The following is a 55763-nucleotide window of genomic DNA, read 5'->3' as shown; positions in this document are numbered from 1 at the left end:
CCACTGTCATGCTGGCTAGAGTGGCTCAGGGCTGTGAGTGTCTACCTCATGGTGGATTGTCACAAGCAGGGCTGACACCTCAAACTGGTGGTATGTTCTATAATTATTATTTGTTTTATAATTGGAGATATACCTATCTCCTAGAACTGGAAGGGACCTTGAAAGGTCATTGAATTGAGTCCAGTCCCCTGTCTTCACTAGCAGGACCAAGTACTGATTTTGCCCCAGATCCCTAAATGGCCCCCTTCAGGGTTGAGCTCACAACCCTGGGTTTAGCAGGCCAATGCTCAAACCACTGAGCTATCCCTCCCCCAATCCAGTACCAAATGTGAACTCCCAAAGTACTACAATAATTTTATAATGGAGTCACATTCCGTCCCCTTAGACACTCCAGTCTATCTTGCCACCCAGGCAGACTTGACTGTATGATAAATGGTCACTTATACCAAAATTCACAAATATTTCAGGTTACTCTGAGTCCCAAGAGACCAGGCATTCACCCAGGTCGAGTTGCATCCTAGATCTCACACCAAAGACAATGCTGGTAGTCAATTCTAAAGTAAACTAACTAAAGGTTTAATAGCTAAGAAAAATAAATGAATGATATCGAGAGGTTAAAGCAGGTAAAGTATATGTACAGGTGAATCACAGTCTATAATTCCAAATGGTAGCACAGACATAGTAATCTGCCAGTTTCCCCAAAGTCTCTCAGGGCTACCCAGAATAATTTGGGGATCTCCATCTTCTCATTCACTTATTTTGCCCTGATAGAATCCAAGCAGTCCAGAGATGCAGGAGCTTTTCCATAAAACATGCTTATAGTTTATTCTGACAGAAAACAAGCTGACAGGGTCACCACCCACATTGGCTCTTTCTTTGACTGGTGGAGAGAGAGGAGCACATTTGGCATCTTTGATCTCCGATGGTCACACATAATGACCACTTGCCTTCACTGGTGTAAGAATTAGCACTTTCTGCTAAAGTTCTTCATTTGCATTACACAAGACTTTCTTGTTTGATGGGTTTATTTAGTTACAGGGTTATATACAATGTAAATGTTTGCTATGACATTATAACAGGATACAGGTAAATGAAAACAACGCATGTAAATCCCATTAATTTTCATGAAGTTTAAACACCAAAGACATTCTTATACATTTAACAATCACTTTGATCTATATTAATACACAAGTAAATAATGAAAATGCACAGATATAACTGAAGGCTAATTTGGCTGCAGATCATCTATCATTGATGGTAAGATAGTAAAAGAAAGAGAGTGAGGGAGCTTGATTCAGGCTATGTCTACACTGGCACTTTTGTTGGTAAAACTTTTGTTTCTTAGGGGTGTGAAAAAAAACACAACCCTGGCCAACAAATGTTTCACCAACAACAGTGCCGGTGTGGACAGCTCAGTGTCGGTGGGAGATGCTTCTCTGTCAACATAGCTACCAACGCTCGTTAGGGGTGGTTTAATTTTGATGGCGGGAGAGTTCTCTCCCATCGGCATGGAGCAGCTACCTGGTAGACCTTACAGCAGTGCAGCCGTGCCGCTGTAAGCTCTGGCGTGTAGACATAGCCTCAGAGCTAGGTTCAGTCTCAGGAGCTAGGAACTAGACAAAACATCTGTTTACTTGTAAATTGACAATAGTTGATATAGAAATGGGGACAATAAACATGGAATCACACAGTGGCATTTTTACAGAATGATTTTTCCGAGTAGATCTGCACATTAATTAAGGGAATTGCAATAAGTAGTCTCTCAATGCTCAATGGAATATCGGCTGCTTTATAGAAACACAGCTTAAATAAGAGCCATTTTAGGCTTCTAAAAGTGCAGGAGTGATAGGGGAATATTAAATCTCCTGATCTGAGACAGAGAAACTGAAAAAAAAAATTGAATAAAAGACAAAGGAGAAGAAGAGGGAAACTGAAAGAGTGTCATGTTACTTTTTGTGTTAAAGATGAACAGCAAAGAAGAAAAACAGGTTTGTGCCCAATTTTTGCTACTTTATGATTATAAAGAAGGCTCAACATATTTCTAAAGTTGTGGGGGGTTTTTGTTTTTTTTGGGGAGGGTTTTTTTACATAAGAAATTCAGATCCTGCCTCGCCTGGAAGATTTTATGATAACTGGAGAACTAGTGAAATGGTGACCTGCAAGAGCAGAGAGTGAAAACTGAGCAGCTGAGGCTTGAAATAATTTTTAGACAGATGTTTTAAAACTTTGAGTTTTTATTTTTATTATTCTCTAAAGCACCTATATACCTTCAATGCTTAATGAACATTTTAGATAAGGGAAGTCTTTCTTAAAGATTGAACACTTTTACCTCTCCAATAAAGGTATATCTTAGAGCTCATGATAAGCATCCTTAAGACTTCCTAGAAGTCCTCCAATTAAAGTTGGGGAAGATCAAATGGCAAACGGCATTCCTGATACTTCTAAGGTATAATAATAATGATTAATAATTATATCAGAAGAGAAAAACTTAAGACTGTAAAACAAATTCTTTCAGGCTCTCTTTATATGTCATGAAGAATGGTACGAGCCTAATTTTTTCTTACAAATTCTTCATAGTCACCTTTAAAATGCCTCAAAGCTGCATTCATTTTTTAAAAAGTTGCCCATGGCAGGGTCCCAGGAAACACACTGCCAGATTTGGAATTTAAAATTGCCAGGAAAAATTCAGTGATCCTGCTTTCTTTCCTACCTCTATTTAATTCTGACTTATCTGTAAAGCCATCAGAGGTCCACACCTCTCTGAGTGTTATGTGCTTCTCATCTACTGCTTCCATACTTTCTTCCATTCATCCTTTTATTCCAGTCTTTTTTTTTAATCTATAGAAGAGAGACCTGTGTTGAAGCCCTGACTTGAATATGTCAATCTTAGGGTTTTCATGGGATGTAATGACAATGCATGATCAGCACGAACATGAAAGGTATTGCTATTCTTACGTTATTTACAACAACAACAACAACAATATAATCCTAAATTAACTAACAACACTACAAATAATAACAATCCTATAGGAATAATATAATGGGGCTGTTGTACAATCGTGAACACAAAGCACAAAACATCATACCTAGTACATAAAGTAAACACTCTATAAGCTGTATGAAAGGCATTCCTTCCAGCTTGATATACATTCTAAAACAGGGGAATTTGCCCTTGCAATTCAGAGATTCTTCGAACCTTTGGTAACAATGAAAGCAAATTTTGAAACCAATCAGGTACTATTCTAGTCCAATTAAAATATACCTGAAATCTAAGAGCTACATGTAACATTCTATCTGCAGGCCAGGAAATGATAGGATTGCCTGCAGCAGTGGTAAGATCAATATGTATATCTTGTAAAGTGGTGTCATTAACGCACACACAGCTATCATTAGCTTGAAAAAGTGGGTGTCCGTCAGGGTAGTTCCTTGACCTCCACCCTCTCAACAAATATTGTCATAAACAGTGACAACTTCCCCTAGCTTCAGTTTATAGATACACTGAGCTGTGGTGGTTCTAACGGCCAAAATGTCCATTGACTCTCTATTCTTATCCAAAATGTCAGGTGTCATTCCAGGGGTACTGTCTAGAAATCAGTTGGAGATACCAGGTGGTCTAATTTCCCCAGATGTCTCGGTAAACAATTACAGTCCCACAGGCATCCTCCCCATGGACCCAGCAGGATTCGGTATGTGGAGCCCACACCCACCCTAACCGGTCCATATGCTTGGAAGGAGCACTGTGAATGTCCACACTTCCATCCAGAAAGTGTCCAAGTATGTCTTCATGACCACAGATCAGATGGTACTCCTGACGTCTGTAAGGGCAGTGGGCCAAGTCTAGTCCAGATCCCACTGCAATGCCTTCCCAGCCTCAGTGATATTCAATACCATCTCTGTCAGTAACTTCTGGGTCATAGAACTAAGGGTGGAAATTACATGTAACTCAGCAACTCCAGCCTGTATTGAAGATAGCTGAGCTTCAAAAATAAGACTAGTGGCCTTTTCTAGTTGCCCCAATTTCTTATCATGTTCTTGGCCTGGAAGAATAGTCCAAATGGCTACTACACTATTGGCCAGATGAAATAACCCAGCCCACAGGGATCTGGTCAATTCCCTTTTGTCCAGAGGAAATAACCCAGGCCTTTTTGTTGTGCTAATCTAATGGTAGCCCCTTGTGAGCAATCTGGGTATGTAGAAAACTGGATAAGGGCAATGTCAGGTAAAATCCAATTAGGGAGGGCAATACATACTGAAGGATTTATCCAGAACACAGGGCGCAGCCTGTAGAATAAACCCCAAAATCCAATTAATACCACAGTCCCAAGCATGGGTCCCACAAAGTTCTTCCTGCCAGTATGTAATTCTTTGTTTCTTCACCAGGGTCAGTTCTCAGTGTCCTTTTCAGTCAGGAATTCCTGGACTTTGGCAATGTCAGTGGAGTGAGTGTGTCTTCTTCTTTCCCAAAACAATCGAGGTTTAGCATCCTACAGGGGAGAGGTTTCCAGCACATATCACCCTGTAATAGCTGTGCTCTTTTCTAGAAAAGTCTAAAGGCACAGTTGGTCTGTCAGTGGTCAAGGGAGCTTTTTCCCTGCTGTCCAGAAGTACAGTAGAACTAGAAGAAAGAATAGGCTAATCATCAATAGGAAAATTCTTCTGATGTGGAGGGGTCTTTTTGCAGTGAGAATCCTGGGTCCAAGCAGTCAGTTTGTGGCACTTCACAGCGGTGTCGGTAGTCAGCAGGACTGGGAAAGGGCCTTTCCAGCATGGAGCCAAGGCAGTCTTTCGCTGATGGATCTTTATGTAGACCCAGGCTCCTGGTTCCAACGAGTGGCAAGGTTGCACAGGATCCTTTGGTAGTGCTTCCATCACCTGTGTATAAAAGACTTAACACATTTCATTAGTGCCTGACAATATTTAAGCATTATGTTATCCAGCAAATGAATGTCCATCTGAGCTGGGGTTAGCGGGGGTGCAGTTGGTAGTCAGCATTGGGTGTCCTGTCAAATTTCATGAGGGCTGAGTCCAGTCGTTCGATTGGGAATGGTTCTCATACACCTCAGTGCCAAAAGAAGGGCATCCGGCCACCTTAAGTTCGTTTCAGCACAAATCTGGGCCAGTTTATTCTGTAAAATCCCGTTCTGGCGTTCCACTGTCCCAACTGTGGGTGGTGAGGGCAGTGAGTTGCACATAACTCCTTCACAATCGGTCCAGTAAAAATGAATTCCACGATCACTGTTGATACCCACAGGGATGGCAAAACGTGGCACAAAATCTTTAAGCAAAATGTCACAACAGTCCTGACACCTGCTTTCCTGCAGGGAAAAGCTTTAACCCAATTGGTAAATACATCAACTAAAACAAATACATATCCATAACCACAACATGTAGACATCGAAATAAAATCAATCTGAATATTTACAAAAGGTCCCCAAGGAGGAGAGTGGGCTGGCCGCTGCACACCAATCTCGTGTAACTGCAGCAAACATTTCCCCTTCCCTTGGTAGGCAGCCAAGCGGTGTCCTTGACTGGGGCCAGCGCATGTTAGCCATTCTCTACTTGGCTTTTTTTTTTTTCTTCATTTAACCTACAAAGGAAACTTTTACTCTTCAATTATACACCTTTTTCATACCATGAACACATAAACAGTACTGTTATACAGTACAGAAGTATTATCATTCAATGTATGCCACATATACCCTTTCACTAAAATAACCTTATTACAGAACTTTGGAAGAACAAGCCAGGACAAGCACACCCACTTTGAGAAGTTCACTTAATATAACTTCTAGTCCAATAGCTATCCACCATCCCCAGCCCTCTGGCTAAAGTCTGAGGTAGCCAGAAGGATCCCTCGTACAATATGGGGAGTGGGTTAACTTTTCATGTCCTTGCTTCCAAAGACTGTCAGTATGCAAATTTTAACAACAATTCTCAATTAAAAGATTTGGCCAATGTAGTTTCTTTCCCTTACTGAAGAAAATGTATTAGACTTTAGTATATCACATTTTTCTGATATAACTAAACACTTTGTACTCTAAGTTGAACAAAACAAGTATCTGCATTGCAATGCAACATTTTCGCTTGATGTCAAATCAGACCATCTCATGAAAATATTAAACACAACAATTCTTTGGCAAAACACCACAAAACAGAACATAGAACACACAACATAATTGTGACTGCCAGTAAATCATAGTATGTTGAATGCTGTGTAGCTGGCATTAATGTTCTTTGATTATCTGAAAGACAAAAACAGTTAAATACTTAAAATATACAAATACTCTTGTTGATTCTAGGCAAAACAGAGGAATTACCCCATATTTTCTCATATGTGCTTCTTAGACAGCCCTGGTTCAGCGGCCTCTACCTTATCAGTTAGTTAATTTGCATTAACACAGATGCTCTCCCTAACTTTTTATTTCTTTTAACTCCTGCTGTACTGAAAGAAAACATCACCACTTATAGTGCCTGTAGGGCCTAATACAATGTCATTACATAGCACTGTATACATTCTTCAACTGATTTAACAAAATTGTTCATAGCCAAATGAGTGCAATCTAATAATTTCTTTGCCTGAATTCATTCACAAACATGTCAAAGACACCAAAAAACTGTTCTCTTCAGCTTTTTCACAAAGTTCAAGTGCTGTTCCCCCCAGCAAACACAGAGTCAATTTTTCATTTTCCCTTAAAAATCAATTGCTTTCTCCTTCCAACAGCCACTTTACCAATGCAAATCACCATTCCAAATATCCTTCTGAGTATTTGAAATCCTCATGCTTATATTCACTTACTCCTTCTTTCCACTACACCCTCAAAAGTTTCCAAATCTCTCTGTCTGTTGCCCGCCTGCCTGGGCCCGATCCTTTTTTCCTCACTGAATCGTCCCGTCCATGGACACTAGCTTGCTCCACAACCAGTTCTTAGCTAGGAGGGTGAGCTCCTCAACTAGCCCCACCCTTCTGGTCTTTTCCCCAAAACATTTCTACTCACAAGACTACCTGAGTCCTTCCTAGTAAGGCTTGCCACCTGGGCAAAAATACATGGCCATTCACTTAACACATAATCCAAACCCCTTTGGGGTCTACCCAGAGACCCACCCATTTGTCTGCTGACACTTAAACAGAAAAGAAAATTACACAAAAAACAAAGAAAATTACAGTCTAAGCCAAATTTTTCTACTTCTATTATATTGTCCGCTACGGGGGGGGCGGGACTGTAAAATTTCAGGACAACCTCAGAGCTTCATCGCACACATGGCTTCCACCCTGAGGAATTACGAACGAGAAGTTCAGTTCCGCTCACACACCTAACGCCCAAATGAACAGAGCAGAAAAACATCAGTAACCGGTTAAACAAAACAGAGCCAAAGCTAAATAGTGCACCAAAACCAAATAGTGTTTCCTTATTCTATTAGAGCTCACCTATAATCATGCTATTCTTAACACAAAACACCAACAGTACCAAACAAAGCAAACATAAACTAACAAGGGTAAAACAGATAGATGGTGTAAATTCTGCAATTGCTCACCAAACTGTGACAAATTCCTATTACTAATTTATCCCTCATGTCAGGTGATCAAACTGACAGAGCATATAATCAAATTTTAAAGCTTCATTAAAATAATAAAACAACAATGGAGAGTGTTGGGAATGCTCCCACATCACTCGGGAAAAATATGAATGCCCCAAGCCTTAAGCCACTTTAATACTTACACATATCCAGACTGGCATGTCTGTGTATAATGTTCAGAGAAGGGAAATAGGTGGACGGGAGATTATCCTGTATACAGCTTGTCCAGCATTTCCAACATGCTGCCACTCTTGGGATGGCTGTTCTTTTACACCCTGGAATCTCCTGCGGCGTCTCTTTCAGAGATTCCAGTTCAGGTCAGCTGCCCGTCCGGCTTCAGGGTTGCAAAAACTGTTGGATCTCACTGAACCGTTAAGCTTTGCAAATGCAATCTCAGTTTTGTAACTTATACTGCTTTTTTGGTTTGCCTTTTTTTTTATTTTCCACAACCAGCTGGGGCTGAAGCAGTTTTACTTAGCACTTAGCATAGTTCGCACTAATTCATGACCTTCAAGACAAAACAACTTCTCCCTTATCTCAGGGCTAAGCCAAATTTCAAATTAACCCGTTCCTAGACAAATTGCTCACACTGTAACAGAGGTTTTTCTTTGTGATTAAAGCTCCACTGAGATATATGATCTTATCTAGATTGAAGGTACCTTCTAATGGGCATTTAAATGAATTTTCACGCGTATACAGATTCCAATCATTTAAATACCTGCAGGTTTTAGGACCATAATGTACGTACATGTAATATGCTGGGGTACCCTTAGGGGGTAAGGTGGAATATTTAGACAGTCCCTTACCCATTTTCCACTCACACAGGAGAGACTCACAAGGAAAGGGGAGGGAAGATGGGTTCACACACTCCTAGACCCAGGCAGCTTCCTCGCCGGACTATGCCAGGCTGAGTCAGCCCACCGTGGGTCGGATCTCCTAAAGATCCACTAGTTACTGGGCTAGCCCGGTAACAGCCACTCACACTGGTGTACACACACACACACCAAGGCCTCTTTTCTTCCTTTTTCTTTTTCTTTCTTTTTTTTAACCCTTTTTTAACCTTTTTATCCTTTTTTTTTTTTTTTTTTTTTAAACCATGATGCATCTTTACCTGGTACGGACCAAGACCATGAGGCGGTATGACAACCCCTCTTGAGGCAGTAAAACCCTCAGCACCGGTGCATTCTAATGCATTTACCTATGCATTACCTTATGCATTACCTTATGCATTTCCTTGGCCAACTCAGCAGTTCCCAGTACTGCAATAAACTAACCTTATTGGGGCCTCTCCCCAATACCACTTTGCATCTGATCCTGCTGCACAGTCAATAAGTTCAGATGGCGTGAGCCCAACAGAGAGACAGACGTCCTCACGGAAAGTCCTCCTCCGATACCCCAATAGAGATTTCAAAAGGTCTCATACCTCTCATGTGGCGCCATGGGGTTCAAGGGGAATGATCCGTAGTAGTTGTCTGTGGGTCCGTGGGCGTTGCCATCCCGGACGAGCCCTCAAATTGTCGAAGAAAACTCAGTTCTCACTTTTGTTTGGATGCAGCAAAATCAAATACTTTATTATTTCTCCAGTAATTACCATGGAGGGAGAGAGTGCCATAGGACACAGGGTCCTGGACAGGTCTCTCAACTGGTAAACAATCACAGCAAGCCTTTATACCTTTTACAGACAATTTCTAGCAATAATACAGACAGTAAAAAACAACAAATACATTTTGTTTATGCATAAGCTTTCCTGCTATCTCACTAGAAAAACAAGACTGCAAGACTGCACATTGCAAGGTCGTAATAACTTTCACACAATTCACTCTGTCTTACATTATCTTGCTTCCTCACGTCACCAGGGTCACAGTTAACCTAACTCATGCTAACTAACATTCATTAAGATCTCTTCAAAACCTTATTAATTATTTACTGGCTTCCACATCCCCATCCATTGGCAGCATGGCACCTAATCTGTTTTACTTACATAGGGAAAAATTCTACTGTTGCAGCCACACACGCTTCTCTCTGAAAAGTGATTAATGTGAGGCTTTTATATCTAGGCCAGCCTCCTTGAGTTCTGACAGCGCAATTTCCAAGTGTTCTTTGTGATCAGCCCAGGTGCTGCTGAACACTGCAATGTCATGCATATATGCTCTTGCACAGTTCTGTAAACCATTTAACACCAGGTGACCAGCCTCTGGAAGGTTGCCCCAGCATTAATTAAACTGAACAATAACATTGTGAATTCACAGAGTCCTTTATCAGTGATAAAAGTGCATTTTTTTCTGTGCACCCTCATCCAAAGGAATCTGCCGATAATCTCGAGTTAAATCAAAAGAAATGAGATATTTAGCTTTGCCTAAAATGTCAAGCATATCATCATTTCTAGGCAGAGGATATACATCTGGTACTGTAACAGAACTGAGTTTTCTATACTCAACATAAAACCTTATAGAGTGGTCTTTCTTAGCGACCAAGACCACAGGTGATGCCCAGGACTCTTTAATTACTCCCCGGTCTAACATGCTTTATATTTCTGCACAAATTTGTTCTTGTACCTTGCCAGTGTCCCTGTAAGGTCTGCTGGGAGGTGGCTGTTGACCTTTTGTAATGACCTTATGAGTTAGCAAGTGTGTCTTCCCTGGCTTGTTAGAAAACACCTCTTTGTATTTTTGCATCAATCATAACACCTCTGCCTTTTAAACTGGTGTTAACTCACTGCATAAATCAATGCTTTCCAGAGTTGAGTCACTTTGATATTCAGCCATCAAACCAATGGGGTGATGTACCTCAGTTTTCCCTTCTACACAGCAGGTCATGTTTACCATGGCTTCCCTGCTGTGATAGGTGTTAAGTCTGTTTACCTGAACTAGTTCTGAAACACTATTACCATCAGGTTGTTTAACATGATATGTATCTTCATTTACTACTTCTATGACCTCAAAGCATCCTTCCCAAGTATTTTACATTTTGTTCCTTTTCACAGGGCTTAACACCAATACCAAGTCTCCTATTACAAAAGAGCATTTACAAGTATTTTTGTCATACCACACATTTTGTTTAGATTGACTGTCTTTGAGGTTAGTTTGAACAATACCCATCATGTCTTTAAACTTTTTCTGGAACTTCTGCACATATTCAGTCACTGGCTCTTCCTTTACTTCCCAGGAGTCTCCAATGAGATCTAGAGGTCCCCTCACTTTCCTTCCATATAGGAAAGCAAATGGGGAGAACCCCATTGATTCTTGGGATAGACTCATAGACTTTAAGGTCAGAAGGGACCATTATGATCTTCTAGTCTGACCTCCTGCACAATGCAGGCCACAGAATCTCATCCACCCACTCCTGTAACAACCCCCTGACTTATGTCTGAGCGACTGAAGTCCTTAACTTGTGGTTTAAAGACTTCAGGGTGCAGAGAATCCTCCAGCAAGTGACCCATGCCCCACGCTGCAGAGGAAGGTGAAAACCCCCCAGGGCCTCTGCCAATCCGCCCTGGAGGAAAATTCCTTCCCAACCCCAAATATGGTGATCAGCTAAACCCTGAGCATGTGGGCAAGACTCACCAGCCAGCACCCAGGAAAGAATTCTCTGTAGTAACTCAGATCCCACCCTATCTAGTGTCTAGTGGTTAGGCCTATTTATACGGTTATAGAAAATGTGACTTGATTTTTTTATAGGCTTTTGAGCCCCCACAGTTTTTATCCGCTAAATGCTTTGTTTCCTCTTCAGCATCATCAGTTCTGTAAACCATTTCTAGATCTTTTTATGCTAAACATTTACACAAGGCCACAGACGGATGGGATACCTCCCTGTAAGCAAAGAGCAGGAATGGTAACAATTTGACCTAATTCTAACCCCTTTTATTTGCATACATTCCCAGCATGGATTTTAGGGTCCCATTGAATCTTTCTACCAAGCCTTTGGTTTCTGGGTGGTATGGGGCAGTTTTAAGTTGTTTCATCCCACAAAACTTCCATAGCTCGCTGAATAACTGTGACATGACATTTGATCCATGATACGATAAAATCCTCTTTGGGAAAACCAGTTCTGCTAAAGATAGTGAGAAGGGCTCTTGCTACAGTTTCTGCTTCAATGTTAGACAGAGCTACTGCTTCTGGAAATCTAGTGGCAAAATCCACCACTGCCAAGATATACTTATTACCTCAGTGGGTAGGACATGGCCTAGGGACACAATGTCCATTGATAACCTTAGAAATGTCTCCTGTATTACAGGCAAGGGATGTAAAAGAGCTGTCTGGGTTCCTGTAGGCCTCTTCCTTTTCTGACAATTCACAAGCCCTGCAATAGTCCCATACATCATTCTGTATTCCTGGCCAATAGAAATATTTCTTCTACCTGTAATAAGGTCTCTGTACCCTCAAGTGACCAGCAAAAGGACAGTCATGTGCTAACAATATTAACTGTCAGTGATGCTGGGGGGGCACAATCAATTGCTTATAGGGCTGCCCAGGGCTTTTATTCTTTCCCAAAGGGGCCTCCCTAAGCAATTTCCCATCTTCTTCAAAAAAGCTCTCTCCATTTTCCTTTCCTGGGACCCCCTCTTGGACACACTTCCTTATGCTCTTTAGAGTGGGATCTTCCCTTTGCTCATCTGAAAAATGCTGAGAGATGACAATTGGAAAAGCTTCTTCAGTTACAGGCATCACCTCCCCTGTCCCTGCTCCTGAGGTCGTATTGCCTTTATTCACCGTGCAGGAGTTAGCCTCAGCCCCCCCGCCTCCCACACACCTGAAGACACTATTTCTTTCTGCTGCAGAAGAGTCGAGACCTTCTCTATTTCCCTCAGCGGTTTTGGGGATTTTACCACTCTCTTCTGGGATCCCAGCACAATAGCCCCTTTTGCTGCAAGTTACCAAATTAACAGCCTTAGCCGCTTGAAAAAAATCATTCCCAACAAGCATTTCAGCAGAGATATTGTCCACCACCCCCACAGTCAAATCACTTTCTAAATCTTCTCATTCCACATGCACTTTAACTAACGGCACAGGAATCCTAGATCTTCCTATTAATATAAGCTCTGCCATTTGACCAGGTAACATATCAGTCTCTTGGACAACATTCTGCTTAACCAGAGAAATCTGTGCACTGGAATCTCTCCATCCTATGCACTCCCTATCACTGATCCTGACAACCTTAATATGTTCCCTATCTGGCTCTGCAGGGCCAGTCCCCACAAAACTTGTCATGCAAACTGTAGGTGCTTCTGGGGTTTCTGTGCTAATGACAGCTACATTCACATGGACTGGATGGGGCTTAATTTTTTTCAGCTTAGGGCACAGATTCCTCAGATGCACAGTGGAGTTACTCCGGTAACACCTCTTTGGGCCCTCCTCCTTCACATGAGCTTTGTGGTGGAGATTGCCAGGAGATGAATAATTTTGTAGTAGTGAGTTCTTAGGCATCACACTGCCTGTTTTTCCCCCACAGGTGAAATGGAATTCCCCCTTTATACTGGATTTCTGCCCCTCATTCTGTGTTCATTGGACATCTGGGCTTGCTCAAAGGCATCAGCCAGTGTAGCCATTTCTGCTACAGATTTATCCCACAGGTCTTGAAAAAATGGTAAGCATAAGGATATAGACTGTCACAACACCCTTCATTTGGGCCAAACAAATCTGGGTTACCCCTGTGATCTGGAGTGCTTACAAGGTGAGTCTACTGCAGACTGTTATTTGCAAGAATCTTTACATGAAAGTCAGAGGACACTACTGAAAAAAGGTAAGCCATTTGATCTTTCTGCTCATGGTAAATGCACAGATGAAAATGGCTTGGTGAGTAGGAAAAAAGAAATATGGATATTTTTCAGGTATTTCTTGCAAGACCACTAGGAAACATCATTACACATACTTCTGTGAATCTGAAAATAGACACAAATACTCATGTTTAACTTTAGATGAAAGTTTTGACAATGGAGGCTAGTGGTATGAGAAAATCATGTGTGATTGGACGGATGAAATCTAACAGGCTATATTCTGAGTTTAATAATGATCAGTAAGGTTATCTTTTAGGTTATTTTTGTAACATATGTTCATGAAGCCCAGAATGATCACTTGGGTTTTCAGGAACATGGAATCCTGTGAGTTTTCTAGCATAACAGTGAGATTGAGGAGGGTCTATATGTCAACATGAATTGTTTCTTTTCTATTGGTAGTCTTTCCACTGATGTCAATGGACATTGATTCAGGCCCTTGTGCTCCTAAATTAACTGACCAGATTTTCAAAAGTGCTCCTTATCCATTCACTCCCCTGAACACTGGGAGCTAGTGGATTCTGAATGCACTCCAGAAAAAGTGCTCAACTGCAGATATTGAAATCAAGAGTGTGAGACATGCTGTACTAGATAGAACTAAGGTTTTCTCAAGTAGTTTATCACTCCTTTTCATTTCATGAGACATTAAGGCCTTTGACAGCAGAGAAAAAGCCATATCTCATGTAGCACAATTTGTTTTCATTCAATTCCCTTAGAAGTCTGTTGATCTGCTTTAAATATATTGTTCTCCTTGTGACAGGACCCACAGCTCCTGCCTCTGTTCCAGGCACAAACTGCTCAGAGTCCCTTCTGCTGTCAAACAGCTTGTATAGTTTCTTTACAATGTGAGTTCCCACCACTTTCATACTCTATACAGCTCTGGTCCAACAACCCTGAGACGCCCACCAAACTCCTACAACAAGCAGAAAAGAATTATCTCCTTCCCCCCACCCCACTTCCTTCCTGTGCCTATTTGTAGCCTCTATTGGCTTAATTAGTCTTCCAGCTCTCCTACCTTCACAAATTAGGCAGAGCCCTGTTTAAACAGCTCCATTCTGCTTTGTGTGATTGGAGCTGCCCTGGCCAGAGCGCTGGCTCAGCTGTTCTTGCCTAGCACTCTGTCACAGTCATTATCCAACTTTTGCTAAGGTGCAATTGAAAAGATGCTGATTATTTTTATCTTGCTTCAGTTCCTAGTCTTTGGTGGCCATGAAGATGGGAATGGGCAACAGGGGATGGATCACTTGATAATTACATGTTTTGCTCATTCCTGCTGAAGCACCTGGCATTTGCCACTGTCAAAAGACAGGATACTGGGCTAGATAGACCTTTGGTCTGACCCACTATGGCCAGTCTTATGTTCCCAATGAGATTTTTTAATTCTATTTCCATTTGAATAGTTCCATTTTGCTTGAAATCATTAATCTATGCATTTTTCTGGTTAATGGCAAGGTGGCGTAGCTCAGTGGTTTGAGCATTGGCTTGCTGAGCCTAGGGTTGTGTGAGTTCAATCCTCAAAGGGGCCATTTAGGGATCTGGGGCAAAAATCTGTCTGGGGATTGGTCCTGCTTTCAGTAGTAGGTTGGACTAGATGAGGTCCCTTCCAGCCCTGATATTCTATTACAGTACATGCAGATTAAAACACCCTTATACAACAAATTGATAGATGCTTGTTGTGCTGTACTGAAAAAATAAATTGTCAAACCAAATCACACAGATTGGAAATACAGGCTTCTTCTTTGAAGAGACTACTTTTTATTTCTTAAGACAATGACAGATATTGAAATTTGCAGATGTTTAAAATTTGGAAAGCAGAAGACTAAAAATAGTTAGACAGAGCAGCTTTAATAACTCAGAGAAATAATCAGATGTGGTAGAATATTATTAATATTCCCATCACTATTTCTTTTGGTATGATACAATGTTTAACTACCTGTAGAATTTAAAAATCTGGTGCCTGAGCCTGCAAAGCCTTATTTAAGCAAGTCTTCCCACTGCTGACAATGGGCCTATTTGCATCATTAAGGTTTTGCAGGTTTCAGCTTCTAATCTCCCCCAAATATATAGTATCTCTCCTGAACACCTGAATTATTATTATAAGAGCCACAATGTATCTGAAAAGCAGAGAATTCCCAGATTCAGTATCCGTTTCTCTTATAATACTTGGCTCGTGCAACAACATCATTGGCATAGTCGTTGTGGGTTGTGCCAATATCCATGTTTGGATAGGTCTGGACATTTCCTAGTCCTGCATTATAGGCAGAAATCCCACCTGGAAGGAAACATCAAAATAGCTAATAAGACTTAAAAGAAAAACAAACCACCATTCCAGACAGAGCTGTCTCGTTTTTATCTAGTGTGTTTAAAACAAAAAAATTGGGAGTGAGTGAATTGCCTTATTACAGTGTGCAGACTTAACTACGGGTGTGTGAACAGTTTTAATAAATTCCTGAAATCACCCAAAATCAGATGATTTTTATAGGATTTTACATAAACAAATGACTGTAGCTTGGTGGTGAACCTTCAGTATGCATTTGGCTAACCACATTCAAACAGAAGACTTTAATCTTTGAACTAGGTCTGTTCTTAATAGATTATAAAATCCAATTGCCTTGTTTACTTTTCAATCAGTCCTGAAAATGACTGCAAGGAAGAAAGTTAAAACATGACCTTACACTCCATTCTTCTCCCCTTCTCGGCTCAATATGGTACTGCACAATTTTGCAATCCCCTGACGAACTGTCCAGTTCCCAAAAATGCACCTCCCTCCTACACACCTATAAAAATATAGGGTGCACTTCTGGACTCATTCAAATAAACTGCAAAACTGTCATTGACTTCAAAGGCACCAGGATTTCACTCATGATAAAATAGTAGAGGCCCAAATGTCAATATTAACTAGTATTTTGGGAGGCTTTATAAACATTCCTCAGGTAGCGTTGGAAACCCAGCACACAACATTGTGCTAAAAAATGGGACAAACTGTATGAAACTGACTAATCTAGTTTCACGGTTCAAGCTATGGGAAATCAAAAAGTAGACCTGCACCATCAGTGGTGAAAAATTATATGAGATTCTTTTAAATGCTTACTATTCTAGAGTGTCAGTAAGACAATAAAGTTTTAATAGGATTTTTGTCCTAGAGTTTCCCTCAGCTCCTGGACTGAATGCCGTCTATACTGTACCTTTCAGCTGTTGGTCCTTTGTCCAACCGGGGAACTTTTTCTGGACTCCTTGAATCATACTAACAAGGATGCCGGTCCCCTGAAGAACATGTTCCTCGCTATTCCATGCTCCAACCACTGTATGGTAGCGTCTATCAACCTAGAAGAGCCAGAAAGAACATTACTTCTCGAAAAGATGACGTGTTTTTGTAGTTCTTCCCTCTCAACATTCACTACATGATTTTATTTCTCAAAGTTTGTTTGATAAATTAATCAATTTTTGCTCTTCAATACAGCACTGACTTCTCTGTGCCAACAATTCAACCTCTCAGATTGCTGGAGAGAATTGCACGCAGGGGAAAGAGATTAAACGTTTTATTCAGACTCTCTTCGGTTATAGATGAATTCCAGGTTAATCTCTAAATCCTTAATGAAGCAGCCCAAATCTGCAGAAATTGGCACCATTACACGGTCAGGTCATGCATCATTGGAAGTAATATTTGATAGTTGGGCTCATGGGCCATGGAGCCGAAGGGGTCGCTGAGGCCATGGCCTGACCACTTTTAAGCAAGCACATCGGGGATGGGCAACTGGTGGCCCAGGGGCTTCATCCGGCTGACCAGATCACTGTATTTGAGCAGCCACCACTCAGCTCATGGCAGGTGATCCAGCAGCACCAGGGCCAGGAAGGAGACGGGGCATCGCCTTGCCCACACACATCTGGGTGCATCATGTGATGCTGTGGTGAGAGCCAAAGAGGCAAAGTGGGGCGCTGTGCCTATGCATGTGGGACAGGAACCATGGGACTTGCTCTCTAACCTGCTCTCACTGGATTTTCCATGGTCAAGGGCAGGATGCAACCCCGCTGTGTCACACCCTTGGGGACAGGACCTGACTGCACCTCTGTGTTACACACTCCAGGTGCAGGACCCGACCTTCCCCCCCCCCACTTCATGCACCCCTTCACGCTCAAAGCCCTTCTACTCTATCACTCGTCTTTGTGTAAAGTATAGGATTTTCAGTTCTTTATAGTGTCTTAATAAACTCTGGGGAGGCACACACATTTTTTTTCTTTCAGTTAAGGACACTCCCTCTGAAAATGTTTGAAACCCTTGGCTTAAAAGGATTTAAGAGCAATGTATTATTCCTCCATTATATTTAATCAGCAGAAGAGAGTTGCACACTGTAATAAAATATGTGCTACTTTTGCTGCTTATTCTAAAAATCCGTTTACCTCAGATACTCCAAGCTATGAAGTTATTCAGAAATATCCAGAAGTAGCAGGCTTGCCAAATGGAAACAAAATTGACAAAGAGACTATAGATAAAGAAATAACATAAGAAACAATAGAAGCAATAGAAAGTATGAAAAGTGGTAAGACTCTGGCACCTGAGGGCTCTCTGGCTGAGTTTTACGAAGAATTTAAGGAAGTATTAGTGGAGATTTTAGAGTCAATGTGGATAGTTCTCTGAAAACATCCACTCCATGTGCAGTGGCAGTCAAAAAAGATAGAATTTTAGGAACCATTAGTAAAGGGATTAATAATAAGACAGTAAATATCATCATGTCACTACATATATAAATCCATGGTATGCCCACATTTTAAGTACTGCGTGCAGTTCTGGTTACCCCCTTGTGGCACTCTGTACTTCAAAGCAGCACCCTGGAACCCCTATATTCACCACTGTCATGTAATTGTGATATTTCATACAAAGCATGCCATGTAAGACATCATATGAAAGGTCATAATCTGCTGAAATCTGTTGTTCTGTCCAAATATGTATATCATTAGTATGGATGAAGTTATGAGATTTTGCTGTATGGTTGTTATTGAAATATGCTGTAAATTTGCTCGTGATATACAAAAGATCCCCACCCAGGAGGCTGTCCAATGACCATTAATCAACAGGGGAGTTGCAATCAAGGGATTTACAATTCAATAACAGTTGCCCAAGCAGCATACAATGGGGACTGCTCGACCCCATGACTCTGTTGCACAAGACTATTTCAGGGGGATTGCCCAAGCCGGTTACTCAGCAAAGCCCACCAGGACATGTCTGGGTAAGTGTCTTCTAGGCACACGGACTAAGGATATAAAATAGGGAACAGTGGCAGCATGCCTTTGCCTTTCTTCTCCCCCACCTACACTAGAAGCAATAAGAATGCTGAGAAGACAGAGACTTCATCTGAGCAGACTGGTCCAGGCTTAAGGGAGAAGCCTGTGTACTAAGAACTATAACATACAGTGGGGTGAGAAAATTGCTTGATCTAAATACTACCTAGTGTAATAAGGTTTAAGATTTAGATTGTATGTTTATCTTTTGTTTTCTGCAATAACTGTCTCTGACCTTTTATGCCTACCACTTACAATCACTTAAAATCTATCTTTCTGTAATTAATAAATCTGTTTTATATTTTACCTAAAACAGTGTATTTTGCTTAAAGTGCTTGGGAAACCTCAACTTAGTTTATAGGGGCTTGTGCATGTTCTCTCCACATTGAGGGAGGGGCAGACTGGATTATAAACTTACACTGGTCAGGCTTCTGACCAGGGCAGGATGGTACTGCTCTGGGGTGCAAGGCTGGGGAGCTGGGGGGAACTGGCTGGTGCCTTTATCTGTGTGATTCTAGGGGCATTCATGCAATCTATATGGGTATGTGGCTCCACATGCTGTTGTGCTGAGTGATAGCAGCACCTGGAGGGGTTTGCTGCTTGTTACTGGCAAAGCATTGTGAGAGACAGCCCAGGCTAGAGAATTAAGGGGCATAGCGGTACCCCACTTCCAGGTTGTACCCAGATGATCCTGTCACACCCATCTCAACATAGATTTATTAGAAATGGCAAAGGTACAGAGAAGGGCAACAAAAATGATTAAGAGGCTGAAACCACTTGCATGTGAGGAGAGTTTAAAAAGACTAGGTCGATTCATCTTGGAAAAGAGACAACTAAAGGGAGATATGATAAAGGTCTATAAAATCAAGAATGGTGTGGAGAAAGTGAATAAGGAAGAATTATTTACTCCTTCACATATGACAAGAACCAGGGGTCACCCAATGAAATTAATAGGCAGCAGGCTTAAAAGAAACAAAAGGAAGTACTTCTTCACACAATGCACACTCAACCTGTGGAACTCATTGCCACGGGATGCTGTGAAGGCCAAAACTATAACCGGGTTCAAAAAAGAAGTGAATAAGTTGACAAAGGAAAGGTCCATCAATGACTATTAGGCAAGATGGTCAGGGTTGCAACCCCATGGTCTGGATGTTCATAACCCTCTGACTGCCAGATGCTGAGATTGAATGATAGGGGATGGATCAATTGATGATTGCCTTGTTCTGCTAATTTCCTTTGAAACGTCTGGCATTGGCCACTGTTGGAAGACAGGATACTGAGCTAGATAGACCATTGGTCTGACCCAGTATGACTACTCATAAATTCTTAACCTTCACTGATATTCTGTTAGAAAAGGAACTTACACAGCCTGTGAAAAAATCTAATGCTGTTTCCCCCCGCCTAAAGTTGGAAAAGATCTGACCTTGTGCAGCTCTTATAGGCCCATATCACTGTTGTATGATGACAAAGATTTTAGCCAAAATACTAGCTAGCCGATTGCAGTCCATGCTCTCATCTTATATAAATCCAGATCAGACTGGATTCGTTAACACCAGAGAAACATCAAGCAATATTATGAGAGTACTTGGAATCATCCATAATGCCAGACCAGGAAAAGATCACTTGACACAGAGAGAACTTTCAACAGAATAGACTGGAACTTTCTGTTTCCTGTCCTGTCCCATAGGGACATTGGTTCCCAGTTCCTTAATCGGATAACTGCTCTTTACACTTGCCTGAAAGCAGCTCTGTGACTTAATGAGGTTAAATGTCCCCTGTTTGAATTACACAGAGGGACTAGGCGGAGATGTCCATTGTTTCCTTTACTTTTGCACTGGCCATGGAGCCTTTTGCACAAAGGATAAGTATCAGCGAATTTGCCACAGGAATAAAACTTGCAGGAACCCATCAGATATGAGCGCTTCATGCAGCTGATGTAATGTTATTTTTATCCAAACCAAAATGTCGCTAAAATTAGTTTATAAATAAATCTTTGACTTTGGGATAATATCTGGATTTATAGTAAATTATGCCAAATCTGAAATGCTAGTTGTAAGTCTGAAAGACTCTGAGAAGTAATTGCTTCCAAAAATATTTGGGGGCAGATGGGCAACAAATTCTATGATAACCTGGGAATTCAAATATCAAACAACCCAGAAGAGGTCTATGATGTAAATGCCAAGTCACTACTTCAGCAAATGAAAAATGATCTGAAGTGCTGGGGTAAGAATGCAATTTCTTGGTTGGAAAGAATAGTCCCATTCAAAATGAAAATTTTGCCAAGGATATCTTGTTTCAAAATCTTTCTGTGATCATCTTATCTTAAACCCTAGCTGGAATACAGAGGATGTTGTTAGAATTTCTATGGAATAAGAAAAGACCAAGAATAAATCCAGATACTTTACTCCTGGGGGAATTCTGTGTCACTGCACATGCACAGAATTCATGTCCCCCTCATATTTCTTTGTTTCCCCATAGAAAAATGACTTCTGACAGGGGAGCAAAGGGAAGCCACAAGAGCAGTCACGTGTCCCTCCCTGGCAGCACAGGCAGGTCGGTTCAGGAGCCTGGAGCAGCCAACAGAGACATAAATCACCACCGGGGGTGTGTGAAGGGGTGGGCAGTTGTGTGTGAGAGACAGACACACTCTGTCCCTCTTGCTCACTATTGCAGCACGCTCGGCATGGAGGGGGAGGGCTTCAGGGTGTGTTTGAGGAAGTAGGCATGGTGCAGGCTGTCCCCTCAGGCAAAGCAAAATGTAGCCGCCTGCCTGCTTAGTGAATTGTTCCCATTGTCTTTGTGAATTACCTCAAGAGTATAAAACAGGTGTATAAGTTTTAAGGCTCCTTTACATGGCAGAGTGGTGTAAAGGACAATATGGCCTAATAAATGCTTATGGTGCTTTAATGGTTAGAACCGGTCTAAATTTTTGGACTGAAAAAAATTCTTATCAAAATGTGCTCCATGAACTGCTATTGACCTTTCTGGAGATGATCAGTAGCCAATATAAATTGTGAGTTTGATTCCCCAGCCCTCACTTGCTCTTCAGTTGCCTGTGATGTAACACTGAGCATATGGCTGCATATATTTGTTGACTAATAACTAATTACTAGCTACATTACTATTAGGCAAGGGGATTGGAGGTTTCCTCCAATGGTCCCCACTCCCAATCTCCATCCATTGTATGGTAGTTTAAATAAATTACCTAAATAATTGAAACCAGCATGATTATATTGCATTATTTTGACAAATAAAATATGCAGAATGTTGCAGAATTTTAAAATATTGTGTGCAGAATTTTTAATTTTTTGGTGCAGAATTCCCCCAGAAGTAATACTTTGGAGAGACCTGTTGAACCGGGTTATTCAGCTGTTCCAGATAGTCTCTGGTACTATCAAGCCAGTCAGCTAAAAGCAGTAGTGGAGTCAGTGGAGTAAACATCTCTAGGTTATCGTTGATTAATAAATAAATAAAAAATCACTCTCCAGAAATGTATACACATGCTTGAATTTGAGGCTACTCTATGGATTTGGGACAGATTTAGAAATAAGATAAATTATTTTCCCTCGCCAACAACACCCCTTTGAAATAATCCAGATCGTAATCCAGATCACGAACCAGTGAGCTTTAAAGACAGGGAAAGCCATGGGATGCATACAGTTGGCCAGCTGTTCAGTAAAGAAACTTTTCTAACCTATTTAGAGATCAAAATAACATTAACAGGCCTATTCTCCATGGTACCAGTACTTTCAAGTTACACATTATGTTTTCAACTTTCTACAAAAGCTGTTGTACACAGCAAGATTACTCTAATAGAAGCAATGGTGTCTTGTCAATTATGAAACAAAAAATTATAAGTAAGTGATATCAATCTTTGTAGATAAGTTTCCTAAAAAAAATGTCATATATGATAGTCTGGGAAAAGGATCTGTACTATAGACAAATTACCCTAGAGGAATGGGGTTTGATAGATCGGTAGGATAAGTTTTGGAGAAATGGTGGTGAAAGAGGATATTTGATAAATATATGGTGGACATGTCCAGTCATTGGAGAGTAATTGGATGCAATTTGTAACCAAATATCACAAACTGTTGGATATTTACTACCAAATGATCCTTTGGGAATCCTCTTGGGCCTTCCTAGCAAAAATAGTCACATAAAAGGAAATGAAGAATTAATCTTTCACCTACGACTAGCTGCTTGGTTACTGATAGCCTCTCAATGGAGAAAGAAAAATAGTTCAACTTTCAGGGAATGGTTCAAAAAATATGGGAGTTGGTAATGGGAAAACTAGTGCATCAGTTATGTGCTCAGAAAAATAGATGGAGGGCAAATAGATACGTAGCTATTTAGTAATCCATTATTCAATTATCAGAATAAATAGATTCACCTGCAACAAAAATAGCACACCTATCCAATTTTTATTAAATATTACGATTTGATAGACATGCTTGGTCTGTTCAAAATATGCAGAGATTATGAGATGGAATGACTGTACTGCTGTATAATGTCTTTAAACAAAGCTCAGTGTTGTAATGATTATTGGTCTGTATCTGGTATTTATGTGGCAAGGATTTGTAAACTTGTAAATACTTCCTGAAAAAGTAAATAGTAATAACAAGAAATGGAATTTCTGAGTGGAAGAGTACAATGTTCGGCCTCTTCAGGGAATTCTATGAACCCCATGGAATTAATGGATGTTGACATTGCAGCTCCAGAAGCAGCTCTATAATCCCAGATCTGACATATGCCAGTGCAATGTGCTGCTGCCTCAGCAATAGTTCGTTTTGTAGGAATGTGCCACGTATCAGCCTGAGCTGCACTATTGAGAAATGCAGGAGGCTCACTGTTGTAACACTCGGCTATACACTTATTCTTAGTTTATTGATAGTTACTGACCTGCATCAAACCAAATCCATATCCATAATCACCCCAGCCATTCAATAAGATAGTTCCAGCATGTGACTCTCGAGAGATGATAGCTGCGATCACAGCTGGATCCACACATTTTTTGGCACCAGCACTCTTAATGATGGTTTTATATTTGTTCATATTATATAAGTCCCTCTCAGCAATCTTCTCTGATGCAGCAACCCCTGTAGTAAAAATACAGGTAAAGGTGTTTTGTTAATCATTTTAATGTCAACAAGAGATTTCAAAAGCAAAGAGCTCTGTTGTGCCATCGATAACCCTTGTGAGAGTAATGTGCATAGTGCCTGTCACAGAATGAATTTTGACAATGTGTCAAAGCCAAAAAAAAAAAAACAACCTAGGGCCTTGTAATAATATGGAAAAGCTAGGTTTAATTCCCATGTCTTTTGGCCCCAAGATGAAGGTGAATGGCCTTGGTGGGGAGATGGCAGGAGAATGTGCTTAGCCTCTGAAGAGAAATCAACAGCAACCTGTCACCATCTAGATCAGGGTGGGCAAACTATGGCCCGCGGGCTGGATCCAGCCCCTCAGGGCTTTGGATCTGGCCTATGGGATTGTCCCCCGTGGGCCCCGCACCACTCTCAGAAGCCGCTGGCACCACTTCCCTGCAGCCCCCGGGCGGGGGGGCAGAGGGCTCCGTGCGTTGCCCTTGCCTCCAGGCACCACCCCCTGCAGCTCCCATTGGCCAAGAACAGGGAACTGCAGCCAATGGGAACTTTTGGGGAGGTACCTGGAGGCACGGCAAGGGCAGTGCACGCGGACCCCTCCCGCCCCCTCGCCGCCCTCGGGGCCGCAGCACTTCCTAGAGTGGCATGGGGCCAGGGACAGGGCAGGCATGCAGGGAGCCCGCCCTGGCCCCAGTGCACGCTGCTGCCACCCCGGAGCCGCTTTAGGTAAGCAAACCCCACCTGCACCCCGCTCCCCAACTCCCTGCTCTAAGCCCCCTGCCTGCACCTCACACTCCTCCTGCACCCCAACTCCCTGCCCTGAGCCCCCTTGTACACCCCGCACCCCCCTGCACCCCAACCCCCTGCCCTGAGCCCCCGCCGCACCCCGCACCCCTCCTGAACCCCTGCCCTGAGCCCCCTCCTTCACTCCACACCCCTCCTGCACCCCAACCCTCTTCCCTAAGCCCCCTTATACCCCACATCCTTTCTTTGCCCCAATCCCTTGCCCTGAGCCCCTTCCTGCACACTGCACCCCCTCCCACACCCCACACTCCCTCCCGCACTGCAACCCCCTGCCCTGCATACAATTTCCCCACCCAGATGTGGCCCTCAGCCTCAGCCCAAAAAGTTTGCCCACCCTTGCTCTAGATGATGCAGGAGTGATGTTGACAGGAAGTGAGAGGCGCCTCATCTACCCCTCTATGGCCAGAAGAATAGGGCTGTACTATGGGGCTTCAAAGTTGAGAGGGGAATTCAGAATAGAAGAACTAGTAGGATTCTTTGGGACAGAGTAAAAGACTTATCTAGGGGCATGGCTGGGAGGCTGCAATTTGACACATTAGTTCCCAATGTTTGCACTTCCCTCTCAGTTTCTTTTGGAGTCTTAGCACCATTTCATCCCACGTTATGAGGGAATCTCAATCCTACTCAGCATGGGAGGGTTTGGCATTAAGTCCAATTTTATTTGTAGAGTAAAAAAATAGGGAGCTCCTTTGATTTTTACCAGCAATACCAGACAAACTGTTGATCTGATGTGCATGTAGCTGGTATAAAACAGCGAGAACTAAACCAGAGACTAGGATCAGGAATTCCTCAGTACTAATCCCAGCTTTCTCAATGACTTTCTGTGTAGCCTTCAGAAAGTCACTTGGGCCAAATTTTGATAAGTCACCATTAATTTTGGGTGTTTCAGTCAAAGCACTTTGGACTTGGTTTTCAGAGGTTTGGAGTACTCACAGCTCCTGATAACTTTAACTAGAAGTGCTTGTGTGAGCTCTTCTGGGAATTGACCCTAAGTGTCTCAAGTTGGGGACCTCAAATGGTAGAAGCTGCTCGTGTAAATATTGGCTATTACCTTTCTGGGCTAAAATCCTCCTGGGCTAGAAGCCAGCAGAGTAACACCAAGGGTTTATTAAGTCTTCCTCTCTGTCTTAGGGGCTGTCTCTATGTACTGAGCTGCAGTGGTGCAGCTGTAATGCTGCAGTGCATCTGGTGAAGACACTTTATGCTGAGGGGAGAGAGCTGTTCCGCGGGCATAAAAAAATCACCTCCGCGAGTGGCAGAAGCTATGTCTGCAAGAGCAGCTCTCCCACCATCATAGCGCTTGCAAAGTACTATGGATCATTGTGACGACTCTATGTGATGAAATACAGCAACAAAACAGCAGAGTTATACTCACCACAGTAGCTTAAGCCTTCTGGTGATGCAGTTGCACAGGAAGCCCCAGTGGTATCAATGTTGTTTATGTTACCATAGCATCCAGTCTGACTCTCAGAAGTACCTGAAAAATGACATGGAGAGATTTTACATTAAGGACCATTTGCGAACATAAGTAAAGCTAAAAGAATTCAAAGTCACGAACCCGACTCTGCTCCACTCAGGTGATGGGTAGCATTCCATAGGTGTCTTTTTATGTTTGAAAGAGATCTGTTGGGAAGGAGGAGTTGCTCCACAGAACTCAATGCCTTTGTTGACGGAGAAGGGCTGTGCAAAGAGATGTGTCTTTCATTTGGGATCTACAAGAGGCAAGACAGGAACATCCTGACCTCTAGACCCAGGTGCTCCTGTCTGACAGCATCCGATCCCCATCTCTTGCAAGAATCATCTTTGGTACTAAGTGTGCCATTGACTGAGGTAGTTTATTTATAGTCCATTTACTGTTGAACCAAACTCATTCTTCCATGTACATAATTAGGTTTTGTAGGAATGGTGAGGCAATCCTATGATGTGTTAAGTCTCTTATCTCTCCTGTGAGAGGGGGTAGCTCTCCCTTGCAGTAAAGAAGGGTTTAAGAGTTTCTCTGGGATTAATCAACCTCAACATGCCATAAGAATTGTCAGTCCTTAAAAGGGAGGATCCTAGCTCAGGCTGGGCAGTATTCATGAGCAAATAGAGCTAGTACATAGATCTCCTTGGCCCCAGGAAACGCGGAGTGTCTACTTGGCAAACAACTGACTGAGGCCTCTGAGGAAACAGCATGACTAGCTATTATTTTTGGAGTCCTGGGATTCAGCGTCAGGAGTTTGGGCACACAAGGGATAAGAAGCCCTGTGTGAGGCTGTGGGGAACTGGCCCTTTTTGTTGGCAGTGGAGGTATTTTGTCTTTTCTTTTAGGACTACATTAACCCCACCTCATCTCTCCCCAGAAGGGAGCAGACTCCAAGAGGCTGTACCCAAGTCTGGAACCAAGGGTACAGTCAAATTACTGTGCAGAGAAGGATATCCAGGATGAGAGAGGTGCTCCTGTCCGTTCAACAGCATGCCAATCACACTCCTGTTGTGATAATTGGGCCGACAAATTTACTCCAGCTGTGAGCTCAACTGCTAAAAGGGAGTGAACGTCCATACGAGGTCACTCTCAGCAAATGCCTGTGTTTCTCCAGCAATGAGATTGCAAATGAGAGTCAGCACCAGAGATAAAAGCTACATTTTCTGTTTTTGCTGTTCCCCCTCTCTGTGAGTGTTTTGTCTTGTCTGCTCTTCTTAGGAAATGGAATTGGACTTTATCAACAACAGGAACAATGACATCTTCAGCTCATCTCAACTAACTTCTTCTCTTTTCCCCAAAGAGGACCTTAATTACCATTCTTGATATCATCTACACTACTGTCGAACAAGGGGTATTTTCCTTTGAAAAATTCCCTCTGGCTAAAGGGAAAGGGAACAAGGGATGTTGTTAAAATACTTGATAGTTTACATTTCAATTGCTTTAACTGTTTTTCCTTCTTTCTGATATCTTTAATACAAGGTTAAACTGATGTTTAATGGTGTGAGTGCCATGGTATTAATCAGGCTGAGGTCTCTGTATGCCAAACCTTAACACTGTTGGGCAGTGACTGGGTAGGTTAACACCTTTGACTCTTTGCAACCCATATATTCTATCTAAATAAATACAACACTCCCTTATCCCCACAAAGATCTTCTTCCATGGTTGCTTTGGCAGTGAGCTTAGTGAAATAGAAATAGACCCCAAACTCACCAAAAAGGGCAGCAAGGCCCAGAATCATCAGTGTTAGTAGCATGGGGAGGGTTCTTCTCAAGCACCCAAGAGAGTTGGAAAATGAATCCAAGTCTGCAGAGAAATGACAATATCTAAATGTGCAATGCTACTGTGAAGAAGTACAAAGACCCCATTTTTTAAATATGCAAACACTGAGACAGAAAGGAATTCTATTCTATTAATATATAAATACTGGGACCAGAAGAGTATCTTTGTCTTTCTGACACAGCACACAAATAAGGTTGTTACACTGTAGATGAGAATCGAGAGAATAAACTCAGAATCAAGCCGTAATAAATTAGTTTTGTTGACATTGATCGTTTGTCTCTCATGAAATATAGTAATAGCTTATTTCTAAATAAACCCCCCACTGATATATGAGCTGGAATTAATACATTCATAGTGGTCAGCATGACTGCTGCTGCTATACATGCATCTTTATATGTGGACGGTTTCCTTAAACATGCTGTGCAGGTATTTGCTAAATTTGTTATTTCTGTGAACAGGACAGAGGAGATTAAGACCTCCAACCACCCTTTGTAGCTGCTCCATTACTCTGGTTTTCTACAAAGTAATCTGAATAATGAGCAGATGCCTCATAGTTTAAAAATCATTGTAAAACAGAGACACAGTAACAACCATTAAAGGACAAATTCTGAAGTTTTTACGCAAGGAGAGCTCTTTTTGAAGTCAATGTGTAAGGAATTGGCCTTCCATAAGCACCCATAGGATTTTATTTATGAGCATAATTCAGAATAGCTCCCACTCTGAATGAACTGGATACAAGATTTTGTTCATCCCTTTAAAGGAAGGTCCAAGAAATGCACAAGTGGAGAAATTATTGAATAACCTGCTCATGGGGAAGTTTCTTCCTAATCCCAATCTATTAGTGATTGATTCATGCCAAGAAGCATAAAAGTTTATATATAGTCTCTGATCCTTATTTATGTTAAGTTCTTGGCCCCAAAGATATCTTGTGGCAATGAGTTCCACAAGCGAATGATATACCATGTAAAAAATGTCTTTTTATTATTTTTAAATGTATTGCTTCAATTTCAGTTAAGATCCCCTTGTTCAGTATTCTAAGAAAGTAGTTAGGAACACCTGATCTACCTTCCTTATAACTTTCATTATTCTGTTTATTTGTATCGTATTCCCTCTTACTTGTCTTCTCTCTAAATTTAGTTGCGATCTCTTCAGTCTCTCTCATTAAGGATGTCACTCCATGCCCCATGCATCTAATCATTTTGATTTCTCTTCTCTGACCCCCTTTCTATTTTAGTTATATTCTCTTTTGAAATATGATAACCAGAACTGAACACAGTATTCCAGGTAAGGCCATAATATTGATTTACATAATAGTATTATAGCAAATAATACTGAAAAAACATTCCACTCTTCATTTCTTCACATTTTATTTGCTTTTTAGTCACTGCTTCACTTTGAATAGTTATTTTCATTGAGCAGCAGTTCACAACAATCCCCATGTCATTTCTGCATTGGCTACAATGGATTTAGAACACAGCAATGTGTAGAAGTATTTCGAATGATTCCTTCTAACTTGTTTTTGTCAATATGTTAAGTCTCCCTGAAGTTCCTCACAGTATTTTTTTGTCATAACTAACTTAATAATTTTCTGTCATCTGCCATTTTTTTTGCACCTCACGATTCTCCCTCTTTTCCAGATTTTCACAAAATAAATGAAACTCTGGCACAGGGTGGCTGGTCCCTGTGGATAGACAGAGCCCATCTCTGCTGGCCCAGAGAAGGTGAGTCCAGTCCAGCCAATTAAAGAGGGCTAGGCTATACCTGGGCCTATAAAGGGTTGCTAGTGGGCAGTTGTAGGAGGTTGATGGAGACATGTTGTGCCTGGGGAAGGAAGCTAGAGTGGAGTGGAGCTGAGCTAACTCCAGTGGTGGGTCCCTGGAGAAATGGGGTAATTGCTCAGAGAAACAGGCCTGAGGCTACTGCCCCAGAGAAGGAGCAGAACTGGGAAGCTACCAGAGGCTCCTGGGGGCAGAGCTGAAATCTGAAAGGACTGAGTTAAAAGAGTATTTTTCTGTTGGTTTGCTGGCTCCTGTTAAGAAAATCAACGTCTTTGCAAGAGACTGTGTATTTGGGGAGAAAGAGAGAAAACTGGCTCAGTCACCTGTGGTACCAGAAGTGGGGTTCTGGCCTGCCCCTAGAACAAGAAGAAGGATGGTGGAGGTAATCCACCTGTTAGAGGCAGTAGAGCAGCAGCAGCTGGCTGCAATGCAGCAGCAGCAAGATTAGCAACAACAGACTCAGGATCCATCTTAAGCAATTGATGGAAAATCAACAGAAACAGCAGGAGGCCCAGTTTGTTACACAACAGAGATGGCAAGAGGCCTACTCCAAACAACGTGAGTGGATACAGAAACGGTTGGGCCGAGCCACATCTGGCAACACAGTAATGGTGACACCACTTGGCTCAGGGCCTGGTGTAGCTTGGACCAGAAGATGACCCAGGGACTCCTCTCAAGGCTGGCCTTACCATGAGGTGAACTGAGGCGGCTGCCTCAGGTGCCCGTGCCAGACTGGGTGGGAGGGATGCCACTAGCAGGGCTGGCTTTAGGCCAATTCAACCAATTCCCCTGAATCGGGCCCCGCCCCTAAGAGGGTCCCGCACCCAAGCCCTGGTATGGCATACTGGCAAGAGCCAGTGCGCTGTACCAGGGTGGCCCGGCTTCCCCAGGGGGCAATTTAAAGGGTCTGGGGCTCTCAGCAGGGGCTGGAGCCCCAGGCCCTTTAAATTGCCACCAGAGCCCCACTGCTGGAGCCCTGGGGTAGGGCTGCGGGGCTCTGGGGGCTATTTAAAAAGTCCGGGACTCCCTCTACTTCTACCGCCCCGGCCCTTTAAATAGCCGACGAAGCCCCGCCGCTTCCCCAGGGCTCTGGGGGCTATTTAAAGGGCCAGGACAGTAGAAGCAGGGGAGCCCTGGTCCCTTTAAATAGCCCCCAGAGTCCTGTGGTAGCGGGGGGCTCTGGGGGCTATTTAAAGGGCCAGGGCTCCAGCTACCTCTGCCGCCCCGGTCCTTTAAATGGCCGCCAGAGCCCCACTGCTTCCCCAGGGCTCCCTTGGCTATTTACAGGGCTGGGGTGGTGGAAGCAGGGGAGCCCCGGGCTGCTGCTGCTACCACGGTGGGGGAGGGAGGAGGAGGGGGCACTCACCATACAGGGTGGGCTGTACACCCTGTACCTGCATCCCCTGCCCGCACCAGCCCCGCACCTCCTGTCCTGCCTGCACCAGCCCCTGCCAGCAGCCAGCCCCGCATCCCCTGCCGGCAGCCAGCCCCTGTCTCCAGCCAGCCCCGCACCCCCTGCCCTGTCTCCAGCCAGCCCCGCATCCCCTGCCAGCAGCCAGCCCCTGTCTCCAGCCAGCCCCACACCCCCTGCCCTGTCTCCAGCCAGCCCCACGCCCCCTGCCCACAGCCAGCCCGTCTCCAGCCAGCCCCTGCCACACCCCCTGCTGCACCCCCTGCCCTGCCCGCAGCCACCCTGCAGCCCCTGCCCTGCCTGCACCAGCCCTGCACCCTCTACCCTGTCTCCAGCCAACCCTTGCTGCACCCCTCCTGCCTGAAGCCAGCCAGTCCCGCACTCCTCTGTCTCCAGCCCTGCCAACCCTGGCTGCACCCCACCTGCGGCCCTGCCTGAAGCCAGCTAGCCCACCCCACACACCCCTGTCTCCAGCCAGCCTCGCACCCCTTGCCCTGCCTGCAGCCAGATCTTACCGCCAGCCAGCCCCATGTCCACTGGTGCCCTGCAGTTCCCAGGGCAGTAACCCTGCACACCTGCTTCAATGAGTGGGGGCAGGGAGCAGCTGGGACCCACACATGTGCACACCTTAGGGTGACCAGACAGCAAGTGTGAAAAATTGGGACAGGAGGTGGGGGGTAACAGGATCCTATATAAGAAAAAGACCCCAAAATCAGGACTGTCCCTATAAAATCGGGACATCTGGTCATACTAGCACACCCCCAGGGAGTGGCGTGGACCCACACATGTGAAACGGAGCTCATTTCTAGTTCAGGCCCATCTTTTTAAAAAAGAACTTTAGGTAGAGGTAACGTACATCCGTATTTTCCTGGACACGTCAGGCTTTTTGGTTCTTAAATTGCCATCCAGGAGGAATTTTTAAAATTTAAAAATGTCTCCTGGGAAAATACAGACGTATGGTAACCCTATTGGTACAAAAAATACATACTGTGGCACATCCCTTAAATCAGAACTTTTGATAGGGAACCGGTTGCTAAGAAATGAAAGGCTTTTTTTTACATTTTTTTTTAAGTCATCCCTGCTGGGGCCCTGCCGAAACTGTTCGAATTGGGCCCCACACTTCCTAAAGCCGGCCCTGGCCACTAGGACCCAGAGTGTAGAAAATTGTCTCTGCAGCTGATGCATATGTATTCTCTCTGCTCTATATGCACAGAGATGGTGGAGTGCTGTGCTGGAGGAAGGAGAGCACAAGAGACATAGGCAGGCAGGAGAAAAGGTGAAAGGGAATAACAGAAAGCAGCAGGAGATGCAGGGAGAGAGAGGAGGAGGAACCTCTTATGTACCTCTCTAGCACCCCCAGAACCTGGACTGATTAACACCAGCTTCTCAGGGAGCTTCCTTTTTCCTGCTGCTTCCCTGAACCCACTTGAGGAGAACAGGCAGTCAAATGAAGCAGTAGGAGCCAGTTAGGCCATTAAGATGCTGATATCCTCCCTCACTCAGGCCCTGCTACCAGCCTGCTTATTTGTCCCCTTCAACTGAGTGTTGAGAGCCACTATAGCTGGCACAGAACAGCAGTCATGAGTGAAAGAAGAAAACGCCCCTCTGGGGCAGCATTCAGAAAAAGAAAGAAAGCAAAGGAAGCTTTTCTATCTAAGCAGGAAGGAGCTCTCCTGAGATACATAGACACAAATGTTCACGGTGAGCCTTCTGGCCTCAGTGCGGATGTGAGTGGTGAGGAGATGCCTGATCTTCCAGTTAGTCAGAGTGCAGGTGACCTGGCAGCTACTGCAGCATCCATATCTCCATCTGAAATGGATGTGACCATGCACATTCCTGAAGAAGAGTGTAGATCAGAGAAGAGTGTTGTGAAGGCACAAGAAACAGCTGCTGCTGAGTTTAGTTCCTTAAGTCTAGATGATCCAGGACTCTGGACCCACTTGAGCTGTAGCCTGAGGGACTTCCTTGTACTGCATGGGCCACAGCAAGTGAAAAACTTCATGTTCCCCAAAGACAATGAAAATAGAAGTTTCCATCCAACACATTACTAGCGTGAAATCCCCAATGGTGACGAAGTGGAGAGGCCGTGGCTTATGTACTCAAAACGCCAAAATGCTGCATACTGTTTTTGTTGCAAACTCTTCCGGTCTAATGTTCCAGCCACATTGGGTTCTACAGAAACAAAGAACTGGAAAAATCTGTCTAGAAATCTGGCATGCCATGTGAAGGCAGCAAATCACCAGAGAGCATTCCATAGGTGGAAAGAGCTTGAGATGAGACTAAGGTTAAAGGCCACCATAGAAGATTAGCATTAAGAGAAGATTGCATCAGAGTCTCTTTACTGGCAAAATGTTCTGAAATGGCTCATTGTCATTGTGAGAATGTTTGCTACCCAAAACCTAGCACTGCATGGCAGTTCAGATCAGCTGTATGTGCCAAACAATGGAAACTTCCTTAAAACTGTGGAACTGATGGCAGAGTTTGATGCTGTACTCCAGGAGCATCTAAGAAGAGTCACCACCCAAGAAATGTACACACACCACTATCTTGGAAAAACAATTCAAAATGAGATCATACAGTTACCGGCAACAAAAGTCAAACAGAAGATTGTGGCAGATTTGAAGTCAGCAAGATATTACTCTGTTATTCTGGACTGCTCACTAGACATCAGCCATACGGAACAAATGACTTTAATGGTGTGTTTTGTAACAACAACAGAACTTAGTGAAAATGTCCCTGCAATGGTGACTGTCCGAGAGAATTTTCTAGAATTTATTGACATTGATGATACTACAGGAGCTGGTATGACAAATGTGCTTCTTAAAAAGCTGGAAGATACGGGAATTGCGATAGCTGACATGAGAGGTCAGGGCTACGGTAATGGTGCTGACATGAGAGGAAAGAACAGAAGAGTGCAGACACGGATCCAAGAGTTAAACTCTTGAGCTTTTTTTGTCCCATGCAATTCTCATTCATTGAACTTGGTGGTCAGTGATGCAGCATCAGCTTCTAGTGAAGCTGCTGAAATTTTTAGTGTAATTCAAAGCATCTATGTATTTTTCTCTGCATCAACTCATCGATGGCAAATTTTGAAGCAACATCTGGGAACATCCTCTCTGACACTGAAACCACTGAGTGCCACACGATGGGAAAGCCAAGTGGAGGTGATAAAGCCTATCAAACACCAAATTGGGAAGATGGATGATGCCGTAATTGCCATTATGGAGGATAATGCTATTACAGGAACTGTTCGTGGGAGAACAGTGGCAGAGGGAAATGGAATCACCAGAAATATACATAACTTCAAATTTCTGTGTAGCTTAGTGTTGTGGCATGACATACTGTTTGAAATAAATGTTGTAAGCAAGAGACTCCAAGGTGTTGACCTTGATATATCTGGAGCAATGGAACAACTGGACAAAGCAAAGTCATACTTCCAGTCTTACCGGTCAGATGAGGGATTTCAAAATGTTCTGAAGAGTGACAGAAGTTGGCAGAGGAACTTCACACTGAAGCTATTTTCCCACTCATTCAAGAATACAAGAGTCACCAAAGAAGAAGACATTTTGATTACGAGGCACGGGATAATCCCATAAGAGACCCCAAACAACAATCCAAGGTTGAATTCTTTAACCAAGTGCTAGATTGTGCAATACTGTCAGTTGAAGAATGTTTCATGCAGCTCAAGGAACACAGCAGTACATTTGGGATGTTGTAAGATATTCCAAAACTCTTCACTAAACTTGAAGAATACCTACACCAGCAAAGTAGAGCACTAGAGACAGTGTTGAGACATGATGACATGCACAATATTGATGCAAGTGATTTAGGTAATGAACTGAAAGCTTTCAAGATACATTTCAGCAGGATCAACTCCAAAGGCTGTTCTGAACTATACATGCACAAATAAGATGACCACCCTCTTTCCAAATGCCTTTGTTGCTCTGCATATATATCTAACACTTCCTGGAACAGTTGCCAGTGGAGAACGCAGCTTCTCCAAACTGAAGTTAATAAAATCACATCTACGCTCCACAAAGACACAGGAGAGGCTGGTCGGCCTTGCAACCATCTCAAGAGAGCATGAGCTGGTCCAGACTGTAGACCTTCAGGAAGCAGTTCAAATCTTTGCAGCCAAGAAGGCACGGAAAGCACCACTTTGATTATTCAAACAGATAAAAATGCCAGTGTTTACTATGCAGACAAGAAAAGTTACATTTGCTGTTCAGGCGTTTGAAAGTTAAGTGTTACTTAAAATTTTTGAACAAGGCATTTTAAGTTGTTAGTTCTCCTTTATTGGGGTAGGTAGCAGAGCAGTACCATGAGAAGAGTAGAACAGGAAGAAGGCAGAATTGAGACTTTCAACGTTTTGGCCCAAGCGAGGGGGTATGGGGGCATCACTTGAGCTCCCCGCCTCAGGTGCCAAAATGTTGTGGGCTGGCCCTGCTTCCTCTGAATGGTTGAGAGAGTGGCAAGGCAGCGCACTGGGTGGAGTTGACTTTGGTGGCCAACATAACACCATTCCTGATGAGCGAGGTGCAGGCAGCTAGCTGGGTGGTACGTAATGAGAGGCGAACTCCTACCCAGTGGTGAAGGCAATCATCCTGGACCCTAGACCATTTAGGAATGACTCCAGAGACATATAGACACTGGTTTTGAATAGAGCCATTCCTGTGAGGAGCACAACTGTGGGTAACAGCCCAGAAATTATAGGACCTCACAACGTGGAGGCTCTGTCCTGAGACCAGCTTGATGGAGAAAGTCTTGGATGAGATTGTGGGGATGCAGAGCTGGGTGACGCGCTTTCAGCCAGCCGCAAGGGGGGAAGTTGTGGAGCAAGCTGAAGACTTCTTTGAGGCTGAAGGAAACGAGTGGCTGAGGCAGTATGGTAAACTCAAGGGAGCTCAATAGGGGATGAGTCAGAGAAACTTTCAAGGGGGAACGTCATTGAGTGTCCAAAGCTCCGGGGACACATAGGACCTACAAGGAATCTGGGTAGCCCTGCAATTTAGTGGAAACACTCATGGGATGGACCAGAGGCCCCTGTGGTATGCTTCAGGTGTGGTCAGTCTGGGCACATTAAAAGGCATTGCCTACTTATGGCATGTGATTACCTAAATTGTTACTACGGTGAGACCAAGTGGTTGGGGTCCACTGTGAAAGTTATGGGGGCCCCGTCATTGGTGGTAGCAGTTAGGTTGAGTGGAACAGTAGTTAAGGGACTTGTAGGCTCAGATTGTGTGTACTCTCCTGTTTGGGAAGATTGGGTGAGGGTAAATAGCCTAGAGCTCCATCTCCGAGTACATATCTCCTTTACCATGGTAAGACCCACGTCTGCCCCACCACAGAAGTTGATCTGGAGGTTTGGGGTCGAAGACCTCAACTGCACAGTGTGGTGTTCAGGAGTCTGCCTTGGCCCATAGTTCTGGGGAGAAATTGAGTGGGTTTCCCAGCTCTCTTACTATAGGGACTAGAACAACAGCCCAGGACCTGTGGGGTCTGGGATCAACTAGGAAAGAAAGTGAGAGAGCTAGAGGCTGGAGTAAAGATGGGAAAGGGAGGCCAAGAGTGAGATCATGACCTTCCCTTCGGGCTGAGAGAGCAGCCTAGAAAATGCCAACAAGATTTGGAAGATGTAAATCAGAGGAAAATCAGCCAACTGGTTTTATTAGAACAAGAATTAGCACAGGTTCAGGTGGGCCTGAGAAGGAGACACAACAATGCTTGGCTCTGCAGGAGCATTGGCCCAGGCCCAGACAGGAAAAACAAAACAGAGCTCCGTGGGAGTCTCTGGCCCTACAGTGTACCTTGGGGACCTTGGATGGACTCCCCATTAGACAAGCTAGTGTGGGGACTCAGACAATACATTCCAACAAGTAGAGGCCCAAATAGGGAGCCATGGTGGGAAACAGGACTCCAGTGCAGGGAAAGAGATAGAGGGAAGCCATAAAACATGTCTGTGCTAAACGCTGGTAAGCTTACAGAGCAACTGGAGTCAGCAGAAAGCGAGTTACAGAACCTCAAGTTGGAGAAAGAACTAGCCACAGATCTCCAGTTCACTTAGGTGGAAAAAGAACATTTACTTCTCATGATTATTGAATATGAAACTGAGGTAGATTGTTCCAATGTTCCCTCTAATTTTTTATATCCATATGTGGAATGAATTTTATGTGCACCACTATGGAGATGATATGTGATGGGGGTGGGGTCGAGGGGTTTGGGGTACGGGAGGGGGCTCAGGGCTATGGCAGAGGGTTGAGATGTGGGGGTGAGGGTTCTGGCTGGGGGTGAGGGCTCTGGGGTGGGGGCAGGGATGAGGGGTTTGGGGTGCAGGCTGCCCTGGGCTGTGGCGGGGAGAGAGGACTCCCCCCAGCCCTCTCTCACCACAGCAGCCCAGGGCTGGGGGAGAGGCACCTCTCCCCAGCTGTAGCAGGCAGCTCTGGGGGCGGGGGACAGGCACTTCTCCCCACTGTGCGTCTGCGTGGCCCTTGATAGCCTGCTCTGTGGCTGTGCAGCTTAGACGGAACTTAGGTAGAGACCCTATGTCCAGAAACAGAAAAACCTAGGCATGTTGTGGTCCTGAGGTCCTGGATACAGAGTTAATATGGTATATAGACTATGCCTGGTTAGCCTGGATATGGGACTTTGACTCATCCTCATAAAACTTGAAGGGACTGGGACCAAGGGTTTGTGCTTGGAGAGACTTTGCTATGGTCTCAAGAACTCTGAGAATACTCCATGAGTGGGTGGGAAATAATGGTTGAAATGTTGGTGTTGCATTAACTCACTGAAGAGAATATTTTGGTTGGTTTAAGAAAACATTTTAGGCCTTGGAGTGTTATAATGAATTTTGTTGCAGAATGTCAGGGTGGAAATGTGGGAGTAGCCAAGGGGGCCACCTCACGAGAAGGGGAAATGTATATATTTCCTCCTGGAAAGCGTAGGGGAGCGTATTTCACAGGGTGGCTGGTCCTTGCAGATAGACAAAGCCCAACTCCTCTGGACCAGAGCAGATGAGTCCAATTCAGATAATTAAAGAGGACTAGGCTATACCTTGGCCTATAAAGGGCTGCTGCAAGTGGGAAGTTGGAGTAGAGTGACTGAGACATGCTGTGTCTGGGGAAGGAAGCTACAGTGGAGTGGAGCAGAGCTAACACCAGTGATGAGTCCCTTGACGAAGGGAGCCAGGTGCTCAGGGAGACAGACCTGAGGCTGCTGCCTCAGAGAAGGAGCAGAACTGGCCAGAACTGGGAACCCACCAGAGGCCCCTGAGGTGGGTGGAGCTGAAACCTGAAAGGACTAAGTTAAAAAAATGTTTTTCTGTTTATGGCTTCTGTTAAGAAAATAAACCTCTTTGGAAGAAATTGAGTGTGGCAGTGCATACTTTGGGAGCTAGGGAGAAGCTTGGCCTGGTGACCTCATGATGAAAATTTACCAAATGCTAATCCATGACAATATGTTATCATTCACCCCTTGTCTACTTAATTTCTTTAACAGCCTCTGGGAAGGGATCTTGGGCGGCGTGAAATGGAGGCTTAGGGAGGCTAAGCCTCCCCAAACTTCTGCTAATGCTCCTTGCCATGGCCCCGGGGCTGGGCTGCGATGGGGCTTGGAGCTCCTCTGGCCAGCTGGGGCTTGGGGTGGCTCCGGTGGGCAGGACAGGGTTCAAGGTGGCTCAGCCAGGCCGGCCAAGGCTCCTCCAACCACAGTGAGGGGTGAGGGGCTCCTCTGGCTCCAGTGGGAAAGAGTGGGGGGAGGGAGGAGAGGCAACGAGAGAGCTGGGGAAGGCCTCAGGCAGAGGGGTGGGATGGGGTGGCGTCTCAGTCAGAAAAGGCGGGTCCAGGGGCCAGGCTTCCCAAACAGGGGGTTTGCACACCACCCATGGGACAGATTTTGTTAAAGGCTTTCTGAAAGTTCCAATAAATTATGTCAACCAGTTCTCCTTCATCTACTCTCTTATTGAATACACTCACAAATTTCTAATAGGCTAGAAATGCATATGGTGTGATAAGAACAAGCCAGCCAGGCTTCTGTTCATGCCCTGTTTTGCTTCTTTATGATAGGTAATGAAGACTGGAAAGTGGGGGGCTGTCTTTTATTTGGTTGGGTTTTGTTTACGGTATTTTTTCCCAACTGCTCGTTTTTTATCTTAGAAATACCAGGAAAATCAGCTCTGGTCTTCCTAGGTTTTGCTAGATAACCTGTTGGGTGAGCTTTCACACCTTAATGCAGTGTTCAATTTTTAACAAGGTGTTTTGCTCCAAAATGTTAGTTACTAGAGATAAAGAGGGCTTGGCAGAAACCAAGCAGAGGCCCCAACTTCCTGAGTTCCTGGGGGATGCATGACAGTGACTCTGCCCCAGGCCCTGCCCCCACTCAACTCTTTCCCTCAGCCCCCCCCATCCACCCCGCATCGCCTTTTCCTGCCTCCACTCTGCCCCACCTCTTCCCACCCTGTTCCACCCCTTCCCCTGCAGCGCCTCCTCCACACGACTGAGCTGCTGATCACTGGTGAGTGGGAGGCACTGTGGGGGGGGGAAGAGGGTGAGCTGATCGGTGGGGCTGCCATTGGGTGCTGAGCACCCACTATTTTTTTTTCATGTGTGTGCCAGCCCCGGAGCACCCACGGAGTCAGTGCCTATGAAACCAAGAGATTAACAAGTGACTAGAAAACCATTCCCCTCTCAATTGCTTAATTTTCATTCTTTTGGCTGCAGTCATGTCTTCATTTCACTAGTTCTCCAGTCAGAGTTTTCTAGGTTAGCTAGGACCTGAAAGTCTAAAGAAAAAATAATTCACCTATTAATGGTTTACTAGGAGAAGTTGTAAAAACCATTAGTTACAATAGCATTTCAATATAGAATTAAAATAAATGTCAGTACAAGGCAAAGGGTTAGGTTATGTAAGACGTGATCTCACCAATTGAAGCTTGAGGAATCTGTGCAGGAGGTTCTGAAGCTGAACGTGTATTTCTATTGCAGTGAATTCCTTTGGGGTGGACTTTTTATTCAATGAAAGTGGAGAACACACCTCTTAGATGTTTGCTAGGATTCAGGTTTCGAGACTTGTCCCTTCTCCATTGGCTTATCTCCTTGATGGGTTGGAACAGCAGAGCAGCCCACCAAGGAGATGAGCCAATAGAGAAGTGACAACTCCGGATACCTTAATCCAACCACAAACCCTAGGGAGGTGTGCGCTCCATCTTCACTGAAACTGTAAGTGGAAAAATGCTCACCCCAAATAAATTTGTACAGGTGGCAAATTCTCATAAAACTTCCGTTCTGGTTCTTGGCATAGATAGTCTATAGCTAAATGTCTTTAGCTTTTTTTATACATATAGTAAGTAAAGAGGATTTATGAAAGACAGTCTTTTAAAATCATAACACCTACTGACAATCCTTCATCACTTCTTTTGCTTAGTTTTAAGTTTGGTTGGTAGTGTAAACACAGGCACCCTTTAATCCCCCAGTTGTAGACTTTTGATTAATTTGTCTTTCAACAGATCTTGGGCATCTTTAATGGTTAAATTTGTGTTTGTACTAAAAGGCTCATAGCAAACACTCATAAAGCACAAAGTCATAATGGGTTGTCTTTGTCATAAATTGTTGTCCACTGAAGGTAGGACAAGCACTAATGGGCCTAATCTGCATCAGGGGAGATTTAGGTTACATATTAGGAAACACTTTCTAACTATAAGGGTAGTTACAGTCTGGAACAGGCTTCCAAGAGAGGTTGTGGAATCCCTATCGTTGAAGGTTTTTAAGAACAGGTTGCACAAAACCTGTCAGTGATAATCTACCTTAGTCTTGGTCCTGCTTCAGAGCAGGGGACTGGGCTTGATAATCTCCCAAAGTCCCTTTCTACATGTAGGATAAGTAAAAAGGTCAAGAATTAAAGTTAGCTCACGTTTGGTATATGTGTGTGTGTGCGCGTTGTAAAGTAGGCCTCAATCAGCAAGTAAAAGAAGCTGTGCAAATAAGCAGTATTAGTTGTAGTGTGGGAAGGATGTATGGTTCCAAAAGAAACTAATAAAATAAAGAGCTGCAGTAACAAGACAAAGAAACTGTCTTAAAATAAACAAGCCCAAACCTTCCCACTGTTCTAGTGGTAAACCGGAAGTCGGGGAGAAGATAAGAAAGGAAAGGCTTTGAGAAGAAAGGAGGCTGTAAATTTTATCTGGATTGAGACTGGAAATAAGGGTGAATTGTCTCAAATTGGTTTCTAGCTGAAGTCAGTAACCGGCAATGACATCACTTCTTTCTGAAAGGGTGCCATGGGGTGAAAAGTAAACTCTTAAAGGCTTCATTGCTAACACTTGCCTGATCACACTTGAGCTGACCAATATGGGTCTAAGAACTCTGGGTTTAGCTGTTTGTAAGTATCTTGGTTAAATGCTTATAAATGTTTCATTACTGTTTGGATGTTGTAAATTGCATATAGGTGTTAGGCTTTTTAGGCATTGTTAGAGCAATTGCATGCATACCATTTGACCTTTGATTTTAATAAAAGAATTTCTGGATAAGTTAGTGTTCCCATATCAATGTTAATAATTTCAAATATTATGAATAATTCCAGCACTACAGCTGTATAATTCTATAAGGAACCGATCAAAGACATTACATACAGTGCTTAATTTGTGACAGGGTTGAGCCCCAGCACCTCTAGGCTTGGCAGTTTATACCCCTGGGATTGCGGCATCAGTTATGGATGTAAAAAAATTGCTTGTAGTGATAATCAGGATGGCCCATTTCCAACAGTTGACAAGAAGGTGGGAGTAACAGTAGGGGGAAATTAGCATGGGGAAATAGTTTTTACTTTGTATCTCTTTCATGGCAAATTAAGCACTGATTACATATATCCTTCTTACGGCAGCAAAAAAGACTTTTGTTAAAGCAAGTTATTCATGACATTTAGTGATTTTACAGGTTTCAGAGTGATAGTCGTGTTAGTCTGTATCAGCAAAAAGAATGAGGAGTCCTTGTGGCACTAACAAATTTATTTGAGCATAAGCTTTCGTGGGCTAAAACCCACTTCATCGGATGCATGTCATGGAAAATACAGTAGGAAGATATATATACACAGAGAACATGAAACAATGGGTGTTGCACATCTACCAATGTGATATATGCCATCATGCGCCAGCAATGCCACTCTGCCATATACATTGGCCAAACCGGACAGTCTCTACGCAAAAGAATAAATGGCCACAAATCAGACATCAAGAATTATAACATTCAAAAACCAGTCGGAGAACACTTCAACCTCCCTGGTCACTCAATTACAGACCTCAAAGTCGCAATACTCCAACAAAAAAAACTTCAAAAACAGACTCCAACAAGAAACTGCAGAATTGGAATTAATTTGCAAACTAGACACCATTAAATTAGGCTTGAATAAAGACTGGGAGTGGATAGGTCATTACACAAAGTAAAAATTATTTCCCCATGCTAATTTTCCCCCTACTGTTACTCACACCTTCTTGTCAACTGTTGGAAATGGGCCATCCTGATTATCACTACAAAAGTTTTTTTTCTCCTGCGATAATAGCCCACCTTAATTGATTACTCTCGTTATAGTTAGTTTGGCAACACCCATTTTTTCATGTTCTCTGTGTATATATATCTTCCTACTGTATTTTCCACTGCATGCATCTAATGAAGTGGGTTTTAGCCCACGAAAGCTTATGCTCAAATAAATTTGTTAGTTTCTAAGGTGCCACAAGTACTTCTCATTCTTTTTAGTGACTTTACAGTTAGTTAGCTAGGGTACAAATACTAAGGAATGCATACTGATTTCTAAAGCACGCTGAGCTTTATTTTCATATAATAAAGCAACACTCAGCAAGAGTGTGTGAGCTAACATAACCCTTAAGCATAATAACGTGCAAGACTATATGCATGTGCAGCTCTTAACTCATTGAAACTAAATAAGAGCTTCATATTTGCAATGTTGTTGTAGCTGTGATAACCCAAGCCTATTAGAGAGACAAGGTGGTGAGGCAATATCTTTTATTGGACCAACTTCTGCTGGTGAGAGCGACAAGCTTTCAAGCTGCACAGAGTTCTTTTCTGGTTTGGGGAAAGTACTCAGAATGGCACAGCTAAACACAAGGTACAACAGATTATTTAGGATAAGTAGCTAACACACATTCTAAGAGACCATTCAAGGTGAAGTGGCCCCTTAACACCTCTGCAGTCAGAGGACAAAAAAGAGGGGATAATGGATTACAGATTATTGTAATAATCCATAAATCCAGAGTCTATATTAGCAGCATTGCTGTGATTGGATCATTTTTAAAAAACAGCTAATCATATTTGCATCCATTTTGAATGTTTCACTTCGACACTCTTCCCCCTCAAAATCGTTACCTTTAATTTACTGATTGGCACTTCAGGAAAAAAAGGAAACTGCTTTTTTTAGTGTTAGAAATGTGATGGGTCTGTTAAACGGGACTACAACTCTCATCAGCTCTTCCCCACTGCATATTCCCTTCTTCCTGACCAGGTAAAGGGAAAGGTCCCACACCAGGAAGTGTCTGGGCTCTGTTTGGGATCAGCAGTATATCTAGCTAGCAGCTGCGGAGAAGTGGAAGCAGGAGCCGCATGGCAAGCCGGGAGCTGCACTGCAGAGAAGCCGGATACAGAGACAATTCCCCAGGAATAGTATGCAGAGCTGCGTGTGGAACTGGCTGTGACTACTGGATGTTACAGCTGGGTGCAGGGCTACACGGGACTTATGGGGGGAGCCACAGTGGCTGGGCAGGGAGTCAGTGAAGAGGGGCCCCAATGAGAGAGACTAAGTGAGCCTGGCCTGCAAATCTGTAAGCACCCATTTGCTTCAAATAGAGACTGGACTGGAAAGGGCACCCCAGGCACTAGGTCTGAAGAGCCCCTAACTCAAAATTGGACTGTGCCAGAGACCCAAACAAGAACTGCTATTGTTTACTCTAAATTGTGCATGTTTAAGTCTCGTACCCAGGTTATTTCTAAACTTTTCCTTTCCTGCCAGCCCTAGTAAAATACCCTTTCCTTTAGCATGTGTCTGAGTGGTTTTTGGGACCCGCCAGGGCAGGTGCCTACAAGGCCTAGCTGTTGTAGTACCTACGGTGCTACCTCAAAATCGTGTACGCTACTGGCACCTTCCGGGTTTGGTGTACTGCATAGCTGAGCAGCTTCAATGTTTACAATTGTTTTTGAGGAGTAAAACAATGTGTCCCAATACTCAGTTAAATTCAGTACTCAGTGTCTGAAATGCAGGCACTCATCACTCAGTATTGTTAAACTTTCAGCGTGTTTGCCGCCTCTTGGAAGGCCTTATACAATTCCTTACTTCAGAATATGAATTCTAGTAACTATCTGGCCTCATTTTAATTGCTGTTGTAATTAGAATTTATTAATAGCTTCTCCTGTTAAATTAAGTCATTAATAGTCATCTTGACCTGCTGCTGCTGTGTACAACCCCCTTTTATCGTATGCCAACATCCTTTACACACACTGTGCAGATGTTTGCCATTTTTATGACTATTTATGTGTGCTCATTGGAGGCATATTATCAACACCTAGTATCTTTTCCTTCCCTTCAATTACTTTGGTTTTCTGTAGAGAAGTCCAAATAAACTACAGATGCCTCATTGCTCACAGGCACACTACAGCCAAGCCAATAACAACCACTTCGGGATAAATCATGTAGGGCCATATTATTTTCTGTTGTATTGCTGGATGTCTAACATGTTTAAGGGCACCAGAGAGATCCGATATACTGAAAGCCAACCAACAAACTCTCATAACATTGTGTGACATCTACAGGCTACAGGCTGCTCTTAAATTAGGACCAGACAAGGGGCTACTCTAAGCTATGTCTGTAGCACAATATTCGCTTCTTACAACTAAAAGTGCAGCTGCTAGTGGTAACCATGCCCCCTTTTCTCCTGGACATGTCTCCTACAGCCCCCGTGCCACTGACTGCCAATGGCTGTCGCGTAAGTGCGGGCTCAGAGATAGTCTCAGAACATCAGTTGGCAGTTCCCAAGGGGTTTTCTGTGATCCAACTTGTCACAGTGCTGCTGTGATCACAGAAAACCCTTTTCGACTGCCACCTGATGTGCTTTGACTACCTCGGAGTCTGTTTTCCCTGCCAACTTAGGACTTCAGTGCCCTCCCTGGTTTGAGCCACGCATGCTAGCCTGCTACAAACCCAAACCCAGGTCTGAACCATGTCCCCAAAAGCTGCAGGCTTAACTGAAAACAGCTTAAGAAGTGTTCCCGTCTCCAAAACTCAGATGCCCAGCTCCCAATGGGGTCCAAACCCCAAATAAATCCCTTTTACCCTGTATAAAGCTTATACTCATAAATTGTTCAGCCTCTATAATACTGATAGAGAGATATGCACAGCTGTTTCCCTCCCCCACCCCCAGGTATTAATACATACTCTGGGTTAATTAATAAGTAAAAAGTGATTTTATTAAATACAAAAAGTAGGATTTAAGTGGTTCCAAGTAATAACAGACAGAACAAAGTGACTTACCAAGGAAAATAAAATAAAACACGCAACTCTAAGCCTACTACAGTAAGAAAATTGAATATAGATAAAACCTCGCCCTCAGATGTTTCAATAAGCTTCTCTCACAGACTGGATGCCTTCCAGTCTGGGCCCAATCCTTTCCCCGGTACAGCCCTTGTTCCAGCTCAGGTGGTAGCTAGGGGATATCTCATGACTGCAGCCCCCTTTGTTCTGTTCCACCCACTTATATAGCTTTTGCATAAGGCAGGAATCCTTTGTCCCTCTCTGGGTTCCCACCCCTCCTTCTCAATGGAAAAGCACCAGCTTAAAGATGGATTCCAGTTCAGGTGACATGATCACATGTCACTGTAAGACTCCAAGACTTCATTCCTCCCAGCCTGACTCACAGGAAGGCCTGCAAGCAAACAGAGCCATCTACAGTCAATTGTCCTGTTTGATGGGAGCCATCAAGATTCCAAACCACCATTAATGGCCCACACTTTGCATAATTACAATAGGCCCTCAGAGTTTTATTTCATATTTCTAGTTTCAGATACAAGAATGATACATACATACAAATAGGATGACCACACTCAGTAGATTATAAGCTTTGTAATGATACCTTATAAGAGACCTTTTGCATGAAACATATTCCAGTTGCATTATATTCACACTCATGAGCATATTTTCATAAAATCATATAGAGTGCAACGTCACACTCCTTTATTATAATGACAGGCCTCGGTTTGTTAAGCCTGCCCCAGATTCTCCTGAGCAAAATATGATACACTATCTAATCCACTGTTTCTTAACTGGGGTTGGCGTTTGTGTAGGGAAAGCCCTTGGCGGGCCAGGCTGGTTTGTTTACCTGCCCTGTCCACAGGTCCGGTCAATCGCGGCTCCCACTGGCCGCGGTTCGCCGCTGCAGGCCAATGGAGGCTGCTGGAAGCGGCGACCAGTAAGTCCCTTGGCCCGCAATAACCATTCCCTCTCTCAAGGTGGTGTTTTCCTTCTGCCCACGAAATCATGGGCCTGCATTAAACAGGATAGCTCTAAGTCAGATGGGTGGTTCTCTAATAGGGGTTCTTCCTGATCAGAAGATGTCTCCACCTTTTGGCTGGATATCATTCACCCATTGAGTGGGCTCCCCTAGTTCCATCTCCCCTGTAACCAGGCTTTCCCTTCCTCCTGGCATTGTCTTCTAGTCTTTTTATGTTTCCCAGGATGAGCAGGCTCCTCCCAAAGGCTGGATTTCAATGTTAGAAAAATATCTTCCAACTGCTGGGAGGGCTGTTTCAGCCAGAACAGCTTGAGTGCAGAACCTGACTGAGTGGATAGCAATAAGGGGAACTGTTACCAGTCTCTCATGATTAAAATATTCTAGGGAAGCCTCTTCATTACACCGACCTGAATTCTTGCTTTGTGGTTGCTGACCTTCAGCTGCACCCACACTGTGGGATAGGAGTGGACATCTCTATGTCCACTGGTCATCTTCACGGGGTAGTTATATTGAAGTGCATTAGGATTGAACAAGACTCTGGAATTAAAGTTTGGGAGCACCCTGAATTCACCACAGTGCACTATTACCTCCCTCCATCAACTTGTGCTACACCTGGCCTTATGACACTGATCTAAGTCAAGGCCATCACTACTATTCCAAACCCCCCCAATCTAGGAAGTGACTCTCCATGACTGACTGAGGTGTCCTGGATTTCCACAGCAGAAGCATATCACTGGTTGTTAGTAGGCTCCGTCTGATCCCTTCTCTTTGGTATTTCTGGACTGGGTCCATGGCGAGATAGTCAGCGACCACCATGACAGAGGCTTCAGGGACCAGGCCAAGTCCAGAGGTGCTTCCCTCTGATTTTTTTCAGAGATCCAGGGTCTTCTTCCTCAGAAACTGGGTCTTCCAGTTGTCTGACCTCAACCAAGGGATCTGGCTGGGCCAGGTGGCCAGTAAATAATCTTTGATAAGATGGACTATGGTGGCAAGCAAGTTGGGGCTATTGCCATTGAGCTCATGTTTTAATTGCTCTTGGCAATATATCTAAATTCTCCTCTAATATTATAGTGTCTATAATCTCTGCAGTCATGTGGGTCCCTGTATGGAGCTATTAGGTGGCCCAGTCCTTAAGACATTGGACTACTGCCTGCATATAAGCCCCTGAGGCAAAAGGCTTGGACTGGAATCTACACTACTATGTTTCTTGATCAACCGGTCAAGCATGACGGCTTTCACTGCATTATAATCTCTAGCTGTTTCCTCATCTAGAGCATGGCAGGTCACCTGCACTTCCTTGGAAAGGAAAGGGCCCAAGTTTCTCTACTCCAGGATGTGGTTGTGGCCACATGCTCAGATGTGACCAGGTAGGCCTGTGGGTTGTCATGGGGCCCCAGCTTGGCCAGGGGTATCCCTGGACTGGGGTTCAACAAATTTGGAGGGGCTGAGCTAGTTAGCCACTGTAACTGTGACTCCTGAAATCACTGTTCCTGTTTCTGCTGCTAGTGCAGCTGGAGCACCTCCAGGAGCACAGCCTGATGTTGCTGGCAGCCTGCTGGGCCTCTTGTTGACTTTCAGATAGTAGCTGCTGATTTTCAGCAGAGCTGTGCTGCTGCTGGGATAGAAGTCTCATCAATTCTTCAATTTTTAAATTTTTCCCCTACCCTTGTTTCAGTGGCCAACCCTCAAAAACCCACTTTGAGTACCAAGTTGTAATGGGGCCCTCACCTCTGAGCAGTGGGGTGCAGTATCACAGTCCTTTTCTCACCTGGCTGACCCCAGCAGGGTCTTTGCTGGCTCTCTGGCCCTCCAGTCAAGTCACAAAGTCCAACTGGGCCCCTTCTAGGGTATTAAAAAGGCCAATAAATAAATGGTCTATCTGCCCTCACTAGGGTCTTCAGCTACAGCTCTGAGCCCTTTAAATTAAGCCCTTCATTCAGGCTGCCAAAGAAGTTCTATCCCCTTCTTGGGATTTATGCCACTTTACCTGTGGCCAACAGGAGCACGCAGGGCTGCCCACTATAAACAGTAGCCACATATTTCTCAATTTAGTTAGTTGCTGCTTCTTCCTGGGCCTCTTCCTACCTAGCCCTTTTAGCTTCACTCTTATCTCAGGGTTAAAGTTCTTAGGTCCTCTCTCTCCCTGCAAACCCAGCTATGCAAAATGCAGCCAGGAAACAAACCTGTCTATCCCTCCAGTTCCTTTGGCCAGAGAGGAGCATCCTTTCTTGCCCCTCTGGTCCCAGTCAGGCACTGAACTGCTAAGGCCAGGCAGCTACTTTTATCTGGGCCAGCAGGGCCCGCATTGGCTGTTGCTAGCCCTTCTAACCCATGGAGGACTAGGACTCTATGGCTTCCAAAATGACCACCCTGGACATATATCTCTAGGCAAGCTTGGAGCATCCAACTCCACTGCTCTTGTCCTTCCAGCTTGCCCCTTCTTGGAGTGGGGTGCAGTAGGACTGCAGGGCCATCAGAACGGCACTGCAAAGGTTGAATACACCCCGTTGCAGAGACAAACAAATCATGGGCTACATCTGTGATCTGGAGTGCTTACGGGGTGGTTCTACTGCAGGCTGTTGTTTGCTAGAATCTTTACATGTAGATTAAGAGGACACAAGTGAAAATACTTATTAAGCCATTTAGTATTTCGGCGCATACTAAATGCATTGATGAAGATGGTTTTCCATTTAGGAAAAAGAAATACAGATTTTTGTTGGTGTTTTTTGTCAGGTATTCCACCAGGAAACATGGTTACACATGCTTCTATGACTCTGAAGATAGACACATGCTCATGGTTAACTTTAGTTGAAAATATTAATAATGGAGACTACTGGTATGAGAAATTATCATGTTTGACTGGACAAGTGGAATCTAACAAGCTATGAGTTGTATTATTAGTTGAATATTTATCAGTAATGTTACCTTTGAGATTGTTTGTTTGTATAACATATGTCCATGAAGCCAGAATGATCACCTGAGTTTTCAGGAATATGGAATTTGACAAGTTTTCCATCTTGGCAGAGAGATTGATGAGGGTCTATATGCCAACATGAATTGTTTCTCTTCTGTTTATAGTACAGCAGTCTTTCCATTGATTCAATGGACATTGGTTCAGGCTCTTAGGGTCCTAAATGAATTGACCAGCTTTTCAAAAATGCTTCTTATCCTGTAGCTCCCATGTACATTGGGAACAAGTGGATTCTAAATGCATTCCAGAAAAAGTGCTCAATCTTAAAGTCAAAAGACTGTAAGACATGCTGTACTGGATAGTACTAATGTTTTCTCAAGTAGGTTATCACTCCTTTTCATTGAATGAGATGTTAAGGCCTTTGAAAGCAGCAAAAAAGCCATAATCTCAGGTAGCACAAATTTCTTTCATTTGATTCCCTTTGAAATTTATCTGCTTTAAATGTATTCTTGTCCTTATCAAATGTTTGTTAATGCAACTGAAAAGACGAGCATTGGAGTCTTGCTTCATTTGCTAAACAACAAAAAATAAATTGTCGAACTAAATCACAAAAAGATTGAAAATACATTTTTCCTTCCCCAAAGAGATTACTTTTCCCTTTTTATTTCTTAAGACAACAGCAGATATTGAAATATATATATGATTAAAAATGGGAAGGTAGAAGACTAACAATAGCTAGACAGAGCAGCTTTAATAAATCAGAGAAATAATCAGAATAGAATAGGATATTATCAATACTCTGGTTAATGTTTCCTTGGTTAGATAGAGACCAAATGTTTTAAAGTTACCATATAACTAATGTTTACTGATTGTAGAATTTAAAAATCTGGTGCCTGAGACTGTAAACCCTTATTGAAGCAATTCTTCCCACTGCAGTCAGTGGGCCTATATGCATCAATAAAGATTTTCAGGATACAGGTTTTAATCTTCCCCCAAACATACAGTATCTCTAATGTACATCAGACTGATAATCATATGCACTACAATTTATCTGAAAGAAGAGAATTCCCAGATTCAATATCCATTTCTCTTATAAAACTTGGCTCGTGCAACGACATCATTGGCATAATCATCGCCGGGCGTGCCCCTATCCATATTTACATAACTTCGGACATTTCCTAGTCCTCCATTGTAGGCAGAAATCCCACCTGAAATGAAACATCAGAGTAGCTAACACAGTCAATATAAACTGGGTTGGTTTTTTGTGTTTTTTTTTGGGTGGGGGTGAGGATTATAAATATTCCCCATGCAGTGTTTATAAACCCATCATACAACACTGTGCTAAAGAATGGGACACCACTCAAACTAGGTGAAATCAAGAAGCAGATAAACAGCGTCAGTGGTGAAAAATTATGTGAGATTCTTTTAAATGCTTATTATTCTAGAGTGTCAGTAACAAAGAAACTTTTAAACATGATTTTTGCCAGAGATTTTCCCTTAGTCCCTATACAACTCTACACTATACCTTTCAGCTGTTGTTCCTTTGTCCATCTGGGGAATTTTTTCTGGATTCCCTTAATCATATCGATAAGGATTTGTGTAGCATCAAGGAGATGATCTTCACCATTCCACTGTCCAACAATACTATGGTGATTTTTATCAACCTAGAAGAGCCGGGGGGAAAGAGGATATGTTTATGCAGTTTATTTCCCTCTCAATAGTCTCTACGTATTTTAGTTGTCAAATTTTGTTTGATAAATCAGTTTTGGTCATTAATGTTCATGGACCTTCACTGCACTTTCTGTTGTGCCCTGAGCACAGACACCGAGGGATAGAATGTTGGACTGTGCTAATGAAAAAAACGTATCTTAAATGCTGCTTCTTTTCCATTTTAAGTTGTAGTTGTGCATTTGGCTACCACTGGTCTAGTGTCTGGTGCTGCAGTATGTGGGCCACACTTCCTGACCCATGGAGGAAATTAGGGGCTTTATCCATAAAATCTTTACTTTCTCATCCTTAAAGGTTGAAGTCCTTCTGAGTAGTCTCACTGACTTCATTACAAACATAGAATGCCACAGAAGACAGGGGCCTGGCTAAATTCAAAGGAATGCAAAAGTTCAAAATGAACTATAAAATTACACTCTGTTCTTTTGTTGTTGGATTATCACTGACAGTCTTATCAGAAGAAGTATATACATTATGGTGTTAGCCAAGTGCATATTTTAAAATCTATTATTATCACTAAGGACTCAGTGTCATAAGCCTGTGGATAAAGCCTGCCCTGTCATTCTGAGCCTGCCAGTTTTCACCTGTCTTTTAGTCTGATGCTCTCTCTCAAACTTGCTGCTGCCACTAAGTACTTCACTTTTCATGTATAGAAGGGTAAAATGCACAGCCTCTTCAGGGGCTCCATTAACCCACAGAATTAACTGATGTTCAAACTGAAGCACAAGAAGCAGCCTCTATAACCCCAGGTCTGACATATGCCAGTGCAATGTGTTGCTGCCTCAGCAATAGTTCATTTTCTAATAGTAGGGTGACCAGACAGCAAGTGTGAAAAATCGTGATGGGGTGGGGGGGTAATAGGAGCCTATATAAGAAAAAGACCCCAAAATCGGGACTGTCCCTATAAAATTGGGACATCTGGTCATCCTATATAATAGTGTGCCGAGTATCAATCTCAGCCTGAGCTGCACTAGTGAGAAATGAAGCAGGCTCTCAATGTTGAAACAAATGGATATACAATAGTATTTTATTCCTAGTTTATTGATCATTACTGACCTGCATCAAACCAAATGCATTGCCGTTATCGCCCCAGCCAGCCTTTAGGAGAGTTCCAGCATGTGACTCCCGAGAGATGATACCAGCGATCACTGCTGGATCTACACATTTTTTTTTGCCAGCGCTCTTAATGATGGCTTTATATTTGTTCATATTATTTAAGTCCCTCTCAGCAATCTTTTCTGATGCAGGACCTCCTGTAATAAATGTAAAAGTAAAGATGTTTTCTTTAAGATTATTAAGTCAATGTGAGATTTCAAAAGTCGAGAGCTCTGTTCTGCCATCTGAGAGCCTTTGTGAGAGTTATGTGCGTTGTGAAAGCAAGGCAAAAAATAATTTTGCCTTGTGTAATTAATGTGTAAAAGGTGGTTTAATTCCTATTTCTTTAGGTCCCAAAATGAAGGTGAATGGGCTTGGGAGGAGTTGGAGTGGGGAGCATGCTCAGCCTCTGAAGAGAAACTGACAGCAACCTGTCGGTGTCTGGACGATGCAGGAGCGATGTTGAGAGGAGCTGAGAGGAGTCACATCTACCCCTCTGTGGCCAGAAGAACAGGACTGTAATATGGGGCTTCAAAGTTGAGAGGGGGATTCAAAATGGTGGGATTCTTAGGGACAGACTTATGTAAAGGGGGACAACTGCAATTTGAGACAGTCGTTCCCAATAGTTGCACTTTCGCCTCATTTTCTTTTGGAGTCTCAGCACCATTTCATGCTACATGAGGAGGGAATCTCAATCCTACCCACAATAGAAGGGTTTGGCATTAAGTCCAATTTTATTTGTAGAGTAAAAGAATAGGGAGCGCCTTTGATTTTCCCGACAGTACCAGATAAACTGTTGATCTGATGTGCAAGTAGCTGGTGTGGCATAATGAGGACTAACCAAGAGAATGAGATCAGGAATTTATCAGTACCACTCCCAGCTCTGCCACTGATTTGCTCAATAGCCTTGGGAAAGTCACTTGGGTCAAATTTTAAAAAGTGACTGTTAATTTTGGATACTTTAATCAGAGATACCTTGGGCCTGATTTTCAGAGAATCTGAACATTCACAGCTCCTGATAAGTTTAATTAGAGGTGCTTGTGTGAACACTTCTGATAATTAATGTGTAGTTGGACACCTAAAGAATCAAGCCACATGTGTAAACATTGATTTTTTAATTTCTGGACCATATCATCCCAAGGTTTTATTAAGTCTTCCTCTCTGTCTTAGTTTCGTAGTGAAATGAGGAGAATAATACTAGCCAATCAGAATGTTGTTGTGAAGTTTAATCAATTAATGCTTGTGAAGTCCTTTGAAGGTGTAAAGTACTATGGATCATTGTGACGAATCTGTGTGCTGAAATACAGCAACAAAGCAGCAGAATTATACTCACCACAGTAATCTAAACCTTCTTGTCTTGCAGTTTTACAGGAAGCCCCAGTGGTATCAACGTTGTTTATGTTACCAAAGCATCCAGTCTGACTCTCAGAAGTACCTGAAAAATTAAATGCAGATATTTTACATTAAGCACCTATTGTGAACATAAGTAAAGCTAAGAGAATTCGAAGTCATAAACCAGTCTCTGGTCCACTTTGAGATGGGGTACATTCCATTGTGGGTTGTTTTGGAAAAAGATCTTGTGGAGAGGAGGACTTGCTTGCCAGAAGACACTGCCTCAGTTGAGGAGGAAGGCCTGTGCAGAGATGTGTCTTTCACTGGTCTCTAAAAGAGGCCAGACATGAAAGTGTCCTGACCGCTATACCCCAGTGCTCCTCACTGAGAACACCTGATTCTCACTCCTTGCAAGAGTCATCCTTGGTACTGAAAGCTGCATTGTGGAATATAGTTTATGTATATTTCATTTGCTATTGCACCAAACTCATCCTTCCATGTCCATAATTAGGTTTTGTAGGAGTGGTCAGAAAAATGCCTTAGTCTCTTATATCTCCCCATCCCTACAATCATCTCTTTACACTGTTGCTTTGGCAGTGAGCTTAGTGAAATAGACATGGACCTCAAACTCACCAAAAAGGGCCGCAAGGGCCAGAATCATCAGCGTTAGTTGCATGGCGACGGTTCTTCTCAAGCACCCAAGAGAGTCGGAAAATAAATCCAGGTCTGCAGAGAAACCAAAATATCTAAATGTACAGTACCACTGTGAAGAAATACAAAGAAATGATGGGGACTTTCTTCACTGAACGTGCAAATACTGAGATAGAAGGGAATTTTGTGTATTAGTGTATAAATACTGGGACTGAGGGCACAATAATAACTCTGCATCTCTTTGACACAGCACACAAATAAGGTCCTTTCAGTGTAGAAAAAATCTGAGAGAATCAACACAGCAAGTTGTAATAATTTAATTTTGATCATAATGTGCCTCTGTAGCATCTTACTAGCTTACTTCAAAATACAAACCCCAATAATATTTGATCTGGAATTAGTAACATTCATAGTGTTTAAGGTGACCTGCTGCTGCTACAAATGCGCCTTTATTCTATGCCAGGGTCCCCTACACCCACTGTGCAGTTGATTGCTAATTGTTATTTCGACGAGCAGAGCACAGGAGATTATCACCTCCAACTTTTTTAGCAGCTCCAGGGCTCTGGTTTTCTCTAAAGTAATCTGTAACCAACACATGCCTCATCTCTTCTATTCACTGTACAGCAGGGACACAGTAATAACCACTAAGGGTATATCTACACTATGAGCTAGGGGTGTGATTCCCAGCTTGCATAGACATTCTCTTGCTAGGTCTCATCAAGTAAATGCTCTAAAAATAGTGATGTAGCTGCAGGAGCACAGTCAGCGGCAAGTGGCGGTATGGGCTAGCTGTGCTAAGTACGTACCCATGGAGTTCAGGCAGGTTTTTACTCGGCACAGCTAGCCCATGTGGCTGCTTGCCACTGTCCATGTTCCCATGACTACACAACTGATTTTAGTGCCCTAGAGCGAAAAGAGTGAGGGATTATGTCTAGGTGAGCTGAGACTCACACTCCTAGCTCATAGTGTAGACGTTACCTAAAGGACAAATCCTGGAGTCTTTACTCAAGTAGAGTAAACATATTTGGTCTTTCATTACTACCCAGAGGATTTTCTAATGAACAGAATTCAGAATAGCTCCCACTCTGAATTAGCTTAATGTTTTACTCACCTGTCTTCAGCTTCCCTTCTCCTAGAAGATGGATGTTTTGAGGAGCTTTATATACACTAGACAGTACTTCCCTGTTTACTCAGCATGTTCTTCTGGTATCAGATGTGATCAAATTTACTGTCAAGTTTCGTAATGAAAACAAACTGCAGTGTGTGCCCTTGTGGGAGTTGGCATGAGGGCAGATGTAATCTTCCACTATTTGGCATGATTCAAATTTCAAAACAAACAAAAAAATTCCTCTACCCAGCAGTTCTCCCCTCTCCCTCTTCATCTTTCTTTGATTTCACAACCTCCTCCCTAAATGTTCTGTGGCAAAGTCCAAAGCAATGACAAAGCATTCACCCTCCCTGGGAATGTTTTTCCCCAGTCTGGTTCTGGTATCACAGATCCTTCTCAGGAGATTCTGGGGGAACAAACTAGAAACATTTTTCCTCACTGGCAGGAACAACTAGTTACTAGAGGGTGGGACCTCACTGCACAC

At 43.3% G+C, this 55763-nt stretch overlaps 2 protein-coding genes across 3 annotated transcripts; both read right to left on the bottom strand.

Moving 5' to 3' along the window:
* Window positions 1-15300: 15300 nt before the first annotated feature.
* On the bottom strand, window positions 15301-49810 carry LOC120387441 (lysozyme g-like). Of its 2 annotated transcripts, XM_039508197.1 has the most exons (7): window positions 48641-49810; window positions 48226-48299; window positions 27701-27793; window positions 25901-26002; window positions 23522-23718; window positions 16531-16669; window positions 15301-15617 (listed from the first exon to the last, which is right to left on the bottom strand). In XM_039508197.1, the coding sequence occupies exons 3-7, from the start codon at window positions 27741-27743 to the stop codon at window positions 15484-15486; spliced, it is 615 nt and encodes a 204-aa protein (XP_039364131.1). In that variant the 5' UTR covers window positions 27744-27793; window positions 48226-48299; window positions 48641-49810; the 3' UTR covers window positions 15301-15483. The 2 variants fall into 2 exon arrangements, with proteins under 2 accessions (XP_039364131.1, XP_039364143.1); XM_039508209.1 differs by lacking the exon at window positions 48226-48299.
* A 185-nt stretch (window positions 49811-49995) lies between these two features.
* LOC120387435 (lysozyme g-like) lies at window positions 49996-55398 on the bottom strand. The gene is made up of 6 exons (XM_039508182.1): window positions 55283-55398; window positions 54154-54246; window positions 53522-53623; window positions 52150-52346; window positions 50894-51032; window positions 49996-50576 (listed from the first exon to the last, which is right to left on the bottom strand). Exons 2-6 carry the CDS (start codon window positions 54194-54196, stop codon window positions 50443-50445), a joined length of 615 nt encoding a protein of 204 aa, XP_039364116.1. The 5' UTR covers window positions 54197-54246; window positions 55283-55398; the 3' UTR covers window positions 49996-50442.
* Between the last annotated feature and the right edge of the window lie 365 nt (window positions 55399-55763).

This window comes from Mauremys reevesii, linkage group 1 (genome assembly GCF_016161935.1).
Source record: "Mauremys reevesii isolate NIE-2019 linkage group 1, ASM1616193v1, whole genome shotgun sequence".
Lineage (NCBI taxonomy): Eukaryota > Metazoa > Chordata > Testudines > Geoemydidae > Mauremys > Mauremys reevesii.
The sequence above is the reverse complement of the archived record's forward strand: the minus strand, read 5'-3'. Positions and strand labels throughout refer to the sequence as shown.

What these genes read in the sequence shown, in the direction of transcription:
- LOC120387441 (XM_039508197.1), bottom strand. Translation starts at nt 27,743, where the DNA reads ATGCTACTAACACTGATGATTCTGGGCCTTGCTGCCCTTTTTG. An exon ending in GGGCCTTGCTGCCCTTTTTG is followed by an intron (nt 26,003 to 27,700) that starts GTGAGTTTGGGG and finishes GTCATTTTTCAG; the next exon opens with GTACTTCTGAGAGTCAGACT. An exon ending in AGAAGGCTTAAGCTACTGTG is followed by an intron (nt 23,719 to 25,900) that starts GTGAGTATAACT and finishes TTTTTACTACAG; the next exon opens with GGGTTGCTGCATCAGAGAAG.
- LOC120387435 (XM_039508182.1), bottom strand. Translation starts at nt 54,196, where the DNA reads ATGCAACTAACGCTGATGATTCTGGCCCTTGCGGCCCTTTTTG. An exon ending in ATGCATTTGGTTTGATGCAG is followed by an intron (nt 51,033 to 52,149) that starts GTCAGTAATGAT and finishes CGGCTCTTCTAG; the next exon opens with GTTGATAAAAATCACCATAG. An exon ending in AAAGGAACAACAGCTGAAAG is followed by an intron (nt 50,577 to 50,893) that starts GTATAGTGTAGA and finishes GTTTCATTTCAG; the next exon opens with GTGGGATTTCTGCCTACAAT.